The 71,601-nt window shown below is 46.2% G+C and overlaps 1 protein-coding gene across 1 annotated transcript; it reads left to right on the forward strand.

The window, feature by feature from the left end:
- Positions 1-9,529: 9,529 nt before the first annotated feature.
- Positions 9,530-55,886, forward strand: SCUBE3 (signal peptide, CUB domain and EGF like domain containing 3). The gene is made up of 23 exons (XM_036767933.1): positions 9,530-9,614; positions 32,832-32,954; positions 33,202-33,327; positions 36,197-36,331; positions 37,931-38,056; positions 38,282-38,398; positions 40,668-40,715; positions 43,258-43,374; positions 45,603-45,725; positions 46,211-46,327; positions 47,882-48,007; positions 48,352-48,468; positions 48,632-48,727; positions 49,030-49,146; positions 49,960-50,115; positions 50,429-50,641; positions 51,121-51,282; positions 51,488-51,655; positions 52,922-53,083; positions 53,633-53,830; positions 54,272-54,424; positions 54,559-54,638; positions 55,737-55,886. The coding sequence occupies exons 1-23, from the start codon at positions 9,530-9,532 to the stop codon at positions 55,884-55,886; spliced, it is 3,015 nt and encodes a 1,004-aa protein (XP_036623828.1).
- Positions 55,887-71,601: the final 15,715 nt, after the last annotated feature.

Consider the following 71,601-nt stretch of genomic DNA (forward strand, 5'->3'; position numbering starts at 1 on the left):
CAGGAGATCCCTGGGGGAAAAAAAATTTGTATTTTCACTAACCTTTAACTAAAATTAAGCATCTCCTTTAATAATGAAATGTAATTCTAAGAAGGGAGTGGCAAAGGGGTCCGTGACACACATAAAAATGGTTAAGAACTCTTGCTCTCTGCTTTTTTTTATTTTTCTTGTCCTTTTTGGGGGTCTGTTTTCTTTTGCAACCTGGCTAAGATGGAAATATATTTGCATGACTTCACATGTATAATCAATATAAAATCATTTGCCTTCTCAAGGTGGGGAAGGGACGGGAGGGAGGGAGAGAGTTTTTGAAAATGAATGTTAATTTTTTTACCTGAAATTAGGAAATGTTTAATGAAATAAATAAACAATATTAAAAGAGAAAAAGAAAAAAAGAACTGTTACTCTGGGATAATATGTAAAGTTCTCTGTCATTTGAAACCCTTTGAAATCAGGTTGTGGCCCGTCTTTTCAGACTGATTATACATCCGTCCCTTCCACAAACTTGGTGAGATCCTACTTGTTAATCTCTATAAGTGACATCGCATTTCCCCCCTCCATAACTGCACTCAAGGTGTCCCTGTATTCATGGAATGCTCTTCCTCCTTGCCCTGCCTCTTCAAGGGTTAGCTCAAATGCCCCCTCCTTCAAGCGGCCTTTCCTTATTCTCCTAGTTATTAGGGTCTCCCCTCCCCCAATCACGGGGTATGACTTTGTACGTATCTTCACTGTAGCAAAGTGGATTGGAAGCTAGCTTTGGAATCAGAAAGCATTAGGTTCAAGTCCTACTTCTGACCGCTTGTTTATGAGGGCAGCTGGCCGGCTGGTGCAGTGGATAGGGTGCCAGAAAGACCTGAGTTCAAATCTGGCCTCAGACACTTATTAGCTATGTGACCCTGGGCAAGTCACTTAATCCTGTTCGCCTCAATTTCCTCATTTGTAAAATGAGCTGAAGTAAGACGTGGCAAACCACTCCAGTGTCTTTGCCAAGAAAAACTCTAAATGGGGCCACAAAGAATGGTTCACAACTGAACAACAGCAACCTGCTTCTGATACGTAATGGCTGGGGAAGTGCCCCAGCAACTAAGACTATAAATTGAAGAGTGTGTAGGAGGAAGGGAAGGGGAAAGGAAGCATTTATTAAGCGCCTACGGTATACTTTACAAATATCTTATTCGATCCTCACAATAACCCTGGGTGGTGGATGCTGTTATCACTCTCATGTTACAGTTGAAGAAACCGAGGTGAAAGCATTTGCCCAAGGTCATGTAGCCGGTAAGTGTCTGAGGTTGGATTTGAACTCAGGTCTTCCCATGAGCTCAGCGCTGTATACCCTGTGCCACCCAGGAGACTCCGATCTGCATTGGTAAAGGGTGTTTCCTCACTGACAGAAGGACTTCTCTATATCGATAAAGTCCAAGGCTAATCCTAAAAAAAACTTTTTTAAAAAAATGTATTTGTCAGTAAAGTTGTTGTATCCGAGCTGTATTCGAGTTCCTTGGAGACGAGAACTGTCTTACTTTTGTCTTAGTGTCCCCAGCACCTAGGCCATGACCGGCACACAGTAGGCACTTAATAAGTGTTTGGTAATTGATCAGATCTGTGCTTACATGTGAGCGTATGTGTATAGTTAAATGTTTGCATATATGAACTGGGGGAGGGGGGCATGTGCTGCCTGAGAATTTATCGATGCATCCTAACAGTAAGATGCAAGGGAGGATGTCTGATCACTAGGGAAGGGGAACGTCGCTATCAAGCAGCAGGAATGACAGTAGCCTTTGGAGTCAGAAGTCCTGGTTTCAAATCCCAGCCCTGCGATTTACTAGTTTGCTCTGGATAAATCACTTCACTTTTCTGTGCCTCTGTTTCCCTGCAATGAAGGAATCCTATCCACCTCCCAGGGCTTTAGAGAGGAAGGCACTTCATCAGCTTTAAAGACTGACAGAAAAAGTGAACCATTATGAAGTGGAAGAGATCCAGGAACTCTGCTACCTGCCAGGCCGCTTGGCCTCTCGGGCCTCTTCCTCAGCCTCTGCCTCTGCCTCAAGCGTACACACACACACACACACACACACACACACACAGACACAGACACACACAGACACAGACACACACAGACACACACACAGACACACACACAGACACACAGACACACACACAGACACACACACAGACACACAGACACACACACACACACAGACACAGACACACACACAGACACACACACACAGACACAGACACACACAGACACACACACAGACACAGAAACACACAGACACACACACACACAGACACAGACACACACACACACACACACACACACACACAGACACAGACACACACACACACACACACACACACACACACGAGACAGGAGCAGAGTGCTGGAATGCGTGGAATCTGGGGAACACACTTGGTTGGAATGTGTGACAGACATAACCTGTCGAGGGGGAGGAGCCAGTCTCTACCATCCTCAAGCCCAGAAGCATCAGTGTTCAGCCTCCATCAAGGCAACTCCTTCCAAAGAGCTCATGATGCACTTACCATTAAACAATATTAACAGCTGGCATTTATACGGTTCTTTAAGTTTTCAGACACTTCTCTATATGAACTCGTTTGGTCCTCACAACTCTGAGAGTAGGTACCATTATTAGCGATGAAGAAACAGAGGTTTAGGGAGGTCAAGGGGTGATTTCAAAAAATTAAATTAAGCGGTAAGAAACAGGGATCACCGGGAGAAGGGGGGAGGGGGAGAGAGAGTGAGATAAATTATCTCACGGTAAGAGAGGTGTGAACAAAGGAACTTTCAGTGGAGGGGAAGATGAGGAAGAGGCGGCAGACGATGCTCCTCGAATCAGACTCTCGTAGGAACTGGCTCAAAGCGAGAATAACATTGAGAAATTAAGCCATGGTCACATAGCTAGAAAGTGTCTGGGGCAGGATTCAAACTCGGGTCTTCACGACTCCAAGCTCAGCTCTCTACTCCATTTTCCATCTGCTTGCCTCTATTATTATTATATTATTTTATGAAATTAGCCGTTACCATTACTACAGTTGGGAATTATTATCACAGAGGGACAAAGGATCGCTGATCCATCGGATTTAGACTTGAAGGAGGCCTTGGAGCCCACCGAGTTCAGCATTCCCGTTTTAAAGCTAGGTAAGCTGAACCCCTAAAAGAGACATGACTTGTTCTAAGTAGCAGTTTCAAGTGAGGGGGGTCCCAGGGTCCTCTAGGTTAACCTGTGCCTGAATAAGAATCTACTCTGTAAGACTCAAGACAAAGTTAGGAAAAGAGGTCAAGACCGAGGCCAAAGATGGGGGGGGGTGGTCCCTGATTGTGGGTGGAGCCCTGGTAGGGCTGCAGATCTGTGACCATCTAGCTGAGTCCTTTCTAGTTATCCCTAGAGAGTAATAGGGCCTAGGCCAGATCATACTTGGCAACCATACATTTTTATATAATTAAGCTGTGTTAAAATACGTAATAAGGACAGCCTTAAAATGAAAAAGGTGCTATAAAAACAAAAAAAGAAAAATGCAGCCTGAGAGAGGAGTTAGGGAAGGATAGGGCAGCACCATTTGGTTTCATCTTATTGACTGTGAATGAATTTGGATTCACTCCAGTCGAAATGGTAAATTTGATTTGTATTCACAGGAACTGGGTTCAGATCCACTTTGGGTAAATTGTTTCCATTTTCTAGGTTTCATCTTTTGCCTATGAAACAAAGAGGTTGAACTAGATAGTCCCTAAGGTCCCTACTAACTTCAAAACTTGTAATCTGAATGTGAGGCTTAGATAGTTTTCAGCACCAAATGATAGAGCTGCCTCTTCCCCAGCTGGCTGCCTCTGGAAATCGTTGCTGAACTTTGGCCAATGGCCTGCTACTGAAATATTGGGGGTTGGGGTGGGGCGGGGGAGAGAAAGAGAGAAAAGAGTAGGACCTGGAGTACACACACTCTCGCACGCGCGCACACGCGCGCACGCACACACACACACACACACACACACACACACACACACACACCCCTACACCTACCTTCAAATACCTGAGGTGCCAGCTAGGACAAATCTGGCATTTACTCCCCACAGGATCTTCTCTAAGTGGGCCGCATCCTCATCATATTCTCAAACAGAGGTGCATCACAGTGATCCAGAGATAAGGAGAGAGGAGAAGCAGGAGGGGTAAACACAGCAACAGTCCTGTAAAAATCAATGAGAAATAGCTACACAAAATGTTTCATAGCAGCAGTAACATAATAAAAGAAAACTAAACCAGCAACGTGCCCAAGAATTGGGAATGGCTAAATAAATGGTGGTAAATGAGTATGATGGGACACAATGGTATTATAGGGAATTGTGAATATTAGGAAAGAAAGAAATGTGGGGAGATTTATGTGAAAAGATGTAGAGAAAAGCAGACCCAAAAATATGTACACGTACACTCACTATGTAAAGGAACAGAACATCCAACAGCAACCACAAAGCTCCCACTAAATATAATGGATAACCCATGGGTGCTACCTTGTGAAAGAAAGTTCATGTGGGTTGAGTTCTTTGTTTCTTTGATCAGTCCCTTGTAAACAGCAGCAACAGAAAGGTATTGTGGCATGTACAACCACTTTTACACATTGTTTTGCTTAATGGCTTTCAGGGTTTGAGGTTTGTTTGGTTTTCTTTTATTTTCTCTGGCTGTTTTTATTAAAATTCAATTACATAAAATTTGCCACCGCTATTTCCAAACCCCCAGCAGCTGGAGAGAAAAGAGACAATTTGGAAGAGAGATGAAATGCCTTCTCTTTAGGACGAGACAGTGAGGACAGATTTAGAGAGAGGTCTCTCTCTGCATGTGGCCATACACACATGGTTACAGAGTGTGGCTACACTGTGCTATTTTGTTACATTCTATGATCATAGAAACCCTATGCATCTTTGTTAAGCACCTACTGTATACAAGGCACTGGGGGACATAGAAAAACAAAATAATACTTCCCTCAATGCACTTGTACATACTCAAGAGCATAGTCTAGGAACTCTTTCTAGGCTCTCCTTTCACCAACCGATGGCAAAATTTCAAAGTAGGTAAAGTTTACTATTTTCCTTCCTCACCCCTCCCCTACATGTCCCAATGCCCAATGCTCTCAGATACTCTCTGCTACCAATGGGGAAGGTGATGGGATGCCCCAGTCAGACCACATCTAAAGGACTGTGTTCAGTTCAGGGCAACACATTTTGGGAAGGACATTGGTGAGTTGGAAAGCACCCAGAGAAAATAAGTAGATAAAGGACCTGGTCTCTTGAAGGATCGTGGGATAGGTAAAAAAGAGTTGAGTCATTCTTCGGTTGTGTCTGAATCTTTTCAACCCCATTTGGAGTTTTCTTGGCAAAGACACTAGAGTGGTTTGCCATTTCCTTCTCTAGCTAAACTTACAGATGAGGAAACTGAGGCAAACAGGGTAATTTGCCCAAGGCCACACAGCTACTAAATGTCTGAGGGAGGATTTGAACTTACGGAGATGAGTCTTACGGATTCCAGGCCCAGCACTCTATTCACTGTGCCACCTAGCACAGTTCTCTATTAAAAGATTTTCTCTTTTATGGATGTGGATCAGGTCTTCAAGTATTTGAAGGGCTATAACCTGCGAGAAGGAGATTTGTGCTGTTTGTCCTCAGAGGGTAGCAGAACCAAGAGCGGTAAATAGAAGTTGCAAAAAGGCAAATTTAGACTTTGCTGTCAAGAAATACTTCCTAAGAAGGAGAGTTATGGAGAGGTAGAAAGGTCCCCTTAGGGGGCAGTAGGTTTATACTCATTGGAGGGGTTTAAATAAAGACTGTATGATCACTCATCAAATATGTTGTAGACAGAATTCTTTTCTTCCATCTAGGGTGTCTCCCAACTCTGAAATCCTGTGATCCTGTGGTTCTGGCCTGAAAGATCCAAAAAGCACTCAGATTTGAGTTCCAGCTCCATTATTTATTAGCTGAGTTACTGTGGGCAAGTCCTTTCACCAAAATCTAAGCCTATTTTCCGATCTATGAAATGGGATCACAATGAATACATTACCAACCACACAAGATTTCGTAAGGAAAGTACCTCTTTGTAAACCAGAAAATGCCATAGATACGAGAGCTAGTAAATCACACGTGGGCTATTGTAAACCCAGCCATGCCCTATCCCTGCCTAAAAGAGCCAAGCCAACTCCCCCTTTTCCATATCACCTCCAGCAACCAGAACTACAGAACGTCTGCTTTAGAAATGCCCCAGAGTCCCCAGCATCTCTCCTGTCAAAGCATCACCTGAACCAACTCCAAATGTCTAAAGAGGAAGCTCATGCCTCCATGCCACCCACCCCTTTGCCCTAAATCTAGAGGCCCAGGCCAGGTCTGTGTCTGGCTTTCTGCGCCCCCCACATGGATAGCGTGCAGTTTGGCAACCTTTGTGTTTTGTTTTTTGTTTTTTTTCTTTTTACAACTCTCTCTCATTTGGGGCAGAAAGGGATGGCAAGTTTGCTCATGTCCCACAGCCCTACAAACATAATTGGTGGCGGCAGGCAAAGCTGTGGAGGGGGGAGGGGTTTGTGGCTGGAATGGAAGAGGGAGGGAATTATAGAATCTTCAAGCTGGAAGGGACTTTGGAGACCATAAGTGTAACCTCCTCATTTTACAAAGGTGGAAACTGAGGCTCACACTTGGCCCAAGGTAACGTAGGTTCTAGTCCCAACTCTTCCACTAAGTTTTCTGTCTCATGGTCCAGTATGCTGTCTCTCAAGCCCTAAAATCAAGGCAGGCTTCTCTCTCCTCCCCACTCTCGGCCAGATGAAAGGAAGCAGGCTGATTAGGAAAACCCACCCATTACACTCAGTCCCTAGCTCATGTCAAAGGTCCAAACCTACTGATACAGTTAAGCAGGGTTAGGAGGGTAAGAGGCCTAGACACTGCCGGGAAGAAACAGTCACTTTCTCCCCTCCTTGGACACTGGGGATTGGGTACTCTAGGGACTGTTTTAAATTACCACATACAAAGAGACTCTATCTAAATCAGGCTCTTTTCTGCCTGGAACTGGCCACAGAGGAAGACTGGCTCCTCAGCCCCTGGGTTGGGAGGTCATTTTTTTTTTCCAAACCTTTCTCCTCAGGCTTTTTTTTTTTTTTAAGTCTTTTCCTCCTCCCTGCTCTTGAAGTTAGAGGGGAGAAGGCAGAAGAGATGGATTGGGTCAGAAAGATGGATGGAGGCAGTTGTTTATTACAAACTTTGTCCTCTTTTTAAAAATCTACCACCACCACTCCCAAACCTCCAACAGCTAAAAGAAGAGAAGGTGAAGAGCACATGAAGTTCTTTCTGGCTAGAACTGGGCAGTGAAGTCCGTTTCAGGAAGAAGTCTGCAGGAGGTCACGTGCAAATGTTTGTGTGCGCCCCGGTAGTGCACTTGCATGAGTGTGAGTTCACGGGTCTGTGCATAACACTAACCACAACATAACATTTATATATCTATTTGCAGTGTTTATATGTAAGTCTATGCAGAGAGTTGGGTAAGTGTGGCTATGGCCATAGGCTTTAAAAACTATTAGGGAGAGCTGGTGACTTTTAAAAGTGTGGAAGGTTTTTTCCTATCCTGCATCAGTGACTCAGTTTCTAAGCGGACCCAACCCAAACTAGGCGCTGGAAAGGATGGACCCAAGCCCTGAGAGTCACAGGGAGCATTGCTGGAGAACAAAGTTTCAGGCATTCAGGAACACCTGGGTGCTGCCTCGGTGTGTTTGTACACCTTAGTGCACCATATGAATGTGAGTTATTCTTGTCACTGCGGCTGCTATTCTTCAGGTACGCGTGTGTCCACGGATATGTGTGCATGTGCACACACGTGCACTGCCTGTGTACCTGCACCCGCAAACACGAACGCCTATCTTTTTGTGTCTTTGTGTACGCATGCACGGGCACAGCGACCTGTACGTGTGGGTGCAAACGTCTCTCCCTGCGAAGGTCTCCCAGAAGTACGTAAGCCTCCGCTTTGGCTTCACGGACCGCGAGCCCCCTCTTCGGAGGGGAGCCAGAGCCCGGCACTGTTTGGTCTGGAGCTGAGCGGAGTCTGCGTTTCTCCATTGATCGGCCATGGTCTCTCGCCTGACCTCCCTGCTCCCGGGGAAGCCGTCTCCATGGAGACCGGGCCCGCTCCCCCAGCGGCGGATTGTAAATTCCTGCAGGCAGCGGCCGAGCAGGCTGGGGAGGGGGCCGAGGGAGCCCGGGCAGGGGAGCGACTACCGAGCCAAGGCCCCATCTGAAAGAAAAAGGAGGGGGAGGGGGGGGGAGAGGAGACAGAAAGAGAAGAAAGGAGGAAGAGGAGGAGAAGAGGAAAGAGTGGGAGCGGAGGGGGAAGCAAAGAAAGGCAGGGGCAAAGGCGCCCGGAGAGGCTCCCAGCGGCGCGGAGAAGGAGCGGGCGGCGAAGAAAGAGGCACAAGGGCGTGTTTCTCGTCTGCGCCTTTCCCCTCCCCTTTCTCAGGTCCTCACTCGGGCTCTGCACTCGGGGCTGCTGCTCTCTGGGCGAAACTGGGAATTGGGTGGGATTATAAAAGGAGCCGCCGCCGCCGCCGCCGCCGCCAGGAGCCCCAGCCCCAGCCCGAGGTCCAGCCCAGCTCCAGCCCCAGCCCCAGCCCGAGCTCCAGCCCAGCTCCAGCCCCAGCCCGAGCTCCAGCCCAGCCCCAGCCCCAGCCCAGCCCGAGCTCCAGCTCCAGCCCAGCCCCAGCCCGAGCTCCAGCTCCAGCCCAGCCCGAGCTCCAGCGCCAGCCCAGCTCCAGCTCCAGCGCCAGCCCAGCTCCAGCTCCAGCCCAGCCCGAGCTCCAGCCCCAGCCCCAGCCCGAGCTCCAGCCCCAGCCCCAGCTCCAGCTCCAGCCCCAGCTCCAGCCCAGCCCGAGCTCCAGCTCCAGCCCAGCCCGAGCTCCAGCGCCAGCCCAGCTTCAGCTCCAGCCCCAGCTTCAGCTCCAGCCCCAGCCCTAGCTCCAGCTCCAGCCCCAGCCCCAGCCCCAGCCCTAGCTCCAATCCCAGCCCCAGCCCAGCCCGAGCTCCAGCCCCAGCTCCAGCTCCAGCCCCAGCCCAGCCCGAGCTCCAGCGCCAGCCCCAGCCCCAGCCCCAGCGAGGGCGGGCTGCTGCAGCTCCCCTTCCGTTGGCAGCCCCGGGTGCCCCTCGCCTGCTCGCTGCCTCTCCTCCTCCAGCCTCCTCGCGGGAGTCCCAGCAGCATCAGGAGCTTCCAGCGGAGCAGCCGCTGCCGCCCGCATCCTCGCGAGCCCATAGCCACACACAGCCACGCTCGGATACACACTCACACGCGCGCTCGCGCACACACAAACACTCACACGCTCGCGCCCCTGCTCCGGGCCGGAGCTTCGCCCCCCGCCCTCCCTTCCCCTTCCCTCCCCTCCCCCTCGCCCTCCCCTGCCGGCCCATAGCAGTGTGCGGGAGCCAGGCTGGTTTCCGTCCTCCCAGAGGGCTCGGAGACCCTGCCTGCTCTCCCCCTTCCCTCCCCTCCGCCAGGCTCGGGCCATGGGGTTGGGGAGCGCCCCTGGACTCTGCCTGCTCCTCGTCCTCGTCCACGCTCGCGTCTCTCAGCAAAGTAAAGCCAGCCAAGGTAAGAAGACGCTCTGTCTGGCCCCACTTCCCCCATCATCTGGGCCAGGGCTCCGAGAGTCGCTGGTCGGGAGACTGAAACTTTCCCGGGGGCTGGAAGATGGGGTTTGTGGGGAGGAGCAAGAGGCTAGTGAAGAGCACTGTCGGATGTGCTGGGCAGGTGTGTTGTGTACGTGCTGCCGCTGTCAGACTGGAGACCTCAGTTTACTCTAATAGCTAGTCTGGGTCGGGGAGCCTACACGTGCACTAATGTGGTACTATCCCCAAAGGGTGAAAACTGCAACGTAGGAAGTAGGCACAGTAGGGTTTGGAAAGGAGAGGGACCAACACTGAATCTTAGATTTTTGGAACTGGAAGAGGACCACTGAGGCTTTTCTCTAGGTCCATTCTCCTATTTTATGGGCTGCAGGGCCCTCCAAGAATCTGAGAGAGGGAGAAGTAGAGGAGAGAGAGAGAGAGAGAGAGAGAGAGAGAGAGAGAGAGAGAAAGAGAGAGAGAGAGTTGTTGCCTGTTTCCCTAAACACCCTCAAAAACTTAAACTGTGGTCCAGACAGTGTAAGAGAAATCAAACTTTCCAGCCATATTTTCCCCATGCATGGGCAGTTAGACAGCATTTCAAGGCTGCTGTCTTATCAGCTGAAAAGTGTTTAAAGAACAATAGGAGACTTTATGGAAAAATCAGGCAGTCCCTCAACCCAAGAAAGGGGGCTGAAAGGGAGAAGAAGAATCTTTGTGATGCCGGCTCTAAGAAGAATGTTGAGTTTCTGTCTCTTTCGAGGGGAAATCTCTTTCGTCCTGTATGGCTTTCATTTCTTATCATAATATTTATTTATTAAGGCCTCGGGTTTCCAATTCCATTTAAATCCAGGTCAGAATTTCATTAAAATAACAAAGTAAAATTCCAGTCTTGGGAGCTCTGACAGATCCCTCTAGGAATTAGAGACAGAGGGGCAAGAAAGGCCTCCAGCCCCCAAACCCAGAGCCCCTTTGCTTATCCCTTCTCAGCTCTCAAGGCTGAGCAGCTCCATCCGTAGAGCAGCCGCTCTGGCCTGAGGACAGTGCTTCCCAAGACATCCCTCCCCTCCCCCATCTCCATGTCCTCCTGGGTGCGACGGGGGTGGGGTAGGGGGTTGAAGTTGGAGAAAAAGAAAACACCTCCAGGCAAAGGTTTGAACTGGAGTGGTAACTCTACCTTGCTATTCTGGGGCCTGGCTGGAGCAGCCCAGAAAAGGTGAAAGGGGAAAGTTGAACTTGAAAGTTAGGGAAGCCTGTGTGTCTGGGAGTGTCTGCTGTGTGTCTCGGAGCCCTGAGTAACTTCAGTTTTAACCTGAATCTGATGTGTGTTATGAATATGAATGGGGGAGGGGGAAATTAAGGTGAGGGGAAAGAGTCTCTTAAGTACGAGGTAGAGTACATTATTGAAAAGGACCAACTCCCACCAAACTGAACAGAAAAGGTTGGAACATTCAGCTCCCCTCTTCCCCCCCCTCCCCCAGCCTTTCACGAAAGAGCAGCCCCCTCCCTGAAGCTCTGCAGCTGTCAAATTACCAGTACTCCCCTCCCACCGCCACCACTCACACCCCATCCTGATTCCCAACCACCTTCTCTCGAATCCTCGATCCCCAATTCTTGCTCCTTGGCAGCCACCACCATGGCCGTCTCCCAGCTTGGAAGCAACCCCTCTCCCCACTATGGATTTGCTTGCGTTTTCATAAACAAAGCTGGCTTTTGTAGTGCGTGCTGACTTACTCATAACATGGAATTAGCAAGGGAGTTTAGTCTGAAGGAAGGAACAGATTTCATGCAATAACCTAGAGACAAGATAAGGGCCTCTTTCAAGTTGGAGCCAGTGTCTGATGTGGACCAATGCCTGGGGGGGCTGAGTGGGGTGCAGCATATCCTCAGGGTTTACATTGACAGATGGTCCAGATGGAAACCACTGGATGGGGCAGGTGTCACCAAGGGCCCTGGGAGTTTCCCCAGATCTCCAGGGTTGGAAGGATTCAATCCCTCACCCCACCCCACCCCCATGCCACTTAAAAGATTTCATTCATTCATTCAGCAAATCTTAACTAAGCACCGATGATGTACTGGGGAGTTACTCTATCTACTAGGTGTTCTGGAGGATCCAAAAATGTATAGAATATTATTTTGTCCTCAAAGAGATACAGTTTCCAAGGTAGTTTCCATTTCCAGGACTCTGGCTGAGTTATCTCTCACAATGCCCAGGAGCTGACACTTTTCCTGAGATGGTTTGGGATTCCTGTAGCTTCTACTTTGTCCCTGATCTTTGAGTCTAGCACTCAGCAGCTGAGAGTTCTAGTGAAGTGGGAGTGGAAATGGGGTCGGCATCAGTGAGCAGTCCCTCAGCTGCCTTTGACAGCCCCTCAGTTTCTACTACCTTGGATAGGAAGCTCTCAGAACTGAGCTCAGCTTGCACAGATGTATTTAATAGCAAGTTGTCTGAGCTTGGGGGTGCAGGTGTTGGGGGGTGGTCCTCTGGGCTTTATCTCTGCAGGGCAGATTCTTGCAGAACAGAGCTGATAAAACCAACAGGCTGGAGGAATGTAAGCAGAACCAATCTGTGTAGTATGATGGGAGGGGGGCATTGAGAAGATCCTGAAATTCTATTATTAGTGGCTTATCCCTTTGGGTTAAGCTTTGTCCTATTCTTGATCCTCTTTTAGGATGCAAATGCCCTCCAGGAGGAGTAGTATATTAAGTCACTAACACTTTAGTCTAAATTAGTTTGTCATTCCCTTTCCTCCTTTCAGCTCTGCTGCTGAGAACACTGGGAAGCCTAGGGGCAGAAGCGGGGTGGGGGGGGGCGGTGCTGTAAAGGGGGAGAAGGGGATCAGAAGGTTGGTAGAGCTGAAAAGGGAGGCTGGTGGAGCATGAGATCAATTTTGCCTGCTTTACAGTTTTGCCAAGGCTGGTCTTCCCAGCTCAGTATGAATTTGCGTGAATGTGTTTTATGAGTATTTAGATGCATAAAGTTGTTGTTTTTTTTTTTTTAATGAAAGAGCATCAGACTAAGAGTCTAAAGACTTGGGTTCTAGTTGTGACTGTGCTCTTAATTAGAGTCACTCCTGTTCTTTGGACCTTAGTTCTCTCATCTCCAAAATGGGGGCCATGGTGGGGGGGGGGCGGGTAGAGTGCAGGGGGCAGAGATAGACCACATGATCTATAAAGCCCCTTCCAGCCCTGTCATTCCATGACTGCTGTTGGTCAACGGTGTGTTTTGGTGTATTCAAGTGAATATGGGTACACGAAGTGTGAGTGCAAATATATGCAAGGCATGTGAATGTATGTGAACAAGTGAATGCCCACATAATGGATGCATACGAGTGCAAATGTGAGTGCGTGTTGAGTATGTGGTTTTGAGTGTTTTCAAGTGTATGTGTATGTATTTTAAGTAGGCTGACTGGCTAACTGAGATAATTGTTAACTTAAAAGCATTAATTTGCTGGGGGGGGGGGGGCAGTTAAAAAGACATAATCCTTCTGCAGGGCTCAGGTTACAGCTGAATGAAAAGGGCTCCTGGCCTCCTGAGAAAGCTCCTCCCCCGACGATGCCGGCTCGGCTTGCACAGGATTAGTGATTACCTTGTTTGTCCTCTTTATTATCGATAGGCTTTCGATCAGGTATTTAACACTTTAAAGAGAGAAGTCTCAGGGACCTCGAAAGAGGCCACTCTTCGAAGAAGCGTTCCAACAGCGTCTCTCTGTCTCGGTGTGTCTCTGTGTGTGTCTCTCCAGTCTCTGTCTGGGTGTATGTGTGTGTGTCTCTTTCTCTCCCCCACCCCTCTCTCCCTCTTTAATGTGGCTGCTTCCTCTCCTCCCTGCTTCCCTCGGCTCCTGTGGCTGGGCCTTACAGTGAGGGGACTGTTCCTCCCGCCCCTCCCTCTGAAATATGAAATGAGAACCATGGCTATGTCAGCAAGTAAGGGTGGCCCCAGGGACAGCTGGTTTCTAAGTGTTTATGCCCCAGTGGGGCCGGGATAGAAGGAGGGAAGCACCCACAGTGAAATATTCCTGGGGCCCAGTCTGTGGGCATGGAGGTTGCTGGGGTCCCCACCTCTAGATTCTGAACTTACCCAAATCTGTTTATTTCCCTGAGTGCCATCCGAAGGGTCAGTCTCCTAATGGAAAGCTTAGGCCTCCAAGATCAAGATTCAATTCAGTTTCAGTTCAACCAGCATTAAGCATCTGAGTGTAAGACACTCTGTTAGACCCTTCTCACTTTGCCTCTGTGTTCTGCAAATGACCCCTCTTCCCCACATCCAGTGGTGGCTTGGAGTTTGTCGATGGTCCATTTTTCTCCTCCCCTCCCCCACTCCCCATCTAGTTGGACCAGGGGAGCCATTTCCTTTTCTGACTCCAGCCCCTATGATTTCTTGATCCTCACACAGGCAGCTCCCAAGTCTGGGCCTCCTAGGGATATCACCAGGCTTATGGCTGCTCAGGAGCTCTCAACACGAATAGGGATGCTTTCTTGTGAGCTCTCATGTGTTTAAGGGCTGGGAAGGAATTTGAGGCAGGAAAGAGAATATTTTTAAAAAGACACCTCTCCACAAGGGTTTGAAGGAGAGCTTCTTGGAAATTCTTGAGCTGTTCCCTTGAGCCTCTGCCCTCCCGGTGATAATCCCTGGGGAATGGGGGGGGGGGGTGAGGTAAAGCTAGGATGGTCTAGGAAGGTTCTCTCCTGGCCCCCTCCCCACCTGCATAGTTGAGTAAAAGAAGAGAGAAGCCAGAGGCCTGAGTTTTCTCAGCACTCAGCAGAGGCCTCTGAGTCGGAATACTCTAAAGGTAAAGGCAAGTTATCAGCAAGCCCCAAACGGGGGCTGTTTTCGAGGCATTTGGGGATCTGAGTGCATGAGAACTGGTTTTGGTTGTGAGTGAGCACAGCTGGGACCTGTTGTAAAAAGAGAGGGCTGTGTTTGTGAGGTTGGGAATTTGAGGTGTGTGTGCTCGTCAGGGTGTGTGTGTAAACGTGCGTGTGCATGTGTGTTCAAAGTGTTAGGGGGTGAGAAGAAAAAGGAAGTACAGCAGTATGGGTTTTGTTTCATCTGAAAAAGCAAGGAAGTAGAATGGTTAGCTTCAGTGCCATGGACTGAAAACGAACAGGGGAGGACGTTTGAAGCCCTTTTGAGAATAGTGTTGGATAACCTCCTGCCTGCTCCTCACCCCCACACATGGGCTATTGGGATATGTTTCTTTTTTTCTGTGTCCCTCTTTCCTCCCTCCCTTAGTACCTCCAAAACAGAACTTATAAGAAATATCTTCTTAAAAATTGAGAGCCCCCAGGAGACCTAAAACTGCTTCTGTCATAGTAACAACAAAGATGATAGTGATAATAATGGCTCAAATTTCTGTGGTGCTTTAAAATTTTCTAAGAACTTTCCCCACAACCCGGAAGGTGAGTAGCGCATCACCGCATCCATTTTACAGAGGTGGAAACTGAGGCCTAGAAAGAAGTTGCCTAAGGTCATACAGCCAGTAAGTAGTGGAGCCAGGATCCTAAGCCCAACTCTCTTGATCTGTCTTTCTTCCCACTCTACCACAATTCCTCTCAAGAATTCTCTCATCAAGAATTCTGAGGCTTTGGAATCAGAGAGAAGAAAAAAACAACTAATAACCTCCTAGAACTGGAGAAGAAACGGAGCATCAGAAACCTCAGGCCAACACACTGTAGGAATGTGGGGAGGAAGGAGAAGGGGATGGATGGACATCATGAACAGACAACAAAGCATTTATTATGTGCTTACTACGTGCCAAACACTGTGCTAAGCCCTGACGAGACAGTTCCTACTCTCAAGGAGCTCTAATGGGGGGAGACAACCCATAGAGAGGGATTCATCTGGGAAACAGTGGGCACCAGCCAAACTTTCCCTTCCTCTATTTGACCCTCCTTCACCAGATTAACCCTTTTCCCAGCTGACCTCCCTCCCCCTCATCCTGGCTATCCAGATGGCATTCAGGACTGCTGCTAAAGGAAGTTTGGTGTGGGTAAATCCAGAGGATGGAGATGGAGCCTTCTATGGGAAACTGGAAGTTCTTTTCACAGCTAGTCTAAATCTTTCTTGATGTGTGAAAGGACAGTAGAAATATTTAGTGGAGTTTGAATTTATTATCAAAGCTCCCTGAGTTTCTTTTCCCACCTCTGCACCTAAACCAACCCAACACATGCATGTGTGCTTATATACATTCACACATAAACGAAAACACCCATACATATAATCTCTCCTCTCTTTTTCTCTTTTTCTCTCTCTCTCTCTCTCCCTCCCCTTTCTTCTTTCTCTCCCTCTCTCTTTCTCTCACAGCCTTTCTCCCTTTCTCCCTCCCTTTTTCTTTCTTCCACCCCTCCCTCCATCTTTTTCTCTCCCTCTCTCTCTTCCTCCTTCCCTCCATTCCTCTCTCCCTCTTTCTCCAGAAATCAGGAATCCTAGCTGACTTTTCTTTGGATTTGATTACATTTGTTACTTAAATCTGACTCACCTGGATATTCCCCCTCCTCACTCTGGGTCTTCCCTCCTCCCAACTACCTAATAACACTTATTTCCTAATACCCATGGCTTCCTATTGAAAAGTCTCTTTCTTTCTTGTCTCTTTGTTTCCTTCCTTCTTTCCTTCCTTCCTTCTTTTCTTCCTTCCTTCCTTTTTCTTTCTTGTGAGGTTAGAAAGTAGAAATGAAATACTTGGGCCCTGGAAGTTGAGCAGGGTTCAGAGCTGGGCTCCCCAGCATGAATAGTTAGAAGATGGGTCCCTAAGCACTGTGCCCATACGAAGCCCCAGGCCAAACCTTTAGGCAGTGTGATGGCAGTTTTGCCTTTGCATTTTCTTCACTCCTTGCTGTTTTCCTTTTTGTGTGGCTGCTGACTTTTGCTTGGCATTCACGTCCCTTCACAGCCTGGCACTCTTCTGGCTTTCTAATGATATTCCAGATTATCCTCTTCTAAACACTGTACTCTTGCTAAACTCCATTACTTTCTGTCCCCTCTTTCTGTCTGCTTTTGTGCCCTCCTTCATGCTCTCCCTTTTGCCTAAAATGGTTTCTTTCCCTCTCTTCTCCTTCCAAGTTCCTACAACTCAAATGTCACCTCCTCTAGGAAGCTTTCCTCAATCCTTCCTGTCAATATTCACCCCCACCCCCACCCCATACGCCCTCCAGGACCTCATGGAGCACTTGGTTCTGCACATTCCTAACGGACTTGTCCTGTAACACTGTGTATCATAGTTATCACTATAGGCCCATTATCTCCTACTGTAAGCTTCGTGAGAGGAAGCTCTCCCGACCCCGACCCCTCCCCTAACATATCGTCACTATACACTTAATACATCTGTACTGAATTAAACTGACTCACTCTACAAACTGCCACGAGGTTAAGGATCACAGAATTAGGCCCTGGTGCCTTTACTTCCAACCTGGAGTCTTCCATGTGGCTATAGTCAGGGCCATAGAGACATGAGTTTGAGGGCTTTAGCCATAAGAGCTGGCCTTCAGGGTACCCAGACCTGAGAGCACTTTGGTCTCTAGTGGCCTATGGAAACAAGCTGAGGAAGGGACTAGAGAGGGGGAGCTGGCTTAGTGGGCAAGCCACGTAAAAGAAGAGCCTGACTGGGGAAACCCGACAGCAGGGTCCTGGGATGGGGGCGGGCTGGCCATTGATGCGTATTGGGTTTGGGGAGGGGGGAGTCCAAGGGTCCCTAGGGAACAGGTTTACAAAGAGGACGTTTTTACAAGTTTCTAATTATATTTATTTGGAGTTTTCCTCCAGTGGTTTGAAGCTGTTAACAGCAGGAACCTGCATCTCTGGTGTTTGTTTTTGTTTCTAACCAGCTGCCTGGCCCCAGCAGAGGGAAGCCAAGAGAGGAAGGCACCTGCCCATAGCCACAATGCCCGGCCTTCTAGTCACCCCAGTCCCACGCGCATTGCCAGCTCCCTGCTTCTCCTTTACTCCAACCCACCCCTCCGGGCCAGCCATCTCTCCTCCTCCCTGTTGCCCCCCCCATACACACACGGCGAATACCCTGATATTCATCACTTTCGATGCCCGCTGCTTGGGTTCCATTGAACATTACACTTTCGGCATATCGCAGTGCATTTCATTTCAATTGAGCACAATGAGAATCAGTTCCTAGGACCATGTAAACCTCTCCAGATAAGGGCTATAATCACTGGTGAAGCCGTCACTGATGCTTCCCTCGCCTGTCACATAGCCTTGTAGTAGTAATGACGGCATCTTTCTACCGAGTTTTGAGGTTTACAAAACAATGTCCCACAACAGTTGAGGTAAGTGGTACGAAAACTCCTGTCATATTTTCCTGATGAGGAAAGTGAGACCCAGGGTGGGGACAATGACTGCCCTAAGGTCAGATGGCCAAGGACAAGTATACTTTCTGTTTTCCTTTTTATCCAGTGTGGTTGAAGCCTATCCAGTGCTATAGATAGATGATTATTTTTGTAATGCTATCAAGGTCTATCAACATTGTCAAATGTGGAAGGAAAGGAGGCATAGTGATGGGGATAATCACGAGGGTAAAACCCTAGCAATGGCGCTTCCATCTCTGAAATTCTCATTTTCTTCTACCCTGGTCTTTCTCTACTCTCCACCCCTGCTCCTGCCCTATACCTGGGGCAGTCCCTCAAGGAGCAGCCTAAAACCGCATGGAGCTAGCTCACTAAACCCAGAGATATCCTGGGAATATGGCCTGAGGATAATGGTTTGGGATCAGTTCTTCTCAACCACGTACTAGATTAGGTTACTCCCACTGCCCCATTTTCCTGGGTAGGTTTTTGGATGTAGGGTCAGGACAGATGTATGTGAATACAAGAGCATCTGCACTTTCAAAGACCTTTTAATGTCCTGAAAAGGGCTTGAGTCGATGATAGGTCTCAGCTTATACCGAGTTTGAATGAATTGTAGAATCACAGAATCTTGGATTTGGAAGGGAATTCAGCAGCCATCTAGTTGGATGGCCTCTGAAATACCCAGCAAGGCGTCATCTAGCCTTTGCCTTAAGCTGTCCAGTGAGGGAAACCCATCATCGTCTGAGGTAGCCTGTCTCACTGTGGGGTCTCTCTGCTTTCCAGGACTCTTCCCTAGATCGAAGAGCATTTTGCCTCTTGACCCCTTGTCCGTTGCTCCCAATTCTGCCTCTTAGTGCAAGTAGGACAAGACTAGCGCCTCTTTCTATGATAGCCCTTCAGGTACTTATTTATCATAGGGTCATGGATCTAGAGCTTTTTAGCTAGACTTCAGAGGCCGTCTAGTCCAACCCCCTCTTTTTACAGATGGGGAAGCTGAGGCATGGGGAGTTTCAGTGACTTGTCCAAGGTCACACAAGTGGTAAGCATCAGGGGTAGGATTTGGACCACCAATCTCTGACTCCAGAGTCTGTACTCTCACGCCAAAGACTGCTCACCTTCCTTATTCAGGCTAAACATCTCTAATTCCTTCAGCCATTCCTCATCCAGCAGGAACTCAAGACCCTTCACAATCCTGGTTGCCCTCCTTTGGAAACTCCTCAGTTTATGAATGGCCTTCCTAAAACATGACACCTAGAACTGAACACAACAGTCCACACATGGTCTGACCAGGCTTTTGGTTTTTTGCTTTGATGTTATTTTCCTGTGGGGAAACCACATGGGGAACGAGCATAATTCTGACTGAGGAAAAGGTAATTGGCTCCTTTATGAGGTCCCACGCTCACTAGAGGGGTTCAGGCAGGGCCTGGATACTCACCCGTCATGGGCACCGTGAAGGGAATGCTTATGTTGGGACCTCAGGTCCCTTATAACTCCTTCAGTCTAGGGTTTCTCTTTTAGTTCTACTCACACACAGGAGTTCTGAGAAGGGGGAAGCCAATAACAGCCACAGTGTTTTGGGGAGGCTTCATGGAAGGGAGAAGACTGGAGTCAAGTCTGGAGAGACAGCGTGGTATATGTGAGAGTTAGGCAGCCTGGCTTTGAAGGGCTTGAATCCTGGCTGTGACATTTAGGTGACCCCAAGGAGGTCTCTAAAACTCAGTTTGCAAATAAGGGTAACATTGCATTTTCTGTCCTTCAGTCGTTTTCAGTCCTATCTGACTCTTCCTAACCCCACTCAGGGTTTTCTTGGCAAAGATACTGGACTGGTTTGCCATTTCCTTCTCCAGCTCATTTTGCAGATGAGGAAACTGAGGCAAACAGGGTGAAGTGACTTGTCCAGGGTCACACAGCCAGTAAGTGTCTGAGGCTGGATTTTAACTCAGGACCTCCTGATGCGCTATCCACTGCACTACCTGGCTGCCCCAACATTGCATTTTTCTGCTTCACAGAATTGTTGTAAAGTGCTTTGTAAACCTTGCTTTGCCAATGTAAATATTAATTGTTATTGAAGGATGAAGAGGCTGTAGAATGGTGGGAGGAGAGGGGAAAGAGATTGCCAATGAAAGGAGTAACCACAGTGGGATGTGTAGGACATGACTGGTATAGACAGATAGGCACTTAATAATCGATTGTTGACCGATTGAGGTGAGTAGGCTGGCCTGTCTGGAGCAGAGGATTCTTATGCTCGCTAGGCTACTGTTCTGACCCACTCAGTCATTACCTCAAGAACATCCAGGTCCCCTAACTTTCCAACCGGTGCCTGGCCCAGCCTCGGAAGATGTGGGGGTGGGCTCCACCTAGGGGTGTCCGCCTTACCTGCAGCCTATATTCCTCCCTTTAGCCCTTGACCCGGATGAATCCTCTAACATGGAGGACACATTTGCTAAGCGGGCAAAACTGTAAGGTGGATGAAGGATTTTGGTGCTCTCCCACCTCTCCTTTCTGCCATCTTGTATTACTCACCCTATCCCTGCTCCAGGCTTTCAGTACCCTCACGCTGTAGGGCCAGTCTAGCACCTAGCACCTTATGCCTGTATGTCAACAAGACTTAACTGCTCTGTGCCCCACTACCTCCTTGGAAAACTCCTTAATTAATTAAAGTACTCATCAAAATGTCAGTTCTTTTAAGAGGCCTTTCCTGATTCTCCAAGTTTTCACCCTCTGTCCCCATATTACTTTATATTTATTCTGTATTTACATATCTGTGAGTGGGTTCTATGCCTCTAGGAGGAAGTGAACTCCTTGAGTTAAGAATTAGCTCTCGAATCTTTACCCATAGTTCCTAGCACAACACCTAAAGCGTTGTTGTGTTGTTCAGCTTCGGTCACATCGCTCTTCATGACCCCATTGGAGATTTTCTTGGCTGTGATGCTGGGTGGTTTCTCATTTCCCTCTCCAGCCCATTTGACAGCTGAGTAACTGAGGTAAACAGGGTTAAGTGACTTGCCCAGGGTCACACAGCTAGTCAGAGTCTGAGGCCAGATTTGAACTCAGAAAGATCAATCTTCCTGCCTCCAGGGTCAGGCCTCTTATCTACTGCTCCACCTCATACCTAAAGCATAGCAGGTTCTTAATAAATGAATACTGATTGATAAACTAATTCACACTATGGTGATAGTGAATGAGAAAGGCTTAAAAATGTGCGAACCCTCTCAGAGGCATCTGCACTTGAACTTACTCCTGGTGTTAACAACGCCTTAAACTCAAATGACTGGTCCCAGGATGGGAGTTCAGGCATGTGGCCTCCTGGTGGTAGAGATATTTTTTTGGCAGAGGATCCTTCCTCATCCCCAAATTCTCATCATAAAGGTGGAGTCTATTAGGGTGGGCAGTAAAGAATGCAGAAGAAGAGTTCTCACAAGGCCCAGCTGGTGGACTAGCTGCCCTATGTTCTGTCAATTGGAGCTGGATCCAGGAACGTGCTTTGGGCATCATTAGAATTCCCCAAATCATAACTGGAAAAAAATAAACAAACAAGTAAGACCAGCAATTCCAGAACATCAGTAAGAAGGCACCGGCTCCTCGGATAAAATAGAAGCCCAGTCAGCAAACACAGGCATGTGAATGCTGTATAGCATCCATCCTCCCGCGCTCCCCTCACTTAACTCCTTTTCTCCATTTAATAAGGCCTGCTACCACTTGTGTGCTAGCCCTGCTGGATACAAAGGAGGGTCAAGGAGGAGTGTAAGGTGCTGGATCTACCCTCCAGACTCCTGGAATGTGGTTGGGGATAGAGGAATGGAGGCAGCATCTTGTAGTGAAAGGAAAGAGCGCTGGGTTTGAGGTCAGAAGACCTGGGTTCTGGTAGCAGGCCTGCCACTCGCTGGCCTTGTGACCTTGCCCAACTTGTTCTGACCCCCTCAGTTTTCACATCTGCAAAGAAAAGTGCTGGACTAAAGATCACTACCAATGAAGATTCCTTTTAGCTCTAAAATACTTGGAAGTTATGATTGTTTTTTACAGACAGTGAGAACCAAGTCAGTTGGGTTCAGTTGTGTTCGTCCCTTTGTGACCCCCTTTGGGATTTTCTTGGCAATGATGCTGGAGTGGTTTGTCATGTCCTTCTCCAGTTCATTTCACAGATGAGGAAACTGAGGCAAAGTTAAGTGACTTGCCCAAGGTCACACAGCTAATAAGTGTCTGAGGCCAGATTTGAACTCAGGAAGATGAGTGCTCCTAACTCCAGGCCTGGCACTCTATCCATTGCACCACCTAGCTGCTGATGAGAACAATTCGTGACAGCATGTGGTGGTTGGCACAGTGAGCACAGCAAAGAAAGCTATGTAGGAAGTCAGAGAAGGAAAATACTGGTAAGTGGGTACAGTTCACATTTAAGAATACTTTCTCCACACTTTCTTACGTCTAGACGATCGATGAAATGATAAATCAGGTCCTGATCTCTGGGGTGGAGATACACTGAAATTTTAGCGTAGGCTCTCAGAAACCAGTACAAGCTGGCCGTAGGCTGGGGCGGTCCAGTGAGGTCACTGCCATGCTCACTAAGCTCCAGGGACTCCTTATTGCCACAAGAGTCAAATGCACGGTATTTAAAGTCCCTCACCACCTGTTTCCAACTTACCTTTCTAGACTTTTACTACATATTACTCCTTTTTACATTCCCTAAGTTCCAGTCAGCTAGCTGGTGCAGTGGATAGAGTGCCAGACCTGGAGTCAGAAGGACCTGAGTTCAAATCCAGCCTCAGATACGCACTGGCCGTGTGACCCTGGGCAAGTCACTTGACCCTGTTTGCCTCAGTTTCCTTATATGTCACATGAGCTGGAGAAGGAAATAGCAAACCGCTCCAGTGTCTTTGCCAAGGAAACCCCAAATGGGGTCATGAAAACTTGGAAATGACTGAACAGCAACAACGGATTTCAAGCAAGATGGGAGAGGAAAGCACTGCCAGATTAGATATTTTTGGCAGGTTGGTGCGGTGTGACATCCTTTGAATCACACTGAATAGGCAGTTGTCTGTTCCATTTATGCCTAGGACAAGCCTTGGGAAGGATAAAGCAGAAGATTATTCATCTCCTCACAGTGTAGGAGTGCTATGTTGTGTTGGGAGAGAGAGGGCTCCTCACTCGAGTCAGAGTTACTGACTGGAAGCAAAAGCTGTGCTGATCGTGGCAGTATCAGGGGAAAATATGTGAGAGTCCAAACGCCTCTGGGCAGCTAGATGGCAGTGAGCTCAAATCCAGCCTCAGACACTTACTAGCTGTGTGACCCTGGGCAAGTCACTTCACCCTGTTTGCTTCCGTTTCCTCAATTGTAAAATGAGCTGGAGAAGAAAACGGCAAACTGCTCCAGTATCTTTGCCAAGAAAACCCCAAATGGGGTCACGAAGCGTCAGACACAACTGAAACAACAGAACAACAAAAACCCAATGCCTTGCCCATCCTAGCACTGAGATTCCAGTAATTTTTCTTAACTTCTCCCCTGTGCTGTCTTCTCCCCCACTGTGGTACAGTTGACAAGCTGTGCTGCTATAGTTGGGCCAAGTAAGAGGTAAAGGGCTTCAAGTACCGCAAGGGGAATTTGTCAGACATTCAGAAGAATTGCTGGGTTCTAAGAAGCATAGCTGTGGTCCTGGAGAAGACTGTTGAGAGTCCCACGGACAGTAAGGAGGTCAAATCGATCAATACTTCAAGAAGTTGATTCAGGCTATTCACCAGAAGGTCAAATACTGAAGCTCAGTTTAAATACTTTGGCCACATAATGAGAAGACAGGACTCATTGGAAAAGACCTTGATGTTGGGAAAGATTGAAGGCAGAAGGAAAAGGGGACGGCAGAGAATGAGATGGATAGATAGTCATGGAAAAAAGGAACGAGAACGTGGACAGACTTTGAGAGATAGGGGACAATAGAAGGGCCTGGGGTGCTATGGTTCACGAGGCCATGAAGAGGTGGACACAACTAAGTGACTGATTAACAGGAAGAAGCATGATACCTTGGAACATTCTTAGCAAGTATCTGAAGACTTTGAAAGGGAAAGACAGTGACCGAGCTGTCCTAGGTTAGGGGTCATTTTGCGTGGAGGTAGGAGGGTAGGTGAGATGAACGCTCGAGATTCCTGTGAGCTGGAGGCCTTGCAGAGTGCTACGGATTCAGAAAAGCCACCCATTCCATGATTTCTTTGTAGATGGAAAGACCTGGTGCTAGAACAGAAGCTCCCTGAATATAGCAGTTTCTTCTCTGTTCATTCTAGAGCTTTCCTAGAATGGTTTGGCAGTTTCCAATTGCCAAGTTTTGGGTCCCAGAGAGGAACTGAAACCTTGCTGGGGATGCATCACAGGACCCATACAGCGCTAGGTCAGAGTGGTAAGGAGACTGAGTATAAGGCCAAGGGTCTAATGGGAACCATTGGGCCTCTAGTCCCTGGCCACAGCGCCTGGCAATTAGCATTCCCTCCAAACTCCTTAGCTTTTATTGTCACTAACTTCTTTATTTCCTGTTTCCTGGAAAGTCTTGCTACCTCCTCTCAGCCTTTCCAAATCTGATCCATCTTTCAAGGCTCAACTTAAACCCAGCCACCACAGTCAGTCACCAAGCAACAGGTACCTACTATGTGCTATGGGCTTGTGGTCCAGGGACAAAAATAAAACAGTCCTTGACTTTGAGGAATTTCTAATCTATCAGGGAGACAACATGTATACATATAAATACACACAAATGTAGACAAAGTATATACAAATATAGATACACAGTACATATAAAATATATGCAGTATATATACAAGTATATAAAAATATATACACATTTTGGGAGGGGTGAAGGAAGCACTACTTCCAGCTGAGGAATCAGGAAATGCCTCATGAGGGAGGTGGTACTGGAGCTTTGAAGGAAACTAGACTTTCTAAGAGGTGAAGGTGAAGAGGGAGCATTCATAGAGGATGATGTCACGTGTGAGGAACAGAAAGGTCAGTTGGATTGGAACTCTGTTGTTGTTCAGCTTGGCAAACATATTAGTTTGCCATTTCCTTCTCCAGTTCATTTTAGAGGTGGGGAAACTGAGGCAAACAGGGTAAGTGACTTGCCCAGGGTCACACAGCTAACAGGTGTTGGAGGCCAAATTTGAACTCAGGAAGATGAGTGTTCCTGACTCCAGGCCTGGCACTCTATGTACTGTGCCACCTAGCTTCCCCATCTGAAATCTAAGGGGGTATTATTTCGAGAAGACCTCCGTGAAGATACCTATGCGTTAAGGATGGGGTGGATAGTTAGCCAGTCAGATTAGTTTAAGAGGCTCCTCCCTCAATTTTCATGTAAAGAAATAGGGAACAGGACTCTGAAGGGTTAGGGCATGGGGTGATTTAGTTTTGACTGAGGAAAGGGAAACATCCAGACCAAGGTCTATTGCTCAAGAACAGGCCTGGGTGGGATAGCAGCATGAGAACACCAAATGCCTTCCACAGGCTATGAGACTTTCATCATTTTTGCCTAGAGACAGTTCTGCTCTTTCCTGTCAGGCTAGGGGCTGCCTTTAAAGGGGAGACAGTGAGTCAGAAGTAAGGAGATGATTGGAAAAGACAAGTAGTCATCAGATGTAGAATAAGACTGCTGAGAAGGGCTGGCAAGTTTAAATATGTTCCCCCTTGGGCTTGTTATGAAAACCCCAAATTCATGGATACTCAAAGTGATAAAGAAAGCTGGGCATAGGGTAAGGTTCCTCCTGGACTACCCAATACCTTAGAATGAATGGTTGAGATACAAGACTTCCAGGAGGGGAGATCAGGACATTCCATTGCCTCTAGAAGGGGAAGGAACCCTGATGAAGCTTATGAACTCCTTCTGAGAATATTTTTAAATGCATAAAATCAAATACACAGGATTACAAAAGAAATTAATTATACGGAAATCAGTATACTGACAAAGAAATCAATCATACTGAAATACAGTTAGAAAAAAAGAAGGAAGGAAGGAAGAGAAAGATCATGGGTTAAGAACTCCTCTTAAAATAAAATACAAATCCTCTGTTTAGCAAATAAAACCTTGACAACCTGTATCTAGCCCACTTTTTCAAATTTATCATACATTACCTTTCATACACACTAAGTTCCAGCCTACCTGGTGGTCTTGCTGTTCCTAAACAGAAAATATCCCATTCCCATGCCTTGAATACACAGCCCCTACTCATCCTCACTTCTCAGAAATTCGAACTTCCCTCAAAGGTCAGTCCAAGCACCATCTCTTATTGTATAGGGCCCTTCCTGAACTTCCCGGCTACAAGTGCCTCCTCCCCACAATAAATTACCTCGTGTTTATTTCTTATATGTTGTGTGTGTGTGTGTGTGTGTGTGTGTGTGAGAGAGAGATTTCCCTTGATAGAATATAAACTCTTTGAAGGCACGGATTGTTTGACTTTTGTCTTCATAGTTCCAACACCTAGCCCGATATCTGGCACAGAATAGATGATTAATAAATGTTGGCTGATTGGTTGATTGGAGGATAGGGACACCCACTTGATGGAGTGTTTAGGAGATCTCTGGGCCTGCTGACTTTCAGCTTCAGCTATAACAAAAGGCAGGGTTTCTTCCTAGACAGCCCGGCTGACTGAATGTCAAGTATATTTTTCAAGAAGGAGCTCACAAAATGCCACCCCCAGGAGTTCTTTCCCTTACTTAGGCAAATGATTTATTTACATTCTGGAGCCTGAGCTGAGGGGTGGAAATCAGATTGGAAAAACCACAAACTCTGAAGTTGTCGCTTCCAGCTTGCCTGGTGACTCCTAGAGCCCTTTGGAGACAGATCAGGGTGCCTTTCCTTCCCCACTATCCCCCACAAACACCCACCCAAGCCAATGAGCTTGACTTGGTCTTCCCTCCCTTTTCTCTTGCTTACTCTTTCTGGACCAAGTACAGCTTGGGAATTATCCAGAATGCTTTAGTACTCAGGATGAGGCAGATGGTTACTGAAGAGGGGGATGTAGAGGGGATTTCCAGAGGGGGAAATTTGGTCCTGACTGCCCAAACAAGGAGAGTCTGGACAAGAGGGTGGGAATACCATTCTTTGCCTGTAAGATCTGAGATCAGTGGTCCCTCAACTAAAAGTGTAGTGCTCTGAAGCAAGTGGGTACAGGGGTAGACATTGACTGAGTACCTAGTGCAGTGCAAGCACCGGTGATGGGAACAGATGGTAATACAAAGATTAATCCCCCGAATAAGATGCAGTTCTTACATTCAAGAAGCTCATGGTCTAGTGCAGATGGGGTTGGGGTAAGGAGCAGAGACATAAGGCAATGTGTACAAATAAATATAATACAAAGAAGAGTGAAAATTCATGAGAGGCACAAAGTATACCTCTGGCTATGGGGATAGGGGACAGTTCCATGGAGGGAGAAACATTTTGACGGTGCCTTGAAAGGTGGGTAGGTAGTATGATTTAGAAGGGAAAGCGCTGAATATGGAGCCTGAAGGCCCGGGTTTGAATCCTGATTCTCCCTCTTGTTGCCTCTGTGACCCCTGAGTAACTCCAACTCTTAAGCCTCAGTTTCTTCAGCTGTAAAACGAAGATCCTTGATTTCTAAGGTCTCTTTCTAGCTCTAATGTTCTGTGAATCTATGATCTGATTTCAAATGGAAAAGATAGAAGGAGGGGGTGGGGGGAGGCATTCCAGGCACACAGAACATTGGGAAAAAAAGCACAAAGAAATGGAAGTACCAAATGTGTTCAGAGACTGTTAAGTGGTCCAGTTCAGCTGGAGCATAGGGCATGAAGGGCGATTGAGTCCAGATCATGAAGGGTTTTATATATGAGGCAAAAAGAGTCTAGAGTTTATTCAGTAGCCCCTGGGGAGCTGCTGAAAGACTTTGAATGATGTTAAATATATTGCACATTCTTAATAGCATGAAGGTCAAGCTAGGAAAAAGCAAGGCAGGAAGAAGGTATAGAAGAGAAAAGGGGGTAGTTGAACCTGGGGTGCTAACTGTGTGACCTTGGGCAAGTATTTCATCTCTGAACCTCAGTTTACCTCTTTGTAAAGCAAGGAGGTTAGATGAGCTAATATCTAAGTTTCCTTTGAGAACTCGGAGGCTCAGCCATGTTTTTCAGAACAAGAAGTGCAGCCTGCTGTCTTTTTTACTGTCCTTTCCCCCAAACTTGGATAGAAATGAGATCTTCAGGGTTATAGCGGGGGCTGCCTCTGAATCAGAAAAAGGGAAACTAGTCTATTAGTCAGTGTGTGTTCAGCACCCACGTGTGCAGAGCCCTATGTCAGGAAGACTGGCGTTGGGGGTTGCCTTGTAAACAGGCTGAAAAGGCGGCTGCTTGTACGGTGTGATCTGAGGGCCACTAAAAGACAACCCAGCTCAAAACTGTCTTCCCAGTGGTGCTGCAGCACTGCCGGACGCTCCTCTTTTATCTCATTTGGAATTTCCACTATGAGGGTTAAACAAAAAAAACCAGAGGCACTTACTGTGTTCTAGGTAGGACGTTTCCCTCTCAAAGGTGGTGCTGGGACAAGGCAACCCAGAATTCCAAGTAAAGTAGGAAATTGCCACAATCCATTCACCATATATCAAATTCAGTTCAATCAATATTGGAGTGCTTGTGGTGTTTAAAGAGTAGTTCTTGTTGCTGGGAGAGATATAGAATTTAGATGAGACACGGCCCTCAGCCCCATGGAACTCACATTCTGGTAAGGAGATAAGACCCAAGGCTATTTAATTAGAATGCCCAATATTACGTGATAAATGCATTTGTTGTTGTGGCTGTTCACTCGTGTCTGACTCTCTGTGGCTCCATTTGGGCTTTTCTTGGCAAAGATACAGGAGTGGTTTGCCATTTCCTTCTCCAGCTCATTTTACAGATGAGGAAACTGAGGCAAACAGAGTTAAGCGACTTGCCCAGGGTCACACAGCTAGTTAGTGTGTGAGGTCAGATTTAAATTCGTGAAGATGAATCTTCCTGATTCTAAGTCCAGTGCTTTATCCACTGTGCCACCTAGCTGCCCAATAGAAAGGTGGGAAAACAAAGAACATATCCAAGGTCCAACGTGGCACTTTATTAGAGGATAGGAAAGATTTAGAGGAGGACACATAAGAATCTGAGATAGGCATTGTGGGGCCTGGAGTGTTTGAGGGCTGGGACAAGTTTTCTTCAAGAGCCAAAGATGAACTTTGCCATGTTTCTAGTTTTGCTAAGGAGCACTGAAGGATGATATGGGTGGGGAGGGGGAAACCAGGACACCATGAGATGACTTAACATTTACAAAGCAAAATTTCAATAAGTACAAATGAAAATACTGCCAATTGAACCTATAAATGCTGAAGCGACAGAGAAAAGGAGTAATGACAGCCCCAGCACAGATGGGGTCAATCTGGGAAAACTTAAAAGAAATGAGTTTTGGAAGCACCTACTATGTGCCAGGCACCACGCTAAGCACTTTTTGTAAATATCCTTTCATTGGATTCTCACGAGAACCCTGCAAGGTAGATGCTATTATTATCCATCCCTATTTGACAGTTGAGGAAACTGAGGCAAACAGAGGTTAAGTGACTTGCCACGGGTTACACAGCTAGTAATTGTCTGAGGCCAGATTCGAACTCATCTTTCTTGACTCCAGGCCCAGCTTTCTATCCACTGTGCCTGCCACTCGCTGCTTCTGAGTAGGCATAGTTTTCAGCCAAACTGAAGAAAGAGCAGGAATGAGAAGATGGGCAGAAAAGAGACAAGAGACATTTCAGGATGGGGAATAATGTAAAGGCTCTAAAAAAATAAGTGGTATTCCAGGGGCAGGGGGTGGGTGAAGGGGAGGACACAAGAAATTCACTGGACAGACCTGGAGTGAGGAGAACCCAAGTTCAGATCCTGACTCAAACACTTACTAGCCCTGTCTCCCTGAGCAAGTCACTCATCCAGTGGTGGGACTCAGCTGGTTCGTGCCATTTCGGTAGAACCAACCTAATTGCTGAAGTGGTTGTTAGCGGAGCCGCACCTTGGCTCGATTCCGTGTAGAACTGCTTGTTAATTCATTTGAATGCCACCATTGCACTCATCCTTGCTGAGTTCCAGTTTCTTCATTGCTAAAATAAAGGAGTTCAATTCAAAGGTTTCCAAGGTCTCTTCCAGCTTTAAGTCTATTCTGGTAGAAAGCAGAATCCATGAAGGGAACTCATTAGAAAAGGGGTCCATGAAATTTTGAGGGTGGGAGGTAAGGAATAACTGAAGGCTAGACTGAGGGGATTGGATTTGATTTAACGAGTAATAAGAAGCTACAGATTTGGGATACAAGGAGGGGGAGGGGGAAAACTCACATTAATAATGGCTGACATTTATGTGGTCCTATAAGGTTTCCACAGTTATACCAGTACAGCCATACATCTATTGATCCTCACAACAGCCCTATGAGGTGTGAGATGTGGGCTTTATCTCCACCTTTGTTGTTGCTGAGTCATTTCAGTCATGTCTGACTCTGGGGTTTTCTTGGCAAAAATACTAGAGTGGTTTGAGGAAACTGAGGAGAACAGGGTGAAATGACTGGCCCAGAGTCACACAGCTAGTAAGTGTCTGAGGTCAGATTTAGACTCAGGAAGAAGAGTCTTCCCGACTCTAGGCCTGGCCCTCTATAGCCACTGCACCACCTCGCTGCCCTATCCCCACATTACAGATGAAGAAACTGAGGCTCAAAAAAGTGAAGCAATTTGCCCAGAGTCACAAAGCCAGTAAAAGGCAGAAGCAGGATTAAAACCCAGGTCTAATGACTCCAACCCCAGTTCTCTTTTCTATATCATCCCCTGTGACACAGTCCTGACCACTGGTCCTAGTGGAACATAAGCCCATTCTAAGAACAAAAGAATGTACAAGAGAGTTTTCCACTCTCTCTGCTTCTGCTATGTGGAGTCATCAATTCAATTTAACAAACATCTCTATATAAGTATTCAATTAATTATTTAAGGCAAATAATGGGGAAAACTGAAAAAAGAATTTAACAAACGTATTAAATGTCTGCCGTGTTTACAAAGCACCGCACTGGTCCCTCTTGGTCTCGTTTCCCACGCTCATCAGTTTTTCTCCCATTCTGAGTTGGGATAGAGGCTCCCCAAGCTGAAATAGCAAGGTTAATAAATGTTCACGGAGACTGAAGACTGACTGCCATCACTGTGGTGCTGAGATAGGAGTGGGGGAATGAAGTAGATAGAAAGGCAGATCTCAGCTCCTGGAGCCATTCATTGAGCCAGGTAAGGGGCTAAATTGGGATGAAATTAGTGGAGGAAGAGGAAGTGAAGGAAAAGCCCTCCCCATGCCACCTTCATTTCCTTTTCCTGCACTGGGGCCCCATGATCTCCAGTCCCCAAGTCCCCTCTCCTGATTGGGCTCTTGCAGAAATGAAGAAGAGGATGGTTGGGCTGTTTCAGACACACGGTCTCACTGGTGCTGCTCTTTCAGGGGTTACTTACCTGAGAGCTTTAGAAACCTCTGAAGAGATTGGAATATCCCCTCCATTATGGGTTTTTTTCCTTTCTCTGGACTGTGCTATGAAGCTATAAACTGATTCCTTCTATAAAGAGGTAAAGTAATGGGAAGGAAGGAATGAGCATTTATTAAGCACCTACTACATACCAGTGCTGTGCTAAGTGCTTTAGAAATATCTCATTTTATTTAAAGTAAAATCAAAGTAAACTTTAAAAGTATAAAGTAAAAATAGTGCCTTTTCTGGACCCTGTAATGGATACCTCCCTTCTCTTTGTACTTACCCACAAGATCCTCTTTCTTAAATAAGTTTTCTTAGTAAATTATAATTTCCTAGTTTTTGTTTTATTCAAGAAGGTAAGATGCTATAAAGGATAGAATGTAGGAACCAAGATCAGGAAGACCTAGGTTGAAATCCTGCCTCTGAGGCTTACCGGCAGCGTTAAGTCTCTTGTCCTCTCTGGACCATATGTACCTCACTAAGATGAAGAGCTGTAGACAGAAAGATATAACTGTAGCTATATCCGGATACAGATCTGGTTTTGCCTTTGGAGATCCCAAATGCATGAAATCTCAGATCACTGACATGGATGACTTATTTTACATTGATTACCTTTGAGGTTGGTTATGCCCAGCAACATCTAAGAAAGCCATTTAATCCAGTCCTTAAATTATTTTGCAGGTTGGGGGATCTTTCTGGGAAGGGCTCCTAATGCCGGTGGTACAGGGCCTCAGTCCCAGCAGGGAAGCTCTTCCCAGACCCTTTGCCTCATCTAGATCATTGAAGTTCTTCCTTCAGGGTCTTGTGCATCTCCAACAATCTTAGCATTAGGGTAATGATGGGCTAAGCCGGGGCTGGGGAGCTTGGAAGAGCTGTTGATCCTAGAGGAACATGAGCTGCCTGTAGCCTGGGGTGTAGGGCAACTGTGAGGAGCTGGAATTGGGAAGGACTGTTAGCTCCTATCAGCCTAAGAGCATTCCAGTACTCTATCAATGACACTCATTCCGTTTTCAGATTTCTTGCTTTCTCCTTCATTCTTCCTGTTAAAACCTTCTCTCAAGAAAGGATACAGTAAATTCATTCATACTAAGATGTTGATAGCTCCGTGTTTTCCACACTAGGGGTTTAACCAAGGATCAAGACTTGAGGCAAAGAAACAGATATCTAACTGTGAAAGTCTAGGATCTGGGAATAGGTGAAAGAGGTACTTTTGGGTAAAGAGAACTTTCTGAGCCCCAGAAATCACTCTATTCTCTGGATCAAGTCTGGCCCTAGGTGGGAAATAAGTACATAGAAGTGAGTGAATGGCCTCTGAAGCATCCGCTGCCTATGTTCTGAAGAAGAGAGGAACCCACCCCAGAGGAGTCTGCAGTGATGAAACTCCCTTGGGGGATAATGGCAGAGATCCCACTTGACCTTCATCTCCTCTTCCCTAACAGATGTGGATGAATGTGTGGAAGGCACCGACAACTGCCACATTGATGCCATTTGCCAGAACACTCCCCGATCCTATAAGTGCATCTGCAAGTCTGGCTATAGTGGAGATGGGAAACACTGCAAAGGTGAGGCTGGGGAGAGGAATCACCTGGGGAAAGAGCAGAGAATCGGCCAATGGGATGATGGGAAATCTTGCACAGTCCTCAACTTGGAGAGGAAAGACCTTCCATCCTCTAGTCTTGAGAACTTCTATCCTCAGACTCCAGATCTTATGCAAGGAGAGAAGGAAACCAGGGAGATGTGGGTGTTTGGTGGTGGAATTGGTGGGATGGTTGGGGCCCGAGCATTGTCTTAGCCTTTCTCCTCCCTCAGATGTGGATGAGTGTGAGCGGGATGACAACGCTGGTTGTGTTCATGAGTGTGTTAACATCCCTGGTAACTACCGATGCACCTGCTATGATGGCTTCCACCTGGCGCACGACGGACATAACTGTCTGGGTGAGTAAGGAGACTGGAGGGGAGGAGGGAGGGAGATCACAAGTACTTCTCAGTTGGGGGAGGGGGGCAGTAAAAATTCTCCTCTCTGCAGGGCTACTTGCCATGACTAATATCTCTACCTAAGAGCCTGGGGTGCCCGACTTCTGAGACAAGTGAGAAGGGGTTATTTTCTAACATGAAACAGCCCCTAAAGATGAATCCATCCTGCACATGGATAGAAAATATTCGAGGGGTACTGATGGAAAATACCCTAAATTTAGGCACCTTGGGTTAGACATAGGAGTAGAGAACCACACGCCACTTTCAATCTGTGCCAAAGAACACAATGAGCGGGAGAACCATCTTCAAGAAAGTCTACACAAAATAACACACAGAACACAGACACACACACACAGATAGGTTCTTCCCTCTCCTCATTTCTGTTGCTGCCCCAATCTTCTCTGCTTGCCTGCCTGTATATGAGGTAAGTAGGTCTGATAGAGAAGAGAGTAAGAGGACTGGACGGCCTGGCAGTGGGCTGTTCCTGGAGCCTTGGTGCTTGGAGTTGAGCAGTGAGGAAGCTCCTGAGGACCCTGAACTTCAGGTCTTGGTCTGTGTAGATCTAGGATATTTGAGAGGGAAATGACTGTGGGAATGGGGAGGCAGAACAAGGAAGTGGTCTCTGCCCAGATGCTCCTCAGGTATAAAAACCAGGGAATGGAGTAGGCTAAAGCGTTGGGGATGGACCCCAGGAGTCCTTCCCAATAATAACTAGTGTTTCTATAGGGCTTTATGGTTTACATCTATCATCTCAGCTGATCCCCACAACAATCATTTGAAGTAAATGCTGTTATCTCCATTTTACAGTTAGAGACGCCAAGGCTAAGTGATTTGTTCAGTCACACAGCTAGTGTCTGAGGCAGGATGTGAATTCAAGTCTTCTCAAACTTCAGGGCCAACACACCAACTAGCTGCTCCTAATTTATTGCTAGTCCCAGGGCCAAGGAGAGAGGGGAAACTAGGAGCCACAGGACCATGAGGGGAGGGGTAAAAGGGATGATCTGACCGCATAACAACATACTGGACCAAGCTACTTCACTCAACCTCCAACCTTCCCCAATTGACTATTCCCTTGACAACATTAGCTAAGAAAAGCCTCCTCACTCTGGGACTCAGAAGGTACAAGCCAAAGCTCCACTCTGTCCCCTATATTCATCTGGTGCCTTTATGCCCTCACCTTCCCAACTCCACCCCAGGCTACCCAAGGCTCATACCCTGGTCTGCTCTTTCATTACTAAGATGTTAGCATCCTGGCATTCTGATTCGGGCAGCCGGTGGGTGGGGGGACACTCTGAAAGCCACACAGATAGGAAAGCTGCCTTAAGGGCTGGCCATCTGGGGCTCGATACCTCTCACCTCCCTGGAGGCTTAGTTGTCCTATTGAGAAATGGGGCAGAGCCTTGAATGAAGGTGGGGTTAGAGCTGAAACAAGGGCAGCCAAAGAAAGAGAAAAAAGGAAAAATGGATGAATGTGAAAACCTGAACGGGGACAGAGGTGTAAAGAGAGATGAGGACAGCAACAGAGGAAGAGGAAAAAGTCTCCTGAACTTTCTCTGTAGGTTATCTCAAGCCTAAGAACTAATGAGAACTAAGTCAGTTTCCTCTGCCGGTGCCTGTGGCAGGGATGGCTAGCAGAGGGGAAGGGGAGGCATCTGGGGGTCTTCAGAGGAACTGCCTTAAAACCTTGGGTCCAGCTGAACAAAGAGGGACCCATGATGCTGTTTGGAACTGCACTGGCAAGCAGGGTTTGGAAGATGCACTCTAGGGCCTGAAAAGATTTGAAAGAGCCCAGGAGCCGGATGGCTGATGGCCATCAAGGAAGCTTGACTTAGAGGTGTGAGGGGTGTAAATTTGGGGTGAGAACCTCTCTGCCCTCTCTCAGTCCCCAGAGCCCAGGGTGTGGCCTGGCCGGTCCACTATCTTCTTCCAACCCTTCCTCCCAGACTGCTAAACTTTGTTTTGTTAAACCAAAATAGGAGAGGCTGGGGAGTGTGGCAGTAAGCCCAGGCTGGGGGTGGCGGGAGGGGGAGTGGGCATGGTGGGAAGGGGAAGAGAGAAGGAGAGAGTATCAGGGCCTCTGCTTGTCCAGAGAAATGGTCACTGCCCCACAGAGAGCCTGGGACTTGGACTGCCTTTCTCCTCCCTCTGCTTTGATTTCACAGCCATAAGACTGTCACTAAATTCATTTCCTTTTTTTTTTTTTTAGTCTCTTTTTTGCTTTCCTTTACCAGTATCATAGCCCATTCTCCATCTCCTGAGATTCCCCATTTCACTAACTCCTCTTCTAGGTCTGGGCAGAAGGGTATTGCACACCACCTATGTGGGACCCATGGGGAGACTCCCTCTCCCCACTTCCCTGACTCTGAGCTTTGCCCTTCTTCTGGTTTATATCTCCATGCAAAGCAGAGTAGGCTGTGGTGTGTGCTGAATTGGGGTTGGGGGAGGGGGAGACTTGCTCCAGTTACTAAGGACAACACATTATGGTGTAGTAGGGAAGACACTCAATTTGGAATCAAAAGAGCTGGATTTGACTTGTGACTGCTGCTTGCCATCTTGTCTGTCATCGGGACACTGAAGTCCTCTAGGAGTCATTCTTCTCCCCCGTGACGTGAGGGGGCTAGACGGTGCTCACCAAAGCTCCATCCAGACCTTCCTCCTATGGTTCTCTCTTCCCAGGGTCCCCATCTTGGGGATGGAGAGGAAGCAGGGAGGGACCGTCGAGCTGGCATGTCCTTCCACCCTCATGGGGCTACTTACTTAGCCTACCTCACTTGCCCAGGTGGGAGCTGGTCCCCAAAGCTTCCTTAACCTTTTTTCCTTTGATCCGCAGATGTGGATGAGTGTGCTGAGGGCAATGGTGGCTGTCAGCAGAGCTGTGTCAACATGATGGGCAGTTACGAGTGCCTCTGTCGAGATGGCTTCTTCCTCAGTGACAACCAGCACACCTGTATCCAGCGGCCAGAAGGTCAGTCCCCAGAGGCAGAGAGGGACCATTTCCTTTCCCCGCCCTCCCCAAGCCCTTATTTCTATCACCTGCAGACCCTTCTATCACTTGCAGACTCTCCAGCACCTCAGTCACATGACTCCATTCTCCTACGTTCCCTTCACTATGTCCAAGGGTTCCATGAGGCCTTAGGCCCACAGGGTCACCGTAGGTTACGTAGGAGTCGGTGTAGAATTGATGTTGGGGAAGGGCTGAGATGAGTGTCTGTCCAGTGTGATGTCAGGCTGGCAGATAGTGTGGGACTAGAAGCTGGTGTGGAGTGGGGCTAAGGGCTGCTGTAAAGATAACAGCTAACATCAACGTAGTGCGTGCTATGTGCCAGGCACTGTGCTGAGTGGTTTCAGATTATTATTTCATTCGATCTTTACAACAACCCTGGGAGGTAGGTGCTGTCATTACCCGCCTTTTACAGAGGTGAAAACTGAGACAAACAGAGATTTGACAAACAGACAGGTCAAGTTTGTGCCCAGGGTCACACAGCTAGTAAGTGTCTGCGGCTGCATTTGAACTCAGGTCTTCCTGATGCCAGGCCCAGAGCTCTATTCATTGGGGCACCTGCCTGCTTAGCTGTGTAGGGTTAGGTATAAGCTCAGTGTGGTTATAGGACTGAAGTCAGTGTTAGGGTAGGGTGAGAATGAGATGGTAGTCGACATAGGTTTGCGAATAAATATAAAGCTGGGGTAGGTGTGGGGTAAGTGGGATTGTGGGCAGTGGCAGAATGGGGTTGGGGAATCAATGGGGTGCCCCGTCATCCAGATAGGGTATGACTCTAGATGCCTTTCCCTGGCTGCTCTCTCACTCACAGGGTTCAGTATTCAGTCCCTTATGCCTTGTGCTCAGCCAAGCATCTGAAGACCTTCGATGCTGTGGGTTGGGAGGGAGGCTGGGAAGTCAGATACAGAGCAGAGGATATGGGATGTTTTGGCTTGGGGTAGTGGCAGAGGGAGAAACCTGCTCCATCACAGATTCCTTAACTACCAACACTGAACAGTGGGTACCTCCCCTGTAAGCAACAAAGAATAGAAGAAGGTTGTGTATTACGTAGCTCCTAGTGACTTCACATCCTTTGAACTCTGACAGTGTTTACTATCTATCCCCTTCATTGGGCACATTTTACACTCGACCTTAGGGTGTCGGCTAACTTTTCATATGTACGTTTTATCTCCCTAACTAGATTATTCCTTGAAGGTAGGGACAAAGCCTACTGTGTATCCTACTATGTGTAAATGCTTAGTAGGCATTTCCTGGTTGACTGAATAGAAGGCTGATATTTCGGGAAGAGGAACAAAGAGGTGATGCTACATAATTTGAATGAACAGATGCTTAATCCAGGTTTATTGTGCCAACTGGTGCCTGCCATGCAGTGGCACTTTGGTGTCCATGGGAGTGTGCTAGGAATAAGGAAAGGCCTCTCAGATCAAGGGTTGGCCACCTGTCTCTAAGATCAAGTTGGGGGAGGGCTTAGACCCTTAATTTCAGTCTTCCTGATAACCAAGCCCTGTTCTCCAAGCAGTTCCCTGATTCCCTGTGCCCAGCTAGTATATTCTTCTTCCCCTTTAGAAGGAATGAACTGCATGAACAAAAACCACGGCTGTGCCCATATATGCCGTGAGACACCCAAGGGAGGGATTGCCTGTGAATGCCGCCCAGGGTTTGAGCTTACCAAGAACCAGCGAGACTGCAAATGTAAGTTGGTGTGCTAAAGGAAGGAAGAGAAAACTGGAGGGGATGGAGAGAGGGGCTCAGAGGACAGAGAATAGTGGAATATGGGGAAGGGGAGGAGAGGGGAGGGGAGGGGACTCTGAAAATGAACCACTAACCAAGCTGGGTCGGTGTTCTTAACTTAGGGGTAAGACCTAAGGAAAACTTAACCACTCAGCACCTCACTGTTGTCCTCTCCCCGTCTCACAGTGACGTGTAACTACGGCAATGGTGGCTGCCAGCACACATGCGATGACACAGAACAGGGGCCCAAGTGTGGCTGCCACGTCAAGTTTGTGCTACACACTGATGGAAAGACATGCATTGGTGGGTAAAGCTCTGGGAGAAAGAAGCATGGGAACAGAGTGGCAATTGTGCTCTGGGGAAGGGGTAGAGGTAGGGATCCCAAGTAATTACAGTAGCACCAAATGGGCAACCCTGGGCACAGATGCAGTTTGAGTAGGGGGAGGGTATCCTAGCCCAGCAGCCCTGGCGTGACAGACATCAGAAACCTCAGCTGCTCTGAGATGAAAGGGGATGGAGAGGGGTACAGCCTGCCATCTTGGCTGGAGGGGGAGGACTAGAGAAAAGAAGCCACTTGACCTTGACTGGGGGCTCAAACCAGAGAAGACCCTTGGGTGTAGCCAATCCCTGACAGTGACTGGCGGAGTTGAGTGAGACCTGGCACAATCCTCTTTGCACACCAAGGTGGTGGGAGAAGGGGGTGAGGCAGTCAGGCACCTTTCTCACTTATAGGAAGCAGGGCCTGGAATAGGTGGGCCAATGGTTGGGATTCTTTTGGCTCTAGGGACCTTTCTCCTTGTCTTTCTGTCACTTCCTTCTTTCCTCCTGCTGACTTTCTTTCTGGCACCTCCCCGTTGCATCCACTCTCTCCTCTTTTCCTTCATGACTTGAGAATGGTATTCCCTTATGACCCTTCCCTTCCTCAGCAGTCCTAGGTCTCTGTTCCCTTAATCTTTGCTTATCTGTATCTTGACGCCATTTCCTTAGTTCCTGAGCCCTACACAGTCTCTCAAGTCATAGGGTCAAGTTAATTCAGTCCCATACGATTCAGTTACTAAGTATTCAATGGATTCAATTTAATAGATTTAATGGATACACATTTAATGTAATCTATTCTGTGTCAGGAAGACAAACCAATTTCCCAGGGAGGTGAGGGAGGAGAGGGGGAAGGCAGTCACTCCAGAGTGGTGAGGGATCGCCCCCCCACCTTTTTTTTTTCACTTCTCTCCTTCTGAAGAGCTTGTTTTCATTGGTGGGTATTTCCGAACAGCCACCGTGAGTAATCACATGGCAGGAATCCTAATACCAGCTACCGTTTCTCTAGCACCTCCAAATTTACAAAGCACTTTCCCCACAATCAATGTTACTACCCTTATAGATACCAAGAAACTAAAGCTCCAGAGACTGAAGTGTTTTTGTCCAAGATCACACAGCTAGAAAGGAGAAGGTGGAATGTCTTAGACTGGTCCCCGCGCGTCCTCCTGTAACATTCTATATCAACAGTCTCCTCACCCCAGAGTTCCAGCCTGTATACCCTAGGCAGTACAGCCCCTTTCACAGACCCCAAGAAACAAGGTCCTTTTGTAGTCAAAGATCTCCATGATTTTTTTTATAACTTCCCTTAGTCACCTGTTCAAAGGACTAACATCCCTCATGATTCTTCCTCATTTAAACTTTAAATCCCTGCCACTACATTTTCTCTCTATGTATTCGTCCTCATTAATTAAGACTTTTTTTGTTATTCGTACTCTTTTTTCAGGCTGGATTACTCCCTTCCCCCACCTTCCAGTACTCTCTGGGGCTCTCTGCCCCTGTCCCACATGTCCCCATAGTCCTCCTAAATCATGAAGCTCAGAACAGATCCTTGGTCAGAGTCTGGGCCAGGCTTCAGGCTCGTAGAGAAATCGACTCGATTCTTTTTATTCAGATACCCCAGAGTCCTGCTTGCTTTTTTTTAAACAAAGATGCTTCACAGTTGATGCCTGTTTAGCTTAGGCTCCATTCTAAGTCCCGTACCCTTTTCTGCTGTCCTATCTCATGACCAAAAGAGAATGAAGCTGTTCCCTGCACAGTAGTCGGTCCCTTTTCCAACACCTCTCCCCTCCCCATAGAGAGTTAATTTTCTGTCTTTCTCCTGCTCTCCACATTCTCCCCATTCCAAGTTTATTAGTGGAAGGAGCCTTCTGAAGAATGTTTGGGGATGATAGGGCTCTTAGTCTATTTAGGAAGGCTGAGACAATTAGTCTCAGAGACAAGTAAAGTGCATTCAACTAGGATTTGGAAAATGGCAGTTTAGTCCATATCTTTACCATCAACGTGATGTGTGACCTTAGATAAATGGCCTAACTCTCTGGACCCTGAATTTCCCAACTATAACATAGAGAGGGTGAACCTAGCCTCTGTATGGTGTAGTTAGGAAAATAAGATCCCAGAAAGGAAGAGGCTCTGGAAATAAAGTGGCTGTAAGAATCCCAGGGTTTGTTATTTGGGGTTCTGCTGGCTCCAGTCCACAGGGCAGGAGCTAGGTGTCTCCTGCCCATCATCTAAACAGCTTTCTCACAATGTCAAACAGGGGAGAGGCGGCTAGAGCAGCACATCCCCCCCCAGGCCGTTTCTAATGGTAAATATATCTGCTGTCTCCACGCTCCCACACTCCCTCACTTGCTCGCTCGCTTGCTCAGGGAGGGGCTAACTGGCTGGGGGCTCCCACTAACTGCATGCCCCTCCAGGCCTGCCCCCACTTAGGTCTGGCTGGGCCCCAGCCTACCAACCAGGCTCACCCTGGCAACCTGGGCATCAGCCCTACTGAGGGGACAGGAGGGAACCTGGGTGGCAGGAATCCTGGGTCCCCAAGAGCTGGCCAAAGAGTCTTTGTCGGTCTTGCTTGTCTTTATTTCCTCCGGTCTGTTCCTTCTTCCTCCCTGCACCCCCAATGCCTCCCTCACCTACTTTTCCTTTGAATTCCTAACTATCCCTCAGACATAGCTGTCATTTCTTAGCTTTACCTGCACTGTTCTGTAGAGCTGAAGGTACAATCAGCTCCACTCTACACACTTCTCTGTGTAACCAGGGAGGGGTATGCTGATAGTCAGAAGCCATCTTCCCCCAAAGGGACATGCTTCTCAGGCCCCTGATCCCCCTAGTTCCATTCTTTTAACCCCCCAGTCCTCCAGAGCCCCGCCCCCCACCAGTGCTTTATCAAGAAGCCAAGGGTTGGTGCACTGGAGAGCCCAAGGACGAGAAACTTCAGTTCTCCTGACCTGGCCCTGGGGCTTGTCTGCTCTCCTGGAAATGGCTGCCCTGCTCTGATTACAGTAGCTAGTGCCTGGCTTTCTGGGACTATCTTAGAGGCATTTTTTTCTCAGCATCATTGTCTACCTTCTGTCTCTAGTGCATCACTTCCTCCTTAGGACCCTAAGAAGGTGGTTGAAAGAATGTTCCTATTCCCCTCACTTGAGGCTCTTGGTCTCAGCCCCACTTTCAGAACATTAGCTCCTACATCAAAATTGGGGTTCGGGGAAGATTTCCGGGTTCCATCTCAAAGTTCTCAAAATCCTCACACTGGTTTGGAGAAACCTGGGAGAATCTGAGTCTGGGAATGGGATGAAGGATACCCCACAGCAGTCCTGCATCCATTAAGATCCTACTTCTTTTCAGAAAGTCAAGGAGAAATAAAACAGAACAAAACTCTATGGTTTAGACAGTAGGAAGAGGAGGGAGGTGAGCTGGATAAGACACTGCAACTCATTTGAATAAAATAGCATCCCTTTGTCATGGTCCAGGCTCCATGTGCAAGGAAGGCATGGGACATGCCAGGGAGCTCTGAGTAGAGAGGTAGAAGTGAGATATTCCCAGGACGTTCTGAATCCTGGTCCTGCTCCTCATAGTAATAAAGGCAGGGCCTGAACTCATGGGTCAAGGATTACTCAAGCTGGCAGCAGCCTCTAGAGCTCATCTCTTCGATGTCCTGGCTCCTAAGCTTTGGCTGCTGCTGCAGGAATCCAGGGGTTCTTTATTAGGGGCTCCCCTAAAGCTAAAACCTAAGAAAGAAAAAGAAAAAAAATTGAGAAGAGCCCACAACCTTACTGGGCCACCTATTTTCAGTACCATGCATGGTTATAAAGGGCCAAGTTTTCCCAAAAGAGGGGCACCAGCCCCAACCCTCTTCCTTTCCCCAGATAATGATTCCTTCCAAGACTGGAAGAGCCATAGAGTCAGGGCAGAGGTCACAGGAGGAACATAACTTGAAAGTAATGGTTTTTATTGGGTCTCAAACGATCTCTGTGACTCTCCATCTCTCTCATCCCACATTCCCAAAATGTTCTGCCCCCCTGCGCAATTTCTCTTCCAAATCCATCCTCCCCCAAACCCTACAGATGTCCCTGCTGATGAAGTGAGGAGAGAAGATGCCTTTATGAGCTCGAGAGCATCTGGCTCCATTCCATCCAAGACAACACAGAAGGAAATAGGCCGCACTGGGAGGGCTTTAGGGTTAGATGAGATGCATTTTTGGATGCTGAGGGTGGAAGGCACTGGAACCACGAGATGTTGTGCTGTCCCCTCTAAAGATGAACAGGCACTTTTCAGCCTAGGATAGTTCGAGAAGGACAGGAATGGGCTCGGTGACCTCTGAGGGTACTGGGCCCAGCCCTTTAAGAGTCGGTGCCTAGACCTGCCCCTCCCCCATAGCCTCAGTTAAACTCTCTCCCCTGCCCCACCCCCACCAGTGTTAAAAGAAGGGGATGGAGGATGGGAAGAAAGGGGAGCCCTATCTACTCATCTTTGTTGCTGAGAGACAGACTCACTCTAGCTCCCTCCACCCCTACTTGACTTTTTCCCCCTTTAAACTCCTCCCACCCCTGCACCCCCCTTCAGCACATTCCTGCTTGACAGCTCTGGCTTGTACCTGCCTCACTGCTGTCCACCTTGTTTCAATCAAGTTGGGGGCAGGGAAGCTGACTGCTTGGCGGCACTTGCAGGGGGGAAGGAGAGGGGGAGGGGAGCCTGGACTCCCAAGATTTCTCCTAAGACTGAGTGAGGGCGCTGAGTGGGTCGAGGCCTCCCATTCTGGACCTCGCCTGCCTCCACCGACCTTCGGTTTGGGGCTCCACCTGGTCAATAACATTCTTTTCCCTCCTCCCTCACCTCCTCCCCCAAAACAGAGACGTGCGCCGTCAACAACGGTGGATGTGACAGCAAGTGCCATGACGCGGCCACCGGTGTCCACTGCAGCTGCCCTGTGGGCTTCATGTTACAGCCCGACAGAAAGACTTGCAAAGGTAAGGAAACCCCCAGTGAGGACTCAAGCCGGGGATGGGGAGGAGGGGAGAGACCGTGAGCCAGGAGTCACTTCCTCCGGACGGCATCTGAGGCCCATCGAGGCTGGAACTGAGTCTCCCAAGCCTGTGCCCATGGAGGACCCTCTGACTGCAGAGAACAGAACACACACCTCTGTCCTACAGCTGGTGACGGACAGGAGCCAGGCTACTCACCTCCCATTAGGGGGTGGGGAGAGTGGAAGAAAGAGTGGACTCTTTTAACATACGTGTCAAAAATTCTTCTTAGAGGATACTCTTGCTCACTCCACCCCCAACTCTGTCTCACACCATCACAGAATTATGGTATTTAGGAACTAGAAGAGAACTTAAGAGATCATCTTCTCAGAACCCCACATTTTTCAAACTAAGAAACCGAGTCTTGGTTCTCAGTGGAGGCAGGGAGGTTGAGGGGTAGGGATGAAAGGTAGATTTTTTGCAGATTGAAATCTAGGTATACATTTAAATTAAATCTAGTTTAATTATATATTTATTTCAATTAAATTTCATTTATTTCAATTATATATCATTTAAATTTATTTAAATTAAATTTCACATATATACATATATATATACTTTTTAAAAACAACCAAGTCCTAGAGAGTTAAAGTGACTTGCAGAGGGTCACACAGTTTATTAGTGGTCTGTCACTAGAGCAAGGACGAGAGCCCAGCCCAGGTCTCCCATCCACATTTCTCAGCTCAGTCCAAGGGGTACAGTAACGTAATCTATTTCTGTCATTTTTTAGTGCCCCCTCCATTCTACCCACTTCCTAATCCCATCCCTTTTTTCCTCTCTCTTCTTTGCCCTACATCCTTCACCGTGCTCTCATCCCCTCCTAACCTTTCCCCTTTCCCCCTACCTTGTTAAGGAATTGTGCCAGTAGTGATCGGCCCACTCCTAGTCTGGAAAGCAAAGGCAAGGGGAAAGGGGAAGCAAGGGGAGGAGGGGAGGCAAGCAGTTTACCTCCTGGCTGTGCCCTGGTATCTGATGTCATAGGCACATTCTCTGCCTGTTTTGAAGAGGTTACCTCTGCTGCCTTGCACCCCTTAAGGACCTGGGGAGGTATTTCTCACATTTTCCGTTGCTCGGTTGTCTCCCTTTCACCTTCATCTCCACCCCTCTAATAGCCAATTCCATGGGGGAGGAGGAGTCATACTGAAAGCACTGACCATCATCATTTATTCTATTCCTCCTCCACTTCATCCCCTCCTTTTCCCAGGAAAGGCCAGTGGGGGCTGCTCTAAGCTTTTTGGCCTCTGTGGCACAGCTGCCATAGAAGGGGGAGGGGTGGGGCACATAGGTCAGACAGCCAGGGTTAGGGGGCTTCCGGCTTGGGAGGACTTTTGACAGGTATGTTAAGAGCAGAGTAGAAGTCTTCCCTCTGCTCTCCCTCCTACCCTCCCAACTGAGAGGTGAGTAGCCTGGGTCCTGTCTGTCACCAACTCAAGGAACTTGACCTCGGGAAGGAAGCAACTCCTACTCCCCCTTCTCCAGGCTAGTGCTGAAAGCTGCCTCAGGCCTGATTCTCTCCAGAACCCTTCCAGCCTAGTCCCCCTGCTTGGCCTCTGATCACCCCCTCAGTTACCTATCACTGGCTTCCCCTCTCTCTCTCCCTCCCATTCTGGCCCCTTTCCCAGTTTCTCCTCCCTCTGAGCTTTCCATGCCACCTACCTCTCAACTCCCACCTTCGCGTCCCTTACCCAGGCCCCCCTCTTCATCCTCCTCAGCGTTCCTCACACTGACACTGCTGAGGGGTAAAGGAAGAAACTCCCTATTTCACCTCTCAAGTACCTTCATGGGGAGGGAGGGAGAAAGAAAGATGAGGCTAAATGGTCCCTGGTTCCCTTCTCCAACTAGACTTCTGCTTCTGCCCTTTTTTCTCTTGGGGTCCTAGTCCACTCTCTGAGAGCTTAATGGTCATCTCCCCTACCCCCAATGCCTCATCTAGGAACTCAGCCCCAGGAAGGAGGAGGAATCTTTCAAGCACAGACTCCCTTAGAATAAAAGGAGAAGGGCAGGCATGGAGTCTAAGTAACCCAGAGCCTGTCCCAGGTCCTGTGACTCTCTGTGACTCTCCCTTGTTACAATGTGCTGTTGCGGTTTTTTTCCTGCCCCTCAGTCTTCTGGGTCTTCCCTTATTCATCTCTTTGCTTTTCCTTGTTTTTATCCTTAAAATCCGTCCGACTCAGACATAGACGAGTGCCGCCTGAACAATGGGGGCTGTGACCACATATGTAGAAACACAGTTGGCAGCTTTGAATGCAGCTGCAAGAAAGGCTACAAGCTTCTCATTAATGAGAGGAGCTGCCAGGGTGAGTATGAGCTTGGGAGAGAAGTCATGGGAACAGGGTTGGGAGAGAGACTGTGGGGATGAAGGACAGAGTCAGGGGCAAAGAGACAGGGAAGTTTCTTTATTTGGGGGAGGGGGGAGGTAGAAGAGGGAAGGTGGGCATCCAAGACCAGGCAGACACTACAATGACCAGTGACATGACATGACATCCCCTTCCTTCTTCCCTGGTCCTTTAGGACCTGAACCCCTTGAATTCCTCAGTCTTCACCTTCTGGTGCCACTTATCATTCCTCTTTCCCTCCTCCTAAATCTAGGCAGGGATCCACTAAGGACATGGACTGCCTCTCAGCGTTGAGGATGAGGGTGGGGGGTTGTGGCTGGGTTCTGTCATTCTATAACATCCTGGCAGGTGGTAGAGGTGGGCATGGGGTCTAGATGCCAGAGCACAGGTTAATAGGCTTCAATCCCTGGGGAGCACTATTTGACTGTCCCCAATCTTGCCCCTAGATATTGACGAGTGCTCCTTCGACCGAACCTGTGACCACATCTGTGTCAACACCCCAGGAAGCTTCCAGTGTTTCTGTCACCGAGGCTACCTGCTCTATGGGCTCACCCACTGTGGGGGTGAGTCAGAGACCTTTTGCTGTTAACACAACCCTGTCTTTATCTCCTAGCACTTCGTGCCCTCCTTAGCCCACCCAGGGTCCTTACCTTACACCAACCCAGTGTGACCTCATTTACCAAATGAACTAATCCCACTCTGTCCTTCTAACTGTACATACATGTGTATTGGTGCCTGAATGAATTATGATGGAAAGGAAAAGACTAGGACAGGTTCCGGGAGGTAGGACTCTTGGGTCCCCAATATATATCCACCCTCACAGGAATTTCCACGTGACAACTCACCATCATAACCTGTCGGCCCTTGATGTCTTCCCTTACTCTGGACAGCATGGATGGGGAGACTGCTGGGGGTTCAGAGGGAGAAGCTGGTGCACACTGGCATAGAGTGCTTCAAGTTTAAACAGAACTAAGACATCCTTCCCAGGCCATGGGCAAACATCCCATGTGGCCAATTTCCCAAAAATATCTACTGTGGTGCCAATACTTGGAAACACATGGACCTAGATCACTGAACCCAAGCAACACAGCTCGAGCCACTCATGCTGGCCTCACTGTCCATAAGACCGATGATCAGTATCCTTCCAAATAGCCCTAGATCACAAAATACATTGTCCTCCCCCAAGCATACTCAGAGAGAGCCAAGGACTCGGGAGACTTCAACAAACTAAGCATCTCTGACATGAGGGCTCCCTCTACTGGTGAAGGCTGCAGTCCCTCTGTGTCTTAGTGTTCCAGAAATGCTGTGGCCAACTCTCCGATGAGAAGTCTCTCTGAACTTCGCTAGGCTGGACCTCAGAGGACAGTAATAACATCTGTCTCTGCACCACGTCTGACATGCTTAAACGTACTGATACTTAAATCCGTCTTCCTTTGGGGGAGGAAGGACTAGGCAGGGGCAGTGTTACATGCCAAGAGAAAAGATCTCCAGTAATAATGAGGTCCTAGCCATGTACCCAACGTTCCTGTTTACATTATAAGCAGTTGGGTGTCTGATCGTAGCGACCTGCCTGTAAGGCCCCCAGAGCTTCCTCCTAACCTTTCCCTTTGACTCCAAAGCCCAGTTCTACAGCTGGTTTGGTTGAGAATAGAACAAGTCCATCATAGTGTGGGTATTTGGGGAATAGATAGAGCTAAGAAGGAGCTTTGAAGGCAGGGTTAGGGTAGGTTCCAGGGAGTGGCTATGGACGGAAATGACTCTGGGCAGGAGATGGACCATGACTCACCACAGTCCAACCTGAACTCAAATTTTCTGTATTCACTTTTTAATAAGTCTGTGCTTTCTCATAAGTTCTAACCCTAGAACAGTTCTGAAATCAGTAACAGAGATGAGCTGCCAATGAAAAGCTCCACTGAGAAAGCAAATAAAAGCCAACTTCAGGGGTGACCACATCAGGGTTTGGCTAAGAGCTCTTTTCTGTCAAGAACTGTTTCTTTCCAGGCTTTCTTTGGGGCTGCTAGTCATCTTTGGGACTACTGGAACCCCAGCAGAGTTCCTCCATGCCCCAGCATCTCCTCCCTCATGCCTGCCTCCTGATGTCTTCCTTCTGTCTCCAGATGTGGACGAATGCAGCATTAACCGAGGAGGCTGCCGTTTTGGCTGCATCAACACCCCTGGGAGCTACCAGTGCACCTGCCCTTCAGGCCAGGGACGCCTGCACTGGAATGGCAAAGATTGCACAGGTGTGTAGTGCCCTCTGCCGGCCATGGTGGGCACTGTGCCTGCAGTGAGTCAGAGCTAGGGACTAGGGAAGGTGGCAGGTGGAGTGCTCTCCATCCTGAGTCAGTGACTGTAGAGGGTGAGGCTCCCATTCTAACCAGATGAGGGTGGAAAGGAAGGTTCTAACAAAGAGCACCTAAGACAATATAAAGAGCGGACTAAATTGTAGTTGACTCTCTTACTTCCAAGAGCTGAAGTAATGTCACCGAGAGTGGGAAAATCTAGAGGGGGCAATGTCTGCTTTACCTTATCACTCCTACTTCCACTCTGGAGAATACATACATTAGGGCCCTGTCTCTCCTCCCAGAGCTGGTGAAATGCCAGGGCAGCCTCGGTGCCCCTCGGGCCACGCTCAGCTGTAGCAGGTCAGGCAAAAAGGACACGTGTGCTCTGACCTGCCCCTCCCGGGCTCGATTTCTGCCAGGTAAATGAGTTGGTGATGAGAAGACTGTGGGTGTTGGGGGATGATATCTGGAAAGATCCCAGGGGGTCCCGACGATCACCCTGTTCTTCCTGGGGTCCTTCCAGCACCGTGAGCTTTTGGGGGTGGGGAGCGGGTCAGATCTGTAACATACTCCTCCCCCCAGAATCAGAGAATGGCTTTATGGTGAGCTGCGGCACGCCCAGTCCTCGCTCTTCCCAATCCAGGAATGGTAACACCACCAGTACCCACCATTGCCTCGGTGAGCCCCCACCCCAATTCCCACAGCTGCCCACCCTCTTTGGAAAGCCTCATTTCCCTCTCAGGTTCCCTGACCCCAGTACTCGTGATGCTTTTAATGCTGCACGCTAGTCACCGTTGTGTCTTTTTGTAATCTATCCTAGAACATTCCTCCTCAAACCTTACAGACTCAACCATGTCTTGCCACATCCTCCAAATCCCTACTCTGTTCCCTTCCCTCATTACCTCCCTCAGCTACTCATTTCCCTCCTCCCCAAGCCTGGGCCAGCACTTGGACTCATCTGCACCCTTGATTCTATTTAGAAACAGCTGCGCTGTCTGTCAAACAACGAGCTTCCTTCAAGATTAAAGACGCCAAGTGTCGCCTGCACCTTCGAAACAAGGGCAAGCTGGAGGAGGCAGGCCGAGTCCCAGCATCAGGTCAGGATTCTGGAATAAGAGGCAGGAGGCTCAATTAAAAGGGCGCTGAGCCTTGAGTCACAAAACACGAGTCCTGACCCTTTGCTCTGATGCTGGCTATGCTGTATGACCTTGGGCAGTTCACTGCCCCTCTGGGCCAGCTTCTTCATCTCTAAAGTGAGGAAGTTGGCCTAGATCAGGGGGTTCTTAACCTTGTTGTGTCATGGACCCTTCTGACCTTGTGGTAAAGAATATGGGCCACTAAGAAGGCTTTTAAATGCACAGAATAAAATACACAGGATTACAAAGGCAGCCGATTACAATGAAATATCACTATCAGACGATCTTAAAAAGCCAAGTTCACAGAACTCGTTAAAAAAAACAAACCTCTGGATGATCTGTCCCTTCCAGGCCTAATGTTCTTTAATTCTATGTATGCTGAAGCACCGTGCCCTACCTCCCCCCTCACCTCTGTCCCTGTACTTTTCTGGGTTCTGTTCCTGGTGCCCCATAAATTCTCCAACTTATGGGTTCTTTATGCTCCAGAGTCTGGGTCAGATCAGATAAAAGAAAAATCACTTGCAGAGATCCCTACACACAGGGTGGGCAAGGGATCATATGATTTAGAATTAGAAGAAGACCCTTCCAAGACTTCCAGTCTTGTGTCTGAAAAATAAAGGCGATTTGGAGGTACAGGCAGTCATCCATCAGGTAAAGCCAGATGCAGGAGATGGAGAAATAGGATGTGAACATCTGAGCTGGCTTCTTTTGCTTAGTTGAGGTAGGTTTTAGGATTGGGGATCTGGGATGGGACCGAATTGTTCTCCTCTCCAGGTGGGACTCCCTGTTCTGACTGCCACGTCACCTTTATACACCTCAAGTGTGATTCATCCCGTAAGGGGAAAGGACGCCGTGCCCGGACTCCTGGAAAGGAAGTCACCCGTCTCACCCTGGAACTGGAGGCTGAAGTCAAAGCTGAAGAAACCACAGGTAGAACTGAGGAAGCTAGGAAGGGGGGGGAATATGGAAGGTTAGAGATGCAGGCATGAGATGGGAAGACCAAAGGAGAAGAGCTGGGCATACAAGGAAATCGGGAGTGAGGAATATGGATCATGAGAGCACTCCCTTCCCCAGCCACTACATACTTAGAGCTGCTCCACCAGCACTCGTCCCATCCTGGCTGCTGGCTGCTCCTCATCAGATCCTTTTGCACATGGCCATTCTTCTTGACCCCCTCCCCATCCATAGCTTTTCCGCCGATAAACACACATGCCCTACTGCTCACGGCTGCTTCCTTCCACAGCAAGCTGTGGGCTGCCTTGCCTCCGACAGAGGATGGAAAGGCGGCTGAAGGGGTCGCTGAAGATGCTAAGGAAGTCCATCAATCAGGATCGCTTCCTGCTGCGCCTCGCAGGCCTGGATTATGAGCTGGCACACAAGCCAGGCCCGGCTGGGGAGCGGGTAGAACAGGCAGAGGCCTGTGTGCCTGGGCAGCATCGTGCTGGGGTCAAGTGTGGTAAGAGAGTGTAATGGGGGTACAAAACTGGGGGCGGGGTGTGGGGGCACAAAGCAGGGGCTGGCTTGGGAAAGGGAACAGGCATGGATTCTTGAGGCTACCCCCTGCATTATTCCTGACTATTTAAATTGCCCCAGTTTTTGTCTTTCCAAATTTCCAACCTATGACCATTCCATGTCCTTCTTTCTGTCTCACTCATGTCCCTTAGATCTCCAAGTACTAAGGTTATATATATATATGTATATGTATATGTGTATATATATATACACACATACACACACACACACACACACACACACACATACACCCACACACCCACCAGGCTGGGTTCATATTCTCTTACCACTCCAACCCATATCACATACCTTCCAAATAAGATTTTACTTTTCCTCCATGGGGAGAGGGTCCTAATTCTGGGGGAATGGGAGGGCAGTCCTAGGGCTGGGGGGGGGTGGCTAGCACGGCCGACTCTCCCTCAGTCAGCTGCCCGCAGGGAACGTATTACCACGGCCAGACGGAGCAGTGTGTGCCATGCCCACCAGGCACCTTCCAGGAGAGGGAAGGGCAGCTCTCCTGCGACCTGTGCCCTGGGAGTGATGCCCACGGGCCCCTCGGAGCCACCAACATCACCACATGTGCAGGTGCCAGGGGAACAAGCAATCCAGCCTGGGGTGGGGTGGGATAAGGGAAGCCCGTGGGCATGAAGTTCCCTAGGGGACAGGACAAAGCCATAGGCTGCTACCCAAGTTGGTGCCTCATGCGCCCCTGCCCCATGGGGCTGGGTGAGCCTATGGGCAGGGCCTGAGGACCCCCCCCCATCAGAGTCTGGCCCTTGGGTTATTGCAGGTCAGTGCCCGCCAGGTCAGTACTCAGCAGATGGGTTCAAACCATGCCAGCAATGCCCACGTGGCACCTACCAGCCTGAGTCAGGACGAACACTATGCTTCCCATGTGGTGGGGGCCTCACCACCAAGCATGAAGGGGCTGTCTCCTTCCAAGACTGTGACACCAAAGGTATGTGAACTACAAACTCCGTATGATTGTAGACTTAAGGACTTTGGCCATCAGGCCAACTGCCTCATTTTACAGAGGGGGAAACTAAGGCCCAGAGGGGGTAAATGATTTGCCCAAGGTCATGTGGATAACATAGCAAAACCAGGATCTGAACGGAGGTCCTCAGACTCTCCTCACTCAGTCAGATTGCCTCTCAGCTTCACAAGGCCTAGGTACCCCTGCCCCCGCACCAGCTGAAATTCCAAATTTCCTCTATAACCCTTCCCTTCACTACAACCTTGGGAGGGAAGTGGAGCGGTGACTGAGCACACACAAGCGCAATGTTTGACGGCACTTAGGCCAGTAAATACTGGCCCGATGCTCCCTTCCCATCACCAATTAGGATTGCTGTCATCAGGTGGTCTTACACCCCTGGTCATCAGAATTGGCATCACTCGATTGCCTTCGCCTCCATGAACTGTCTGCAGTAATTATCAAGACACTACCATGCCTGCCTGCATTAGTGAAAAATCAGCATATGTTCGGAGCCTGCAGGGGGGGTGGGGGGGGGACGCGGGGCGGGAAAGAAGGACACAACCTGGGTGGTAGGTGGCCTTTGGCGGTGGTTGTTCTGTCGCTATTGCTGGTATCCACCTCTTCATGACCCAGTTTGGGGTTTTCTTGGCAAAAACACTAGAGTGGCTCACCATAGCCTCCAGCTCATTTTACAGAGGAGAAAACTGAGGTAAACAGGGTCAAATGACTGGCCCAGGGTCACATATCTAATATGTATCTAAGGCCAGATTTGAACTCAGGAAGATGAGTCCTCTTGACTCCAGATCTGGCACTCTGTCCACTGTGCCACCTAGCTGCCCTCTATCAAAGGTTGCCATCCCTAAACAGAGAAGCTTAAGTACAAGGAGGAATAGCTAAGACCCTTCAACAGGGCTGGAGCCTGGAAAGGAATTCTGGTCTCCAGCATCCCAATTCAGTTCAGCTGAAGGCAACAAATCTTTATATATTTATAGGAAGGGACATAGAAAACTTATGAGCGCAGGGCTATTGGGAGGCAGGTCAGGACTCTAGTCCCTGCCTGAGTTGGTGTCCTTTGCACCCCCACCCCATGAGACCGGATGATACTGTGGTCCCATGCCTTAAGACCACTCCGTGGAGGGCTACTCTCAGCTTACTGCACGTAGGTCACCGTATATTTGACTACTGACATAGTTGAGCATCCAGCTCCTTCCTCAGACCTACTTGATCTTCTGCTTGTCTCTTCTTCCACAGTCCAGTGTTCCCCTGGCCACTACTATAACACCAGCATCCATCGTTGTATACGCTGTGCCCTGGGTTCCTACCAACCTGAATTTCGCCAGAACTTCTGCACCCGTTGCCCAGGAAACACTAGCACTGACTTTGATGGCTCCACCAGCGTGACCCAGTGTAAAAGTATGTGTTAGGATCAAGCAAGAGGGAAGGGACGGTGGGTGATGGTACAGGGAAGCAGAAGTGATTGGGAGCAGTGGGTTGGCAGGGACGGGGAAGGTGGTAGGGCTAGTGATGAGACACACAGGGAAAAACTGGAGGGGACTGGAACAAGAAGGGACAGGGTTAGAGGGGTAATGGGCAGGGAAGCTTCTCTTTCTACTTCTTTAATACTCTCATATACACTGTCACAGCAAAATCTCCTCCTTGGAGAGCAGGTGCTGGGGAGGCAGGGTGGTTGGGGAAAAGAAAGGCAGGAAGAAAGATAGATAAAGAATTTGGAGAGTGATCCCAGAGTCGTCCTATGACCATCAGGTCACCCCAAGAAGGCAACTCCTTTGGCACCATGGTAACCCACAAATCCCATGCTTGATCACAGCCTCTGCCCCGCTGAGGTCCTTTGAGATTCCCCTATGGAATCCTTCTAGATCCTTGCATTCTCTCCCCATCTCAACACCCCTGACATTAACGTCTCTTCCCATCCCTGCCCTATCCACCTGGGCTTGGTCACAGATCGCCATTGTGGTGGGGAGATAGGTGAGTTCACCGGATATATCGAATCCCCCAACTACCCTGGCAACTACCCAGCAGGAGTGGAGTGCACCTGGAACATCAGCCCACCACCTAAGCGAAAGATCCTCATTGTTGTGCCGGAAATTTTTCTGCCCTCCGAGGACGAGTGTGGGGATGTCCTTGTCATGCGCAAGAACTGTGGGTAGTAACAGAGCTGTACCGGGGTGAGGGAGCTGGGGAGGAGTGAAAAGGGTGGGAGAAGGAAGCAAGCAGTAAGGCAAAGAGAGAAGAGATGGGGGACCAAGAAAAGAAGGGAGGGACCCTGGGTGGGGGGTCAGGGAGAAGAGACTGAGGAAAGAAGGTGCTAAGAAATTTTGCCTTTAAAAAATTTTAAATGCCAACATTTTATTATTCTCTGGGTACCAGTGTACCATAGAGACACTGCACCAGCACAATGGATAACAGATTTGTGTATGTGGTAGGGGGTAGGAGAGAGGGGGCAACGACAACTCCAGTTTCCCAAGCTTTTGTCAATCTGATGCTTTCCGTCCAGTTCTCATCTCTAAGCTCTCCTCCTAGGTCAAACTCTGCTCACCTCCTCTCCTAACCTTGTTACCTCCCTTTCCTTTGTGTCCTCAGCCTCCCCGTCCTCAATCACCACCTATGAGACATGCCAGACCTACGAGCGGCCCATCGCCTTTACCGCTCGCTCCCGAAAACTCTGGATTAACTTCAAAACGAGTGAAGCCAACAGTGCCAGGGGCTTCCAGATACCCTATGTCACCTATGATGGTTAGGAGGTCAGGGGTGTGGGGGGCTTATATTCTCTTGAGTTCAGTGAGAGTCAAGAAGAAAGCCCAGGGAGTGAGCCAGGAAGTGGGCAAGTTCCCTATCCCTGAAGCTTACCATATCTGTTGGCTTTGCAGAGGACTATGAGCAATTGGTAGAGGACATTGTGCGAGATGGTCGGCTCTATGCCTCCGAAAACCACCAAGAGATTCTGAAGGTGAGGAAAAGAAGGGGAAGTATATATATAGGGGGAAGGCTAAGGGAAAGGATGGTCATGAATAGGCATTGGAAGGATTACAGGGTCATACGACCAAAAAAGAAATCAGCAGGGTTCATAGTCTCAACTCCACCACTAACTAGCCCTGAGCCTCATTTACTCTCCACATAAGGAAGATACTGGCCTCTATCATTTCTAAGACCCATCCAAGCTCTAACATTCTATGATTCTTTGATCACCTATAATGATGAAGGCAGCCAGGTGGCACAGTGGATAGAGCGCTGAGCTTAGAATAAGGAAGACTCATCTTCCTGAGTTCAAATCCAGCCTCAGACACTTACTAGCCGAGTGACCCTGGGCAAGTAACTGTCCCTGTTTGCTTCAGCTCCTCCTCAGTATAATGAACTGGAGAAGGAAAATGGAAAACCCCTCCAGTATCTTTGCTGAGAAAACCCCAGAATGGGGTCGCGGAGAGTCAGATATGACTGAAACAAAAGCAGCAAGGGTGAAGAAAATGGACATTCTAATTCAGAAGATGGCTTAGAACCAGGCTTCCAGTGCCACAAAGGAGTCAGAGTCAATAAACATTTATGAAGTTCCTAGTCCATGCTGGGCTAAGGACTGGGGATACAAAGATCCTCCCTGCCCTTGAGGAACTTGCTAAGCAGGCAGGGGCATGATGAAGTCTTGTAGCCAGGGCTGAGAGTGATCTGAGGATGTGTGAGCTTCTGAGTTGATTTCATCTTGTAGAATGATGAGTTTCTAGAAATGATGAAGTCCAGGAAAGTAGGAGGGTGGGAAATGAGGAGGATTCCTGGGTACCATCTTTATGTAATGGAGGATCTGGGAGGAGCTCTCCAATGTCCAAAGCACTAGGCAAGGGGCTTAGAATGATTAAAAGGGAGGCCTGGGGAGGAGGAGGCAAGCCATTAATTAATTAACTCAACAAATATTTGTTGAACACCTAACTGTGCACAGTATTTTGCAGGTCCCAGTCTTGGTATTCATTTACCTATCACCCTCATTTTGCCCACTCCGATGTTCCCCTTTCCTAGCTTTAAGGCTAATATACTCAGTGCTCCCTGTTGTCCTCTGCAGGATAAGAAGCTCATCAAGGCCTTCTTTGAAGTGCTAGCCCACCCACAGAACTACTTCAAGTACACAGAGAAGCATAAGGAGATGTTACCCCGATCCTTCATCAAGCTGCTACGCTCCAAAGTTTCCAGCTTCCTTCGACCTTACAAATAGCCCTCCCCAGCCTCACAGACCCCAGCTTCAAAGCTCCCTGGTTGCCTAACCCTCATAGCCCAACAGCCCCCATCTACCGCCAAGGAACTCTCTCTTTTTGGGGAAAACAAATATTCACTATGCAGACTACTTACTTTCCTGTTCTGTCCCTCCATCTCCCTGCCTTTCTCTCTCTCTAATTTACCCATTTTTCCATTTCCTACATGCTCCCTGAGTGTTGGAAAAGCCATTCAGCGCTAGCTCTGTCCCCCTAAGGGAGGGAAGTAGCAGCCCCACCAACTGACCTTTTTCCTAGCCCATGCTCTGTGGTCAGGATCAGTTTGAAAGGGGCGAGGGGGTCCATGAAGGCAATTGGTCTTAGGGCAATTGTGCCCTAGAGGCAAGGCAGGGAAGGTGTATCTGCCATTCTCAGGGCTGTGCCCTGACCGTCTAGAGCCAGAATCCTCCCCTCCTCTCTGATACGTATCCCCCAACCCATGGCAACTCAGGCAGCCCAGGGTCTTACCAAAGAAGTCTTTGGCCTGCAGGCATTTCCCTAGCACTGATCCTCTGTGGGGCACAGTTTGGGCACTACCCTCAACCCCACCCTCCACCACCACCACTGAGACCTGGGTGGATCAACCATCTTGTCTAGACTGCCTAAGGATTCCTCCTTCTTCCCCTATATGCTCGGCCTGAGCTTTACCACTCATGGGCTCATGATGATACTCACCACTGAGTGGGTGATCTCTGAACTAAAGGATGAGGAGCAGACGAGGAATGGGCAAGTGCCAGGCAGATCTCATTGCCGTGGCTTCCAGGAGAAAACATAAAGCTCCACAGAAGAGAAACCGGGTTTCTAAGCATCGCCAAAAAAGAAAAAAAATCTAAAGGACTACACTACAGAATGACTGAATACTAACCGCAGACATTAACCCTTTGCCCCAACCTATAGCCCCTGGCTCAGCCATCCTCCCCTACTCCCATTCCAGTGTTCCCTGGGGGAGTCCTGCATCACTTCCTAAGTCACATCCCCCAAAGAACCATGGCTGCTGATAGGAAACCACCCTGGGCCGTATCTGGCAGCCCCAGGTGTCTCAGTGGGCTCCACGAAAGAGGGTTCAGCCCTGTGGACTGGAGCTGCCTGCCCCTGGCCCAGGCCTTGGGCAGCAAGAGGAACGTGTGTGCATGTGGAGAGCCTTTTGCCCACCTTGTCCACATCTAATAAGTGCAATCATTTTGAGTCTTCTTTATCTTATTTTAGAGGGAGTGGTTTTTTTGTTTTTTTGTTTTAGAAACAACCCTATTTATAGCTGCCCAGGAAAGAAGAGTATATGTTTGGAATGGAAGAAGAGAGGTTTTGATTCATATGAACCATGTGTACTGAAGTTCTCAGACCTGGAATATCTTTTAGTCCCCAGCAGCCACTTAAAGGATGTACAAGGGGCATGGGCCAGGCTGGACCAGGGCTACAGCTCAGAGACAGGGTAGGAATTCTGGAGACATGATGGAGCAGAAAGCAGAATGGCCTAGCAATGGCTCAGTCCATGCTGCAAAATTTTCCTTCTGCCTCCCCTGGGAGCAGAGTTTAAGATCTTGTGATTTCAGAGACCTGATGGAAGTGGTCATTGGCTGTCCACTCCAAGTAGGAGTGGCTTCCATTTCTTCCTTGGACTTTGAGAATGACCACCTTACTGTTCTGCCTTCCCTTTGTTACATTACATCCCTAGGTTTCTGTAGAAGAGGATTAGGAGGCATTGCTCAGAAAGTGGTGGTTTAGAATTCCATGGCCAGGAGAGGGGCTATAGGGACCAGAAAAGGAACTCCTTCCAAGGTGTGTCAGACCTCAGCCGATCTACCTAACCCTATCCCTACCCCTGAATCCTCCTTTAAACCTTTTTCAAGGAGTTCATCCTCAAGTGCTGCTTTTCAAAGGGAAGAGGGAGATGGAACTAAAATATGCATCCCAGATCCTATATATACAATGTTCTCTCAACACAGCTGCCATTGTTAGATGCTGTTTATATCCACCTCTTTTCTCTTGCAAGTCCCCAAAACTAGTCACAGTGGGTCCCCCAGGTTACTTCTCGAGAATAAGGAGTTAAGGCAGAATATTGGAGAAGGTGTTGGTTGCCTATTTCCCTCCCTCCTCCCCCACCTAGGGCTCAGTAGTAAGGGACTGGACTCCTTTGGATGGGCCCTGTGGCCAGTATCCATTTTTTCTCATGCTTTAGCCATCGTTATGTGGCTCTTAATGATTAGATGGCCAACTATTTCCTGGGATTAGTGAGCGACTCTCAAGCTGCAAGATGAAAGGAGGCAGTCACTTACAAGCAGAGGAAAAATTCACTGGCCAAGATGTTAACACTTCCCAGGAAGTGCTTTGCAGACTTTTTCATCTAATTGACCATCCTAACTAGCTGTCCAACAGGAGCTTGGAAAACTTTCCTGATTCTCTTCCCCCTGCTACTTCCCATCTTAGAAAACAATCTACAAGGCATCCCTAGGTTTTAGCTAGATTTTTTAAAAAATTTATATGGATTTGGATTCTCTCTGCTCTCCCCCATATCTTCCTAGTTTTATGGTTCCAGTGACTTCCACAGATTGCAGAGTCCCTCTGATATTAAGAACAAAGAAAGTTTTGGACACTAAAATGAAGACTTATTTGCCCAGCTCAGCTCAACAGGGACCATTGAAAACCCACTTTGGGGCAGCAACTCTCCAAATACCTGGCTAGATGACTAAAGAACCTAACTGTATGTCTTGTTTCTCATATCTGCACGCAGAGGGGATGGAACCGGATAGTAGTGTTAACAGATAAACACTTGGAGAGTTGTTAAGGGAATGAAAGACCAATGAACAGAGAATGTTGATTGACCTTCCCTAAGTCACACAGAGGATTAGGCGTTTTCCTCGTGTGCATGGTAAGAAAACGGGAACTCTGCGTAGGATCCAAAGGGCTTCTGGACATGAAGAAGCTCCCCTGTGACCAGAAGATTGCTGAGGCTTTACTCACCTTAGTTCACCTCAGCATCGTTAGTCTTTCCCAGAGGGCTGTTGACAGGCATATGGGGCATGCCAGAGAGGCAAAACCCCATCTCTTCTTTTTCTGCCTCTCTCTGTGTATACTGTCAGTTCAGGCTCGAGGCCTGGATTGGACAAGATTTCTAAAATCAGGTGAAACTCCAACTGACACCTCGATGATGGGATTTGTTTTAGACTCTTGGGCAGTTTGCAAGGGCCTCGCTTGCTAGGGAGGCCTCCATTTTATTCTGAAGTAGAAAGGCTGGAAACCTCTAAGGGTGTAGATATTGAGCTGTGACTGACCCAGGCAGCGGTACTTCCCTCCCTAGTCTCTTCCCCAGGATTTGGTCAGTCAGACAGACAGTTTGGGCAGATTTGGTGTATAGTCTGGGGGCTTTGGTTCAGATCTAAGGTTTGATTTCTAAAGGTGCTCTCCATTATCACACTAGGCAAATGTGGGATATGTAGGATGTTGTTTCCCTGAATGTCCCTGAGGAGAAGCTTTCAGGAATTTAAGATTCTTTTGTCTGACGTTCAAGCCCTAAAACACCATCCTCCACTAAGGAAGGGGGATACAAAAATTTAATTGACTAGAAAACCAGGCTACCTGGTTTCTTACTGAGGACAGTAGGGAAAGAACGGAAATGGATTGAAGAAGTTGGGATTTGACCTGATACAAAGATAACACATCTTAGTCTTAGGAATTTATTAGGACCAGAAGTCATTTAAGAAAAGGCCTAATTGGAGGTAAGGACAGCCTTAGTTCTTCTATCAACTGGGATCTCAAGCCTACTTAAAGCCTAGCCAAATGGCATGGTTGGAATGAGGTTTAAATAAACTAAAAACTTCATCCTTCGGTGAGGGTTGGTTTGAATGTCCCCAAACAGAAATAAGACCACGTGGGACATTATGGGCTTTTGTTTTTATTTCTAAATGCAAAAGAAATCTTGAAATGCTGTGTTTTCTGCCTCTGCCACTGCCACTCGAAGCATCTCCTACACAATCAACATTGAACAACCAATGCGGTTCACAAAGTATTTTGCACTTGGGGAAAAGAAATTGTACCTGAACTTGTAAAAAGAAACATTTGGATTTTGTATTGTCTTTTTTAATTATTATTATTATTGTTATTATTAAATTACTAAATGAAACTTCCCCTGGTCTCGCTGGCGTCCTCCTTGAATGTGTCTACGTACTTGATCCAAGAGCTAGAAATGATTCCTCCTGCATGCGGAGAAGCACGCAGTGAATCATGAATCCTATGGAAAGCTGTCTGAAAGATTGCAAAGAATGGAGTTCTTCCTTTTATCCGTCTTGTGATTTTGGTGCTGAAGCAGTGGCAAAGGATGCCCCACTAGAGGAGACATAGGGAGTGAGGAAATTTAGCAGCGTGTGATGTGATGCCCTGAGATTTTGGGCAAAATCTGACCTCCCCATACTCCTGTTTTTAAGGCTTGCCCTGAATCATTCCTCTTCCAGGAGACTGAGCATCCCTGAGGCCTTGCCCTCCACCACAGTCTACGGTTTGCAAGATTACGCCCTATGATATCAACCCCTCTAAATCCTATTATATCAATCAGCCCTCATAGACATGAGAAATATACCACCACACCTTCAGATAAATTGAATCATTTCCCATTTCTAGGCCCTGTGGAGCTCACAACTTCAAAGCTTCAAGAGAATCAGAAAGAATGGAAGCCCAGGTCCCAAGGGAAAGGGTAGCCTAAACCTGTACCAACGCAGCAAACAAAGAATGAAAGAATTTTACATCTGGAAGGGGTCTTGGACGTTATCCTTTCATTTTCCAGAAGAATAAACTAAGCCCAGGAGTTAGTCAAGTACAATTTTGGTCTAAGGTCATGCAACTAATTAGTGGAAGAACCAGGACAAGAACCCGTTAGAATTTGGGAGTCCCGGGGCCAGAAACCCCAACTTTATTCAGTCTTACAAACCACAGACAGCCAATAACTGAACAAAGTGGAACACATCTTGGAGAAGCAGTGTGATTCACTGAAGGAATGCCGGAAAGGGAGACAGAGACAAACCCTGTTACTGTGTGACCCTGAATACGTCATAATTCCTTGGGGTTTCAGTTTCCTCAACTATAAAATTATGGGGGTGGGAATTATCTATGTCTTTTTTTTTTTTTTTTTTTTTTTTGCTCTTCCATCCTATGATCCTGCTTTGATTCTAGGGTGTGTCATAAAGGAAAAAAAAAACCCAGGTAGCTACTGCTTCTGCTCCACCTTCTGCATAAAAGAGAAAACCTTTCAGATTCAGTCATAGAGATTTCTGGATGGTTTTCCCAACCTTGAAGGAAAACAGTATCAGCATAACGTGTTGAAAAATGGCAGAAACTTACTGAAATAAACTCTGATGTTCAGAATTGAGCAGTAATCTCATCTTTTAAAATGAAGCATCAAGTCATAGGGCTTCTAGTTTGCACGTTGTTTTGCATAAACTGACACCTTATCAACTTTCAAGTATATAAAACAAAAGGAATAAATTTCTGTAACTGCCTGCAATTAATAATCATTCAATCATGAAATATTTCAATTAATTTAATCAGAAAGATAGTTTTTAAAAAATACTAAGCACTTATTTACTATTGCAAGGCACCGTGGTAGGGACTGAAGATACAAAAATGAAATGGAAGACAGATTGCCTCCAAAGAGATTACAATCTAATGTGGGTGGAAGAGTGAAATAAGCCATTTACATTAATCACTATGATATCTAATCAATGGCCCAGAATTAAAGCTACAGATTTATGCAAATCTATTTCTCACATAATCAGGCTTTGGCTCATATTTCTATATAGGCTTTACCTCAGGCCTTAAGATTTAAAGCATGCAATAAGGACAAACTATTTGTAGAAATGTAAACAGTACGCTTAAGACTGTCATTGGTAATTGGGTAGTTCAAAAGAAGAGCTGAGTATGAATCAAAAGCAAAACTGTGTGGGAAAAGGTAAAAACAGCGATCACCTCATGAAAATGAGGTACAAGAGGAAGAAGTGATACAGAGGAATCAGGGCTGGTAGCGCTGGAACCCCACTCTCATCAGATCTGAGTTAGAGAGGGAACAATATATACATCTAAGATAGGTCTAAAAGTTTTCTGAATTTATAAAGAAATAAGAAGGTAAGGGAACAGGATAGGAGGGTTATTGAAGGGTATGTAGATAAAGATTTAGAAGGATCAGGGAAGAAGAAAGGGGAGGGACCCATAGAGGACTGAGTAGAACAAGGAAAAGGAGGGTTAGGGGAGAGGATAAGGGAGAGATTCTTTAAGGGGCGTGGAATAGGGAGGTAGTAGTTAGAAGTAAACTAGAGGGGAATAGGGTAAAAAGAGAGGCTGAGGACAATAGTGAGGAAAAATAAGATGGCAGGAAATACACAAATAGTAATTATAACTTTGAATGTGAGTGGGATGAATTTACTCATAAAATGGAAACAGAGAGTAGAATGGATCAAAAATCAGAATCCAACAATAAGCTGTTTACAGGAAACACATTTAAAAATGAGAGATACATACAGAGTTAAAGGGCTGGAGTAGAATGCCTCAGCTAATGCAAAAAAAAAAAAAAGCAGGGGTAGCAATCATGGTATCAAGCAAAGTCTAAGCTAAAATAGATTTAATAAAAAGAGATGACCCGGGAAACCACATTATGATAAAAAGTACCATAGATAATGAAGCAATGTCAATATTAAACTTATATGCACCAAATACCATAGCATCTAAATTTTTAAAAGAAAAGTTAAATGAATTATAGGTGGAAATAGATAGTAGTGCTATAATAGTGAGGGACTTCAATCTTTTCCTCTCAGAGCTAGACAAATCTAACCAAAAAATACACAAGAAAGAAGGAAAGGAAGTGAATAGAATTTTAGATGAGCTAGATATGATACATATCTGGAGAGAAATTAATGGAAGTAAAAAGGAATATACCTTTTTCCCAGTGTTACATAGTACCTTTACAAAGACTGACCATATATCAGGACACAAAAATTTTATAGCTAAAAGCAGAAAAGCAGAAATATTAAAATGCTTCCCTTATACACCACAATGCAATAAAAATTATATTTAATAAGGGGCCACAGAAACATAGAAAAAAACTAACTGGAAACTAAACAATCTAATCTTAAAGAATGTATGGGTTAAAGAACAAGTAAGAGAAACAATCAGTAATTTCATTAAAGAAAATGTCAATAATGAAACAACATATCAAAACCTCTGGGATACAGCAAAGGCAGTAATCAGAGGAACATGTGTACCTCCAAGTGCTCATCTCAATAAAAAAGAGAAAGAGCAGACCAATGAACTGGGTATGCAGTTTAAAAAAAACTAGAAAAAGAACAAATTAAAAATCCCCACTTAAACACTAAATTGGAAATCCTAAAAATTAAACATGAAATTAATAAAATTGAGTGTAAGAAAACCCCTGAATTAATAAATAAAATTAGGAGTTGGTGTTAAAAATCAATAAAGTCTGATTTTATTCGCGTGAAAAGTGTTTCATAGTTATGTTCATATAGGCCCTGGGTTTGTCTTGGCAAATAGACTCCCAAATATTTTATAGTGCCATCAGTAACTTTGAATGGAATTTCTCTTTCTATCTCTTGCTGTTGGGCTTTGTCAGTAATGTATAGGAATGCTGAGGATTTATGTGGGTTTATTTTATATCCTGCAACTTTGCTAAATTTGTTTATTATTTCAAGTAGTTTTTTGCTTGATTCTCTAGGATTCTCTAGATAAATCATCATATCATCTGCAAAAAGTGATAATTTAGTTTCTTCTTTTCCTATTCTAATTCCTTCAATTTCCTTTTCTTCTCTTATTGCTACAGCTAACGTTTCTAGTACCAAATTGAATAATAGGGGTGATAATGGACATCCTTGTTTCACCCCTGATCTTATTGGGAATGCATCTAGCTTATCCCCATTACAAATAATGCTTGTCAATGGTTTTAGGTAGATGCTATTTATAATTTTGAGGAAGGTTCCACTTATTCCTATGCTTTCTAGTGTTTTTAATAGGAATGGGTGTTGTACTTTGTCAAAGGCTTTTGGAAAAATATCAGTTGCTCATGGTTAGGCCGAGCTAATATAATAAAAATGACAATTTTACTTAAATTAATCTATCTATTCAGTGCCATACCAATCGAACTACCAAAAAATTATTTTACTGAGCTGGACAAAATAATAACAAAATTCATTTGGAAAAACAAGAGGTCTAGAGTATCTAGGGTATTAATGAAAAGACATGCTAGAGAAGGTGGCTTAGCCACACCAGATATTAAACTGTACTACACAGCAGCAGTCATCAAAACTGCCTGGTACTGGTTAAGAAACAGGGGTGTGGATCAGTGGAATAGGATAGGTACACAGGTAGGAGAAATCAACAAGTTTAGCAATCTACTCTTTGATAAACCCAAAGAGGCCAGCTTCTGGGCTAATAATTCACTATTTCACAAAAACTGTTGGGAAAATTGGAAAATGGTAGGGCAAAAACTGGGCATAGACCAATATCTTACACCATATACCAAAATAACGTCAAAATGGGTTCATGATTTAGGAGTAAAAGCTGATACTATAAGTAATTTGGGAAAGCAAGGAATAGATTACTTATCAGATTTATGGAAAAGTAAAGAATTCATGACCCAACAAGAGATAGAGAGCATTACAAAATGCAAAATGGATAATTTTGATTATGTCAAATTGAAATGTTTTTGTACAAAAAAAAGCCAATGCAACAAGAATTAGGAGGGAAGCAGAAAATTGGGAGAAAATCTTCGCAACTAGTATCTCTGATAAAGGCCTCATCTCTAAAATATACAGGGAACTGGGCCAAATATATAGGAATACAAGCCATCCCCCAATTGAGAAACGGTCAAAGGATATGAACAGGCAGTTTTCAGAGGAAGAAATTAAAGCTATCTGTAGGCATATGAAAAAATGCTCTGGATCACTACTGATTAGAGAAATGCAAATCAAAACAACTCTTAAATACCACATCTCTCCTGTCAGATTGGCTAAAATAACAAAACAGGAAAATGATAAATGCTGGAAAGGATGTGGGGAAATTGGAACATTGTTGCATTGCTGGTGGAGTTGTGAGCTGATCCAACCATTTTGGAGAGCAGTTTGGAACTATGCCCAAAGGGCTATAGATATATTCATACCCTTTGACCCAGCAATACCACTTCTAGGGTTGTATCCCAAAGAAATCACACAAGCGGGAAAAGGACCCATATGTACAAGGATATTTATAGCAGCTCTCTTTGTGGTAGCCAAGAATTGGAAATCAAAGGGATGCCCATCAATTGGGGAATGGCTGAACAAGCTGTGGTATATGAAGGTGATGGAATACTATTGTGCCATAAGAAATGGGGATGATGTAGACTTCGTAACAACCTGGAAAAATCTACACGACATAATGCTGAGTGAGCGGAGCAGAGCCAGGAGAACGTTGTGCACAGCCACAGATATATGGATTCCGTGAGGACCAACCCTGACATACTGCGCTCTTCTCAGCAACCTAAGGGGCAAGGACAACTCCAGGGGACTCACGATGGAGAATGCTATCTTCATCCAGAGAAAGAACTGTGAAGTTTGAATACAGATTGAGGCGCACTACATGCTCGCCTTTTTTGCTTCTCTCTTGTTTTTGTTTTTGGGTTGTTTTTTTTTTTTTTTGGTTCTGTTTCTTCTTTCTCATGATTCATTCCATTGGTCAAAATTCTTCTCCACAACTTGACTAGTGCATAAATTAATTCAATGCGAAGTTATACATGACAGTTATATGAGGCTTCATGCCGTCTTGGGGAGGGAGGGGGGAGGGAGGGGAGAAAATCTGGAACTCAAAACTATGTAGAACCGTGTGTGGTAAACTAAAGATAAATAAAGAAATTAAAAAAAAATAAAAAAAATCAATAAAGTCAATAAACTATTAGTTAATATTTTTAAAACGAAGTAAACCCAATTACTAGTATCAAAAATGAAAACAGTGAATACACCACTAAAGAAGGTATAATTGAAGCAATTATAAGGGGTTATTTTGCCCAATTATATGCCAATAAATTTAAGAACTTAAGTGAAATGGAAGAATATTTACAAAAATACAAATTGCCCAGATTAGCAGAAAAAGAAATAGAATATCTAAATAGACCTATTTTAGAAAAAGAAATTGAACAGGCCATAAATGAAAAAAAGAAAAAAGCACCAGGACCAGATGGATTTACAAACAAATTTTATCAAGCTAAAGAGCAACTAATTCCAATATTAAATAAATTATTTGGAATAATAGGTCGAGAAGGGGTCCTACCAAATTCTTTTTATGAAACAAAAATGACATTGATACCTAAACCAGGAAAATTAAAAACAAAGAAAGAAAATTATAGACCAATTTCACTAATGAGTGTGGATGCAAAAATCCTAAATAAAATACCAGCTAAAAGATTACAACAATATATTACAAAGATTATACATTATGAATAAGTGGGATTCATACCAGGAAGGCATAACACAACATAAGGAAAACTATTGATATAATTGATTATATCAATAATTAAAGTAACAAAATCATATGATAATATCAATAGACGCAGAAAAAGCATTTGATAAAGTACAACACTCATTTGTATTAAAATCACTTGAAAGTATAGGCACAAATGGACTTTTTCTTAAATTGATAAGAAGCATTTACCTAAAACCATCATCAAGCATTAAAATACCCCCTTTAAAATAACTCTAGACAGTATAAAATACCAGGGAATGCCCCTACCAAAACAAATCCAGGATGTATATGAACAGAACCATGAAAAACTTCGCTCACAAATAAAATCAGATTTAAATAAACAGAGAAATATTAATTGTTCATGGACAGGCAGGGTCAATAAAATCAAAATGATGATTTTATTAAAATTAATCTATCTATTCAATGCCATCCCAATTAAATTACAAAAAATTATTTTACAGAACCAGAAAAAATAATAACAAAATTCATCTGGAAGAACAAAAGGTCAAGAATATCAAAGGAATTAATAGAAAAAACTGTAAAGGACAGAGGTTTAGCAGTACTAGATCTTAAACTATATTATAAGGCAGTAATTATTAAAACTATCTGGTACAGGCTAAGAAAAAGAAAGGTAAATCAGTAGAACAAAGTAGACATATGATCTATAGTTGCAAATAAATATAGTTACCCAGTGTTCGACAAGTATAAAGACTCAAGTTTTGGGAATAAGAATTCATTATTTGGTAAAAATTGTTGGGAAAGCTGGAAAGCAATCTGGTAGAAATTGGGCAGAGACCAACATCTTACACCATTTACCAAGATAAGGTCAAAATGGATACATGACCTAGATATAAAGGGAGATATTTCAAAAAAATTGAAGAACATGGAACATATTACTTATCAGACTTATGGATAGATGAACAATCTATGAACCAACAAGAGAGAGCGTTGTGAGATGTAAAATAGTTAATTTTGATCACATTAAATTTAAGAGGTTTTATACAAATAAGACAAATGCAGCCAAGATCAGAAGGAAAACAGAAAACTGAGGAAGGGGGGAATTATAGATAGTTGCTCAGATAAAGGTCTCATATCTCAAATATATAAAGAATGTCATCAAATCTGTGAGAATGCCAATCATTCCCCAAGTGATAAATGATCAAAGGCTATGAACAGGCAGTTCTCTGATGAAGAAATCTAAACAATTTATAGTCATATGAAAAAATGCTCTCAATTATTGTTGACTAGATAAATGCAAATTAAAATAACCTTGAGATATCATATTATACCGATTAGATTGGCTAAAATGATAGAAGGGGAGAGTTACAAATGTTGGAGAGGATGTGGAAAAATTGGGACCTTAACTCATTGTTGGCGGATCTGTGAGCTGATCCAACCATTGTGCAGAGAGATTTGGAATTATGCCCAAAGAGTCATTAAACTGCTTATCCTTTTGGCCCTGTCATACCACTATTAGGTCTGTTTCCCAAGAGGACTAGGGAAAATGGAAAAGAACCTCCATGTTCTAAAATATTTATAGCAGCTCGCTTGGTGGTGGCGAGGAACCGGAAACTGCAGGGATGCCGGTCAACTGGAGAATGGCCAAATAAATTGTGGTATATGTTCATGATGGAATACTACCCTGCTATAAGAAATGATGAACTCAATGGTTTTAGAAAAGCATAGGAGACGTCCACGAAATAATGAAGAATGACAACACTGTATACAGTAACAGCAGCGTTGTTTCAAGAACAACTCTGAGCAGCTGAGTCATTCCAACTACTGCAATACCCAAAATAACCTCAAAGATCCTATGAAGGAAGACGCTGTTTGAATCCAGAAGGGAATCTTGCTGCGACATAGGAAATGGCGAGCTGGTTGATTTAGGAAAACATGGGAAGACTTTGATTTATGAAGGAAGATGCTGTCCACCTTCAGAGAAGCAGATGCCAGGAGGAGATAAGCATTGTGTGTATACACACACACACATACACAGATGTATATGTGTCTATATATATATGCACAATGCTTATTTCCTCCTATCTGTTTCTCTCTCTCTCTCTCTCCCTCTCTCTCTCTCTCTCTCTCTCTCTCTCTCTATATATATATATATATGAGTATATATACATATATATGAGTATGGGTGTATATGTGAATATATGTCTATGTTTATAGATATCTATGTATATGTATCTAAATAGACCTTTATCGATATCTTTATAGATATCTATGTATCTATGTATCTGATATCTATATATGGATATATGTGTATCTATATATGTATATGTGTGTATATATGTTATACAATTTATTTAGCCATTCGCCAACAGGGATCTATTTTATTTCCAGTTCTTTGCTACTAAAAATGCTGCTATAAATATTTGGGTGTACGTGAGATATTTCTTTATATCTTTGACCATCTTGGATTATGTGTGTAGTACCTGAATTTTTGGATCAAAGAATATGGACAGAAAATCCAGTTTAAAGAAAGCCTAGCGAAAGATTCAACTAAGGAAAGTAATCCTGAGGGTGTTTTAAAGATGAAACTAGAAGAACAACAAAGAGAAGAAAGATGAAAAAGATTTTCATATCAAAATTTACCATCATTATATTGCTAACAAAACCCAACAGCAAGAGATAGAAAGAGAAATTCCATTTAGAGTTACTGGAGACATTACAAAATTTTGGGGAGTCTACCTGCCAAGACAAACCCTGGGCCTATATGAACACAATTACAAAACACTTTTCACACAAATAAAGTCAGATCTAAATAATTGGAAAAACATCAGTTGCTCATGGTTAGGCCACGCTAATATAATAAAAATGGCAATTCTACCTAAATTAATTTACTTATTCAGTGCCAAACCAATCAAACTACCAAAAAATTATTTAATAGAGCTAGGAAAAAATATAAAAATTCATGTGGAAGAACAAAAGGTCCAGAATATCAAGGGAATTAATGAAAAGAAATGCTAGGGAAGGTGGCCTAGTCATACTAGATCTTAAATTGTATTACAAAGCATCAATAATCAGAATTACTTGGTACTGGCTAAGAAATAAAGGGGTGGATCAGTGGAATAGGTTAGGTACACAAGACACAGCAGTCAACGCCTATAGTAATCTACTGTTTGATAAGCCCAAAGACATCAGCTTCTGGGACAAGAACTCATTATTTGACAAAACTTCTGGGAAAACTGGAAAATAGTATGGCAGAAACTGGGCATAGACCAATATCTGACACCATATACCAAAATAAAGTCCAAATGGGTACACGATTTAGGTATAAAGGCTAATACTATAAACAAATAGGGGAGCAAGGAATAGTTTGTCTGTCAGATTTATGGAGAATGGAGGAATTTATGACCAAACAAGAGATAGAGAACATTATGAAATCCAAAATGGACAATTTTGATTACATTAAATTGAAAAGCTTTTGTACAAACAAAGCCGATACAACCAAGATTAGGAGGGAAGCAGAAAACTGGGAAAGAATTTTTATAACTAGTGTCTCTGGTAAAGGCCTTATTTTTCTTTTTTCAATTTATTTAATATATATAGTTATCAGCACTGATTTTCACGAGAGTTTGAATTACAAATTTTCTCCCCTTTTCTACCCTCCCCCCCACTCCAAGATGGCATATATTCTGGTTGCCCTGTTCCCCAGTCAGCCTTCCCTTCTGTCACCCCACTCCCCTCCCATTCCCCTTTCCCTTCCTTTCTTGTAGGGCAAGATAAATTTCTACGCCCCATTGCCTGTGTATCTTATTTTCTAGTTGCATGCAAAAACTTTTTTTTTGTTTTTGAACATCTGTTTTTAAAACTTTGAGTTCCAAATTCTCTCCCCTCTTCCCTTCCCACCCACCCTCCCTAAGAAGTCAAGCAATTCAACATAGGCCACATGTGTATCATTATGTATAACCCTTCCACAATACTCATGTTGTGAAAGACTATATTTTGCTCCTTCCTAACCTATTCCCCTTTATTGAATTTTCTCCCTTGACCCTGTCCCCTTTCGAAAGTGTTTGTTTTTGATTACCTCCTCCCCCATCTGCCCTCCCTTCTATCATCCCCCCCTTTTTTTATCTTCTTCCTTCTTCTTTCCTGTGGGGTAAGATACCCAATTGAGTGTGTATGGTATTCCCTCCTCAGGTCAAATCTGATGAGAGTGAGATTCACTCATTCCCCCCTCACCTGCCTTCTCTTCTCTTCCTACAGAACTGCTTTTTCGTGCCACTTTTATGCAAGACAATTTACCCCATTCTATCTCTTCCTATCTCCCTCTCAATATATTCCTCTCTCATCCCTTAATTTGATTTTATTTTTTTAGATATCTTCCCTTCATCTTCAACTCACCCTGTGCCCGCTCTCTGTCTCTCTCTCTATATATATACACATACATATATACATACATACACATTCACTTATACATATATATACATAAACATATATATATGCATATTCCCTTCAGCTACCCTAATACTGAGGTCTCATGAATCATACACGTCATCTTTCCATGTAGGAGTGTAAACAAAACAGTTCAACTTTAATAAGTCCCTTGCAATTTCTTTTTCTTGTTCTTTTTCTTGATTACCTTTTCATGCTTCTCTTGATTCTTGTGTTTGAAAGTCAAATTTTCTATTCAGCTCTGGTCTTTTCACTGAGAAAGCTTGAAAGTTCTCTATTTTATTGAAAGTACATATTTGCCTTGGAGCATGATACTCAGTTTTGCTGGAAAAGTGATTCTTGGTTCTAATCCTAGCTCCACTGACCTCCGGAATATCGTATTCCAAGCCCTTCGATCTCTTAAAGTAGAAGGAAGCTGCTAGATCTTGGGTTATTCTGATTGGGTTTCCACAATACTCAAATTGTTTCTTTCTGGCTGCTTGCAGTATTTTCTCCTTGATCTGGGAGCTCTGGAATTTGGCGACAATATTCCTAGGAGTTTTCTTTTAGGGATCTATTTGAGGAGGCGATTGATGGATTCTTTCAATTTCTATTTTGCCCTGTGGCTCTAGAATATCAGGGCAGTTTTCCTTGATAATTTCTTGAAAGATGATATCGAGGCTCTTTTTTTGATCATGGCTTTCAGGTAGTCCAATAATTTTTAAATTATCTCTCCTGGATCTATTTTCCAGGTCAGTGGTTTTTCCAATGAGATATTTCACATTGTCTTCCATTTTTTCATTCCTTTGGTTC

This window comes from Trichosurus vulpecula, chromosome 7 (assembly GCF_011100635.1).
Source record: "Trichosurus vulpecula isolate mTriVul1 chromosome 7, mTriVul1.pri, whole genome shotgun sequence".
Classification (NCBI taxonomy): Eukaryota; Metazoa; Chordata; class Mammalia; order Diprotodontia; family Phalangeridae; genus Trichosurus; species Trichosurus vulpecula.

What these genes read in the sequence shown, in the direction of transcription:
- SCUBE3 (XM_036767933.1), top strand. Translation starts at nt 9,530, where the DNA reads ATGGGGTTGGGGAGCGCCCCTGGACTCTGCCTGCTCCTCGTCCTCGTC. An exon ending in AGATGGGAAACACTGCAAAG is followed by an intron (nt 32,955 to 33,201) that starts GTGAGGCTGGGG and finishes CTCCTCCCTCAG; the next exon opens with ATGTGGATGAGTGTGAGCGG. An exon ending in CAGTACCCACCATTGCCTCG is followed by an intron (nt 48,728 to 49,029) that starts GTGAGCCCCCAC and finishes GATTCTATTTAG; the next exon opens with AAACAGCTGCGCTGTCTGTC.